Raw genomic sequence first — 72,089 nt, 5'->3', positions numbered from 1 at the left:
ACCGAAGTTGTCCCCACCTCAAACTTGTGCTGCCCTGATAGACCCAAGGGAGCCCTACAAACTGACATCAGGAACCTGGACTGCTGAGTTTTCTTTCCCAGGGAAAATGGCCAAAGGATGTGCCTGGGGGCCCCTGGCCCTGACTGCAAATAATCCTTATATTGAAGGATGGACCCCACACCGAAGTTGTCCCCACCTCAAACTTGTGCTGTCCTGATAGACCCAAGGGAGCCCTACAAACTGACATCATCAACATGGACTGCTGAGTTTTCTTTCCCAGGGAAAATGGAAAAAGGTTGTGCCCAGGGTCCCCTGGCCCTGGGCAGGGTCCTCACTGAAAAAAATCCTTATATCGAAGGATGCACCCCACACCGAAGTTGTCCCCACCTCAAACTTGTGGTGCCCTGATAGACCCAAGGGAGCCCTACAAACTGACATCAGGAACCTGGACTGGTGAGTGTTCTTTCCCAGGGAAAATGGCCAAAGAATGTGCCCAGGGGCCCATGGCTCTCGGCTGGGCCTTGACTTCAAAGAATCCTTATATTGAAGGATGGACCCCACACCGAAGTTGTCCCCACCTCAAACTTGTGCTGCCCTGATAGACCTAAGGGAGCCCTACAAACCGACATCAGGAACCTGGACTGGTGAGTGTTCTTTCCCAGGGAAAATGGCCAAAGAATGTGCCCAGGGGCCCATGGCTCTCGGCTGGGCCTTGACTTCAAAGAATCCTTATATCGAAGGATGGACACCAGACTGAAGTTGTCCCCATCTCATACTTGTGCTGCCCTGATAGACCCAAGGGAGCCCTACAAACTGACATCAGGAACCTGCACTGGAGAATTTTCTTTCCCAGGGGAAATGGCCAAAGGATGTTCCCTGGGGACCCTGGCACTCGGCTGACACCTGACTGCAAAGAATCCCTATATTGAAGGATTGATAACAGACCAAAATTGTTTGCTCCTCAAATTTCTGCTGCCCAGATAGACCCAAGGGAGCCCTACAAACTGACATCAGCAACCTGGACTGGTGAGTTTTCTTTTCCAGGGAAAATGGCCAAAGGATGTGCCCTGGGGACCCTGGCACTGGGCTGGGACCTGACTGCTAAAAATCCTTATATCGAAGGATGGACCCCAGACTGAAATAGTACCCATCTCAAACTTTTGCTGCCCTGGTAGACCCAAGGGAGCCCTACAAAGTGACATCAGCATCCTGGACTGGTGAGTTTTCATTCACAGAGAAAATAGCCAAAGGTTGTGCCCTGGGGACCCTGGCACTGAGCTGCGACCTGACTGCTAAAACTCCTTATATCGAACGATGGACCCCAGACCGAAGTTGTCCGCTCCTGAAAGTTGTGCTACCCTGATAGACCCAAGGGAGCCCTACAAACTGGTATCAGGAACCTGGACTGGTGAGTTTTCTTTCCCAGGGAAAATGGAAAAAGGATGTGCCCTGGGGCCCCTGGCACTCGGCTGGGACCTGACTGCAAAGAATCCCTCTATCGAAGGATGGATCGCAGACCAAACTGGTCCGCTCCTCAAATTTCTGCTGCCCAGATAGACCCAAGAGAGCCCTACAAACTGACATCAGGAACCTGGACTGGTGAGTTTTCTTTCCCAGGGAAAATGGCCAAAGGATGTGCCCAGGGGTCCTTGGCCCTAGGCTGGAACATGACTGCAAAAAATTCTTATATCGAAGGATGGACCCCATACCGAACTTGTCCCCATCTCATACTTGTGCTGCCCTGATAGACCCAAGGGAGCCCTACAAACTAACATCAGGAACCTGGACTGGTGAATTTTCTTTCCTAGGAAACATGGCCAAAGGATGTGCCCAGGGGCCCCTGGACCTGGGCAGGGTCCTGACTGTAAAGAATCCCTATATCGAAGGATGGACCCCAGACCGAAGTTGTCCCCTCCTAAAATTTCTGCTGCCCTGATAGACCCAAGGGAGCCCTACAAACTGACATCAGCAACCTGGACTGGTGAGTTTTCTTTTCCAGGGAAAATGGCCAAAGGATGTGCCCTGGGGACCCTGGCACTGGGCTGGGACCTGACTGCTAAAAATCCTTATATCGAAGGATGGACCGCACACCGAAGTTGTCCCCACCTCAAACTTGTGCTGCCCTGATAGACCTAAGGGAGCCCTACAAACTGACATCAGCAACCTTGACTGCTGAGTTTTCTTTCCCAGGGAAAATGGAAAAAGGATGTGCCCAGGGGCCCCTGGCCCTGGGCAGGGTCCTCACTGCAAAAAATCCTTATATCGAAGGATGGACCCCACACCGAAGTTGTCCCCACCTCAAACTTGTGCTGCCCTGATAGACCTAAGGGAGCCCTACAAACTGACATCAGGAACCTGGACTGGTGAATTTTCTTTCCCAGGGAAAATGGCCAAAGGATGTTCCCTGGGGCCCCTGGCACTCGGCTGACACCTGACTGCAAATAATCCCAATATCGAAGGATGGATCGCAGACCAAGATTGTTTGCTCCTCAAATTTCTGCTGCCCAGATAGACCCAAGGGAGCTCTACAAACTGACATCAGCAACCTGGACTGGTGAGTTTTCTTTTCCAGGGAAAATGGCCAAAGGATGTGCCCTCGGGACCCTGGCACTGGGCTGGGACCTGAATGCAAAAAATCCTTATATCGAAAGATGGACCCCACACCGAAGTTGTCCCCACCTCAAATTTGTGCTGCCCAGATAGACCCAAGGGAGCCCTACAAACTGACATCAGCAACCAGGACTGGTGAGTTTTCTTTCCCAGGGAAAATGGCCAAAGGATGTGCCCGGGGGCCCCTGGCCCTGACTGCAAATAATCCTTATATCGAAGGATGGACCCCACACCGAAGTTGTCCCCACCTCAAACTTGTGCTGCCCTGATAGACCCAAGGGAGCCCTACAAACTGACATCAGCAACCTGGACTGGTGAGTTTTCTTTCCCAGGGAAAATGGAAAAAGGATGTGCCCAGGGGCCCCTGGCCCTGGGCAGGGTCCTCACTGCAAAAAATCCTTATATCGAAGGATGGACCCAACACCGAAGTTGTCCCCACCTCAAACTTGTGCTGCCCTGATAGACCCAAGGGAGCCCTACAAACTGACATCAGGAACCTGGACTGGTGAGTTTTCTTTCCCAGGGAAAATGGAAAAAGGATGTGCCCAGGGGCCCCTGGCCCTGGGCAGGGTCCTCACTGCAAAGAATCCTTATATCGAAGGAGGGACCCCACACCGAAGTTGTCCCCACCTCAAACTTGTGCTGCCCTGATAGACCCAAGGGAGCCCTACAAACTGACATCAGCAACCTGGACTGGTGAGTTTTCTTTCCCAGGGAAAATTGAAAAAGGATGTGCCCAGGGGCCCCTGGCCCTGGGCAGGGTCCTCACTGCAAAAAATCCTTATATCGAAGGATGGACCCCACACCGAAGTTGTCCCCACCTCAAACTTGTGCTGCCCTGATAGACCTAAGGGAGCCCTACAAACTGACATCAGCAACCTGGACTGCTGAGTTTTCTTTTCCAGGGAAAATGGCCAAAGGATGTGCCCAGGGGCCCCTGGCCCTGGGCAGGGTCCTCACTGAAAAAAATCCTTATATCGAAGGATGCACCCCACACCGAAGTTGTCCCCACCTCAAACTTGTGCTGCCCTGATAGACCCAAGGGAGCCCTACAAACTGACATCAGGAACCTGGACTGCTGAGTTTTCTTTCCCAGGGAAAATGGAAAATGATGTGCCCAGGGGCCCATGGCTCTCGGCTGGGCCTTGACTTCAAAGAATCCTTATATCGAAGGATGGACACCAGACTGAAGTTGTCCCCATCTCATACTTGTGCTGCCCTGATAGACCCAAGGGAGCCCTACAAACTGACATCAGGAACCTGGACTGGTGAATTTTCTTTCCCAGGGAAAATGGCCAAAGGATGTTCCCTGGGGCTCCTGGCACTCGGCTGACACCTGACTGCAAAGAATCCCTATATTGAAGGATGGATAACAGACCAAAATTGTTTGCTCCTCAAATTTCTGCTGCCCAGATAGACCCAAGGGAGCCCTACAAACTGACATCAGCAACCTGGACTGGTGAGTTTTCATTCACAGAGAAAATAGCCAAAGGTTGTGCCCTGGGGACCCTGGCACTGAGCTGCGACCTGACTGCTAAAACTCCTTATATCGAACGATGGACCCCAGACCGAAGTTGTCCGCTCCTGAAAGTTGTGCTACCCAGATTGACCCAAGGGAGCCCTACAAACTGACATCAGCAACCTGGACTGCTGAGTTTTCTTTCCCAGGGAAAATGGCCAAAGGATGTTCCCTGGGGACCCTGGCACTCGGTTGGGACCTGACTGCACAGAATCCCTCTATCGAAGGATGGATCGCAGACCAAACTGGTCCGCTCCTCAAATTTCTGCTGCCCACATAGACCCAAGAGAGCCCTACAAACTGACATCAGGAACCTGGACTGGTGAGTTTTCTTTCCCAGGGAAAATGGCCAAAGGATGTTCCCTGGGGCCCCTGGCACTCGGCTGGGAGCTGACTGAAAAGAATCCCTCTATCGAAGGATGGATAACAGACCAAAATTGTCCGCTCCTCAAATTTCTGCTGCCCAGATAGACCCAAGGGAGCCCTACAAACTGACATCAGGAACCTGGACTGGTGAGTTTTCTTTTCCAGGGAAAATGGAAAAAGGATGTGCCCTGGGGACCCTGGCACTGGGCTGGGACCTGACTGCTAAAAATCCTTATATCGAAGGAGGGACCCCACACCGAAGTTCTCCCCACCTCAAACTTGTGCTGCCCTGATAGACCCAAGGGAGCCCTACAAACTGACATCAGCAACCTGGACTGCTGAGTTTTCTTTCCCAGGGAAAATGGCCAAAGGATGTGCCCAGGGGCCCCTGGCCCTGGGCAGGGTCCTCACTGCAAAAAATCCTTATATCGAAGGATGGACCCCACTCCGAAGTTGTCCCCACCTCAAACTTGTGCTGCCCTGATAGACCTAAGGGAGCCCTACAAACTGACATCAGGAACCTGGACTGGTGAGTGTTCTTTCCCAGGGAAAATGGCCAAAGAATGTGCCCAGGGGCCCATGGCTCTCGGCTGGGCCTTGACTTCAAAGAATCCTTATATTGAAGGATGGACACCAGACTGAAGTTGTCCCCACCTCATACTTGTGCTGCCCTGATAGACCCAAGAGAGCCCTACAAACTGACATCAGCAACCTGGACTGGTGAATTTTCTTTCCCAGGGAAAATGGCCAAAGGATGTTCCCTGGGGCCCCTGGCACTCGGCTGACACCTGACTGCAAATAATCCCAATATCAAAGGATGGATCGCAGACCAAGATTGTTTGCTCCTCAAATTTCTGCTGCCCAGATAGACCCAAGGGAGCTCTACAAACTGACATCAGGAACCTGGACTGGTGAGTTTTCTTTTCCAGGGAAAATGGCCAAAGGATGTGCCCTCGGGACCCTGGCACTGGGCTGGGACCTGAATGCAAAAAATCCTTATATCGAAAGATGGACCCCACACCGAAGTTGTCCCCACCTCAAATTTGTGCTGCCCTGATAGACCCAAGGGAGCCCTACAAACTGACATCAGCAACCTGGACTGGTGAGATTTCTTTCCCAGGGAAAATGGCCAAAGGATGTGCCCGGGGGCCCCTGGCCCTGACTGCAAAAAATCCTTATATCGAAGGATGGACCCCACACCGAAGTTGTCCCCACCTCAAACTTGTGCTGCCCTGATAGACCCAAGGGAGCCCTACAAACTGACATCAGGAACCTGGACTGCTGAGTTTTCTTTCCCGGGGAAAATGGCCAAAGGATGTGCCTGGGGGCCCCTGGCCTGACTGCAAATAATCCTTATATCGAAGGATGGACCCCACACCGAAGTTGTCCCCAACTCAAACTTGTGCTGTCCTGATAGACCCAAGGGAGCCCTACAAACTGACATCATCAACATTGACTGCTGAGTTTTCTTTCCCAGGGAAAATGGAAAAAGGATGTGCCCAGGAGCCCCTGGCCCTGGGCAGGGTCCTCACTGAAAAAAATCCTTATATCGAAGGATGCACCCCACACCGAAGTTATGCCCACCTCAAACTTGTGGTGCCCTGATAGACCCAAGGGAGCCCTACAAACTGACATCAGCAACCTGGACTGCTGAGTTTTCTTTCCCAGGGAAAATGGAAAAAGGATGTGCCCAGGGGCCCCTGGCCCTGGGCAGGGTCCTCACTGCAAAGAATCCTTATATCGAAGGATGGACCCCACACCGAAGTTGTCCCCACCTCAAACTTGTGCTGCCCTGATAGACCCAAGGGAGCCCTACAAACTGACATCAGGAACCTGGACTGCTGAGTTTTCTTTCCCAGGGAAAATGGCCAAAGGATGTGCCTGGGGGACCCTGGCCCTGACTGCAAAAAATCCTTATATCGAAGGATGGACCCCACACCGAAGTTGTCCCCACCTCAAACTTGTGCTGTCCTGATAGACCCAAGGGAGCCCTAGAAACTGACATCATCAACATGGACTGCTGAGTTTTCTTTCCCAGGGAAAATGGAAAAAGGATGTGCCCAGGGGCCCCTGGCCCTGGGCAGGGTCCTCACTGCAAATAATCCTTATATCGAAGGATGGACCCCACACCGAAGTTGTCCCCACCTCAAACTTGTGCTGCCCTGATAGACCCAAGGGAGCCCTACAAACTGACATCAGGAACCTGGACTGCTGAGTTTTCTTTCCCAGGGAAAATGGAAAAAGGATGTGTCCAGGGGCCCCTGGCCCTGGGCAGGGTCCTCACTGAAAAAACTCCTTATATTGAAGGATGCACCCAACACCGAAATTGTCCCCACCTCAAACTTGTGGTGCCCTGATAGACCCAAGGGAGCCCTACAAACTGACATCAGGAACCTGGACTGCTGAGTTTCCTTTCCGAGGGAAAATGGAAAATGATGTGCCCAGGGGCCCCTGGCCCTGGGCAGGGTCCTCACTGCAAAGAATCCTTATATCGAAGGATGGACCCCACACTGAAGTTGTCCCCACCTCAAACTTGTGCTGCCCTGATAGACCTAAGGGAGCCCTACAAACTGACATCAGGAACCTGGACTGGTGAATTTTCTTTCCCAGGGAAAATGGCCAAAGGATGTTCCCTGGGGCCCCTGGCACTCGGCTGACACCTGACTGCAAATAATCCCAATATCGAAGGATGGATCGCAGACCAAGATTGTTTGCTCCTCAAATTTCTGCTGCCCAGATAGACCCAAGGGAGCTCTACAAACTGACATCAGCAACCTGGACTGGTGAGTTTTCTTTCCCAGGGAAAATGGCCAAAGGATGTTCCCTGGGGCCCCTGGCACTCGGCTGGGAGCTGACTGAAAAGAATCCCTCTATCGAAGGATGGATAACAGACCAAAATTGTCCGCTCCTCAAATTTCTGCTGCCCAGATAGACCCAAGGGAGCCCTACAAACTGACATCAGGAACCTGGACTGGTGAGTTTTCTTTTCCAGGGAAAATGGAAAAAGGATGTGCCCTGGGGACCCTGGCACTGGGCTGGGACCTGACTGCTAAAAATCCTTATATCGAAGGAGGGACCCCACACCGAAGTTGTCCCCACCTCAAACTTGTGCTGCCCTGATAGACCCAAGGGAGCCCTACAAACTGACATCAGCAACCTGGACTGCTGAGTTTTCTTTCCCAGGGAAAATGGCCAAAGGATGTGCCCAGGGGCCCCTGGCCCTGGGCAGGGTCCTCACTGCAAAAAATCCTTATATCGAAGGATGGACCCCACTCCGAAGTTGTCCCCACCTCAAACTTGTGCTGCCCTGATAGACCTAAGGGAGCCCTACAAACTGACATCAGGAACCTGGACTGGTGAGTGTTCTTTCCCAGGGAAAATGGCCAAAGAATGTGCCCAGGGGCCCATGGCTCTCGGCTGGGCCTTGACTTCAAAGAATCCTTATATTGAAGGATGGACACCAGACTGAAGTTGTCCCCACCTCATACTTGTGCTGCCCTGATAGACCCAAGAGAGCCCTACAAACTGACATCAGCAACCTGGACTGGTGAATTTTCTTTCCCAGGGAAAATGGCCAAAGGATGTTCCCTGGGGCCCCTGGCACTCGGCTGACACCTGACTGCAAATAATCCCAATATCAAAGGATGGATCGCAGACCAAGATTGTTTGCTCCTCAAATTTCTGCTGCCCAGATAGACCCAAGGGAGCTCTACAAACTGACATCAGGAACCTGGACTGGTGAGTTTTCTTTTCCAGGGAAAATGGCCAAAGGATGTTCCCTGGGGACCCTGGCACTGGGCTGGGACCTGAATGCAAAAAATCCTTATATCGAAAGATGGACCCCACACCGAAGTTGTCCCCAACTCAAATTTGTGCTGCCCAGATAGACCCAAGGGAGCCCTACAAACTGACATCAGCAACCTGGACTGGTGAGATTTCTTTCCCAGGGAAAATGGCCAAAGGATGTGCCCGGGGGCCCCTGGCCCTGACTGCAAAAAATCCTTATATCGAAGGATGGACCCCACACCGAAGTTGTCCCCACCTCAAACTTGTGCTGCCCTGATAGACCCAAGGGAGCCCTACAAACTGACATCAGGAACCTGGACTGCTGAGTTTTCTTTCCCGGGGAAAATGGCCAAAGGATGTGCCTGGGGGCCCCTGGCCCTCACTGCAAATAATCCTTATATCGAAGGATGGACCCCACACCGAAGTTGTCCCCAACTCAAACTTGTGCTGTCCTGATAGACCCAAGGGAGCCCTACAAACTGACATCATCAACATGGACTGCTGAGTTTTCTTTCCCAGGGAAAATGGAAAAAGGATGTGCCCAGGAGCCCCTGGCCCTGGGCAGGGTCCTCACTGAAAAAAATCCTTATATCGAAGGATGCACCCCACACCGAAGTTATGCCCACCTCAAACTTGTGCTGCCCTGATAGACCCAAGGGAGCCCTAAAAACTGACATCAGCAACCTGGACTGGTGAGTTTTCTTTTCCAGGGAAAATGGAAAAAGGATGTGCCCAGGGGCCCCTGGCCCTGGGCAGGGTCCTCACTGCAAAAAATCCTTATATCGAAGGATGGACCCCACACCGAAGTTGTCCCCACCTCAAACTTGTGCTGCCCTGATAGACCCAAGGGAGCCCTACAAACTGACATCAGGAACCTGGACTGCTGAGTTTTCTTTCCCAGGGAAAATGGCCAAAGGATGTGCCTGGGGGACCCTGGCCCTGACTGCAAAAAATCCTTATATCGAAGGATGGACCCCACACCGAAGTTGTCCCCACCTCAAACTTGTGCTGTCCTGATAGACCCAAGGGAGCCCTAGAAACTGACATCATCAACATGGACTGCTGAGTTTTCTTTCCCAGGGAAAATGGAAAAAGGATGTGCCCAGGGGCCCCTGGCCCTGGGCAGGGTCCTCACTGCAAATAATCCTTATATCGAAGGATGCACCCCACACCGAAGTTGTCCCCACCTGAAACTTGTGCTGCCCTGATAGACCCAAGGGAGCCCTACAAACTGACATCAGGAACCTGGACTGCTGAGTTTTCTTTCCAAGGGAAAATGGAAAAAGGATGTGCCCAGGGGCCCCTGGCCCTGGGCAGGGTCCTCACTGAAAAAACTCCTTATATTGAAGGATGCACCCAACACCGAAATTGTCCCCACCTCAAACTTGTGGTGCCCTGATAGACCCAAGGGAGCCCTACAAACTGACATCAGGAACCTGGACTGCTGAGTTTCCTTTCCGAGGGAAAATGGAAAATGATGTGCCCAGGGGCCCCTGGCCCTGGGCAGGGTCCTCACTGCAAAGAATCCTTATATCGAAGGATGGACCCCACACTGAAGTTGTCCCCACCTCAAACTTGTGCTGCCCTGATAGACCTAAGGGAGCCCTACAAACTGACATCAGGAACCTGGACTGGTGAATTTTCTTTCCCAGGGAAAATGGCCAATGGATGTTCCCTGGGGCCCCTGGCACTCGGCTGACACCTGACTGCAAATAATCCCAATATCGAAGGATGGATCGCAGACCAAGATTGTTTGCTCCTCAAATTTCTGCTGCCCAGATAGACCCAAGGGAGCTCTACAAACTGACATCAGCAACCTGGACTGGTGAGTTTTCTTTTCCAGGGAAAATGGCCAAAGGATGTGCCCTCGGGACCCTGGCACTGGGCTGGGACCTGAATGCAAAAAATCCTTATATCGAAAGATGGACCCCACACCGAAGTTGTCCCCACCTCAAACTTGTGCTGCCCAGATAGACCCAAGGAAGCCCTACAAACTGACATCAGCAACCTGGACTGGTGAGTTTTCTTTCCCAGGGAAAATGGCCAAAGGATGTGCCCGGGGGCCCCTGGCCCTGACTGCAAATAATCCTTATATCGAAGGATGGACCCCACACCGAAGTTGTCCCCACCTCAAACTTGTGCTGTCCTGATAGACCCAAGGGAGCCCTACAAACTGACATCAGCAACCTGGACTGGTGAGTTTTCTTTCCCAGGGAAAATGGAAAAAGGATGTGCCCAGGGGCCCCTGGCCCTGGGCAGGGTCCTCACTGCAAAAAATCCTTATATCGAAGGATGGACCCAACACCGAAGTTGTCCCCACCTCAAACTTGTGCTGCCCTGATAGACCCAAGGGAGCCCTACAAACTGACATCAGGAACCTGGACTGGTGAGTTTTCTTTCCCAGGGAAAATGGAAAAAGGATGTGCCCAGGGGCCCCTGGCCCTGGGCAGGGTCCTCACTGCAAAGAATCCTTATATCGAAGGATGGACCCCACACCGAAGTTGTCCCCACCTCAAACTTGTGCTGCCCTGATAGACCCAAGGGAGCCCTACAAACTGACATCAGCAACCTGGACTGGTGAGTTTTCTTTCCCAGGGAAAATGGAAAAAGGATGTGCCCAGGGGCCCCTGGCCCTGGGCAGGGTCCTCACTGAAAAAAATCCTTATATCGAAGGATGGACCCCACACCGAAGTTGTCCCCACCTCAAACTTGTGCTGCCCTGATAGACCTAAGGGAGCCCTACAAACTGACATCATCAACATGGACTGGTGAGTTTTCTTTCCCAGGGAAAATGGAAAAAGGATGTGCCCAGGGGCCCCTGGCCCTGGGCAGGGTCCTCACTGCAAAAAATCCTTATATCGAAGGATGGACCCCACACCGAAGTTGTCCCCACCTCAAACTTGTGCTGCCCTGATAGACCTAAGGGAGCCCTACAAACTGACATCAGCAACCTGGACTGGTGAGTTTTCTTTCCCAGGGAAAATGGAAAAAGGATGTGCCCAGGGGCCCCTGGCCCTGGGCAGGGTCCTCACTGAAAAAAATCCTTATATCGAAGGATGCACCCCACACCGAAGTTGTCCCCACCTCAAACTTGTGCTGCCCTGATAGACCCAAGGGAGCCCTACAAACTGACATCAGGAACCTGGACTGCTGTGTTTTCTTTCCCAGGGAAAATGGAAAATGATGTGCCCAGGGGCCCATGGCTCTCGGCTGGGCCTTGACTTCAAAGAATCCTTATATCGAAGGATGGACACCAGACTGAAGTTGTCCCCATCTCATACTTGTGCTGCCCTGATAGACCCAAGGGAGCCCTACAAACTGACATCAGGAACCTGGACTGGTGAATTTTCTTTCCCAGGGAAAATGGCCAAAGGATGTTCCCTGGGGCCCCTGGCACTCGGCTGACACCTGACTGCAAAGAATCCCTATATTGAAGGATGGATAACAGACCAAAATTGTTTGCTCCTCAAATTTCTGCTGCCCAGATAGACCCAAGGGAGCCCTACAAACTGACATCAGCAACCTGGACTGGTGAGTTTTCATTCACAGAGAAAATAGCCAAAGGTTGTGCCCTGGGGACCCTGGCACTGAGCTGCGACCTGACTGCTAAAACTCCTTATATCGAACGATGGACCCCAGACCGAAGTTGTCCGCTCCTGAAAGTTGTGCTACCCAGATTGACCCAAGGGAGCCCTACAAACTGGCATCAGGAACCTGGACTGGTGAGTGTTCTTTCCCAGGGAAAATGGCCAAAGAATGTGCCTAGGGGCCCATGGCTCTCGGCTGGGCCTTGACTTCAAAGAATCCTTATATTGAAGGATGGACACCAGACTGAAGTTGTCCCCACCTCATACTTGTGCTGCCCTGATAGACCCAAGAGAGCCCTACAAACTGACATCAGGAACCTGGACTGGTGAGTTTTCTTTCCCAGGGAAAATGGCCAAAGGATGTTCCCTGGGGACCCTGGCACTCGGTTGGGACCTGACTGCACAGAATCCCTCTATCGAAGGATGGATCGCAGACCAAACTGGTCCGCTCCTCAAATTTCTGCTGCCCACATAGACCCAAGAGAGCCCTACAAACTGACATCAGGAACCTGGACTGGTGAGTTTTCTTTCCCAGGGAAAATGGCCAAAGGATGTTCCCTGGGACCCCTGGCACTCGGCTGGGAGCTGACTGAAAAGAATCCCTCTATCGAAGGATGGATAACAGACCAAAATTGTCCGCTCCTCAAATTTCTGCTGCCCAGATAGACCCAAGGGAGCCCTACAAACTGACATCAGGAACCTGGACTGGTGAGTTTTCTTTTCCAGGGAAAATGGAAAAAGGATGTGCCCTGGGGACCCTGGCACTGGGCTGGGACCTGACTGCTAAAAATCCTTATATCGAAGGAGGGACCCCACACCGAAGTTGTCCCCACCTCAAACTTGTGCTGCCCTGATAGACCTACGGGAGCCCTACAAACTGACATCATCAACATGGACTGCTGAGTTTTCTTTCCCAGGGAAAATGGAAAAAGGATGTGCCCAGGGGCCCCTGGCCCTGGGCAGGGTCCTCACTGCAAAAAATCCTTATATCGAAGGATGGACCCCACACCGAAGTTGTCCCCACCTCAAACTTGTGCTGCCCTGATAGACCCAAGGGAGCCCTACAAACTGACATCAGAAACCTGGACTGCTGAGTTTTCTTTCCCAGGGAAAATGGAAAAAGGATGTGCCCAGGGGCCCCTGGCCCTGGGCAGGGTCCTCACTGAAAAAAATCCTTATATCGAAGGATGCACCCCACACCGAAGTTGTCCCCACCTCAAACTTGTGCTGCCCTGATAGACCTAAGGGAGCCCTACAAACTGACATCAGGAACCTGGACTGCTGAGTTTTCTTTCCCAGGGAAAATGGAAAATGATGTGCCCAGGGGCCCATGCCTCTCGGCTGGGCCTTGACTTCAAAGAATCCTTATATCGAAGGATGGACACCAGACTGAAGTTGTCCCCATCTCAGACTAGTGCTGCCCTGATAGACCCAAGGGAGCCCTACAAACTGACATCAGGAACCTGGACTGGTGAATTTTCTTTCCCAGGGAAAATGGCCAAAGGATGTTCCCTGGGGCCCCTGGCACTCGGCTGACACCTGACTGCAAAGAATCCCTATATTGAAGGATGGATAACAGACCAAAATTGTTTGCTCCTCAAATTTCTACTGCCCAGATAGACCCAAGGGAGCCCTACAAACTGACATCAGCAACCTGGACTGGTGAGTTTTCATTCACAGAGAAAATAGCCAAAGGTTGTGCCCTGGGGACCCTGGCACTGAGCTGCGACCTGACTGCTAAAACTCCTTATATCGAACGATGGACCCCAGACCGAAGTTGTCCGCTCCTGAAAGTTGTGCTACCCAGATTGACCCAAGGGAGCCCTACAAACTGGCATCAGGAACCTGGACTGGTGAGTGTTCTTTCCCAGGGAAAATGGCCAAAGAATGTGCCTAGGGGCCCATGGCTCTCGGCTGGGCCTTGACTTCAAAGAATCCTTATATTGAAGGATGGACACCAGACTGAAGTTGTCCCCACCTCATACTTGTGCTGCCCTGATAGACCCAAGAGAGCCCTACAAACTGACATCAGGAACCTGGACTGGTGAGTTTTCTTTCCCAGGGAAAATGGCCAAAGGATGTTCCCTGGGGACCCTGGCACTCGGTTGGGACCTGACTGCACAGAATCCCTCTATCGAAGGATGGATCGCAGACCAAACTGGTCCGCTCCTCAAATTTCTGCTGCCCACATAGACCCAAGAGAGCCCTACAAACTGACATCAGGAACCTGGACTGGTGAGTTTTCTTTCCCAGGGAAAATGGCCAAAGGATGTTCCCTGGGGCCCCTGGCACTCGGCTGGGAGCTGACTGAAAAGAATCCCTCTATCGAAGGATGGATAACAGACCAAAATTGTCCGCTCCTCAAATTTCTGCTGCCCAGATAGACCCAAGGGAGCCCTACAAACTGACATCAGGAACCTGGACTGGTGAGTTTTCTTTTCCAGGGAAAATGGAAAAAGGATGTGCCCTGGGGACCCTGGCACTGGGCTGGGACCTGACTGCTAAAAATCCTTATATCGAAGGATGGACCCCACACCGAAGTTGTCCCCACCTCAAACTTGTGCTGCCCTGATAGACCCAAGGGAGCCCTACAAACTGACATCAGCAACCTGGACTGCTGAGTTTTCTTTCCCAGGGAAAATGGCCAAAGGATGTGCCCAGGGGCCCCTGGCCCTGGGCAGGGTCCTCACTGCAAAAAATCCTTATATCGAAGGATGGACCCCACTCCGAAGTTGTCCCCACCTCAAACTTGTGCTGCCCCGATAGACCTAAGGGAGCCCTACAAACTGACATCAGGAACCTGGACTGGTGAGTGTTCTTTCCCAGGGAAAATGGCCAAAGAATGTGCCCAGGGGCCCATGGCTCTCGGCTGGGCCTTGACTTCAAAGAATCCTTATATTGAAGGATGGACACCAGACTGAAGTTGTCCCCACCTCATACTTGTGCTGCCCTGATAGACCCAAGAGAGCCCTACAAACTGACATCAGCAACCTGGACTGGTGAATTTTCTTTCCCAGGGAAAATTGCCAAAGGATGTTCCCTGGGGCCCCTGGCACTCGGCTGACACCTGACTGCAAATAATCCCAATATCAAAGGATGGATCGCAGACCAAGATTGTTTGCTCCTCAAATTTCTGCTGCCCAGATAGACCCAAGGGAGCTCTACAAACTGACATCAGGAACCTGGACTGGTGAGTTTTCTTTTCCAGGGAAAATGGAAAAAGGATGTGCCCAGGGGCCCCTGGCCCTGGGCAGGGTCCTCACTGCAAAAAATCCTTATATCGAAGGATGGACCCCACACCGAAGTTGTCCCCACCTCAAACTTGTGCTGCCCTGATAGACCCAAGGGAGCCCTACAAACTGACATCAGAAACCTGGACTGCTGAGTTTTCTTTCCCAGGGAAAATGGAAAAAGGATGTGCCCAGGGGCCCCTGGCCCTGGGCAGGGTCCTCACTGAAAAAAATCCTTATATCGAAGGATGCACCCCACACCGAAGTTGTCCCCACCTCAAACTTGTGCTGCCCTGATAGACCTAAGGGAGCCCTACAAACTGACATCAGGAACCTGGACTGCTGAGTTTTCTTTCCCAGGGAAAATGGAAAATGATGTGCCCAGGGGCCCATGCCTCTCGGCTGGGCCTTGACTTCAAAGAATCCTTATATCGAAGGATGGACACCAGACTGAAGTTGTCCCCATCTCAGACTAGTGCTGCCCTGATAGACCCAAGGGAGCCCTACAAACTGACATCAGGAACCTGGACTGGTGAATTTTCTTTCCCAGGGAAAATGGCCAAAGGATGTTCCCTGGGGCCCCTGGCACTCGGCTGACACCTGACTGCAAAGAATCCCTATATTGAAGGATGGATAACAGACCAAAATTGTTTGCTCCTCAAATTTCTGCTGCCCAGATAGACCCAAGGGAGCCCTACAAACTGACATCAGCAACCTGGACTGGTGAGTTTTCATTCACAGAGAAAATAGCCAAAGGTTGTGCCCTGGGGACCCTGGCACTGAGCTGCGACCTGACTGCTAAAACTCCTTATATCGAACGATGGACCCCAGACCGAAGTTGTCCGCTCCTGAAAGTTGTGCTACCCAGATTGACCCAAGGGAGCCCTACAAACTGGCATCAGGAACCTGGACTGGTGAGTGTTCTTTCCCAGGGAAAATGGCCAAAGAATGTGCCTAGGGGCCCATGGCTCTCGGCTGGGCCTTGACTTCAAAGAATCCTTATATTGAAGGATGGACACCAGACTGAAGTTGTCCCCACCTCATACTTGTGCTGCCCTGATAGACCCAAGAGAGCCCTACAAACTGACATCAGGAACCTGGACTGGTGAGTTTTCTTTCCCAGGGAAAATGGCCAAAGGATGTTCCCTGGGGACCCTGGCACTCGGTTGGGACCTGACTGCACAGAATCCCTCTATCGAAGGATGGATCGCAGACCAAACTGGTCCGCTCCTCAAATTTCTGCTGCCCACATAGACCCAAGAGAGCCCTACAAACTGACATCAGGAACCTGGACTGGTGAGTTTTCTTTCCCAGGGAAAATGGCCAAAGGATGTTCCCTGGGGCCCCTGGCACTCGGCTGGGAGCTGACTGAAAAGAATCCCTCTATCGAAGGATGGATAACAGACCAAAATTGTCCGCTCCTCAAATTTCTGCTGCCCAGATAGACCCAAGGGAGCCCTACAAACTGACATCAGGAACCTGGACTGGTGAGTTTTCTTTTCCAGGGAAAATGGAAAAAGGATGTGCCCTGGGGACCCTGGCACTGGGCTGGGACCTGACTGCTAAAAATCCTTATATCGAAGGAGGGACCCCACACCGAATTTGTCCCCACCTCAAACTTGTGCTGCCCTGATAGACCCAAGGGAGCCCTACAAACTGACATCAGCAACCTGGACTGCTGAGTTTTCTTTCCCAGGGAAAATGGCCAAAGGATGTGCCCAGGGGCCCCTGGCCCTGGGCAGGGTCCTCACTGCAAAAAATCCTTATATCGAAGGATGGACCCCACTCCGAAGTTGTCCCCACCTCAAACTTGTGCTGCCCCGATAGACCTAAGGGAGCCCTACAAACTGACATCAGGAACCTGGACTGGTGAGTGTTCTTTCCCAGGGAAAATGGCCAAAGAATGTGCCCAGGGGCCCATGGCTCTCGGCTGGGCCTTGACTTCAAAGAATCCTTATATTGAAGGATGGACACCAGACTGAAGTTGTCCCCACCTCATACTTGTGCTGCCCTGATAGACCCAAGAGAGCCCTACAAACTGACATCAGCAACCTGGACTGGTGAATTTTCTTTCCCAGGGAAAATTGCCAAAGGATGTTCCCTGGGGCCCCTGGCACTCGGCTGACACCTGACTGCAAATAATCCCAATATCAAAGGATGGATCGCAGACCAAGATTCTTTGCTCCTCAAATTTCTGCTGCCCAGATAGACCCAAGGGAGCTCTACAAACTGACATCAGGAACCTGGACTGGTGAGTTTTCTTTTCCAGGGAAAATGGCCAAAGGATGTGCCCTCGGGACCCTGGCACTGGGCTGGGCCCTGAATGCAAAAAATCCTTATATCGAAAGATGGACCCCACACCGAAGTTGTCCCCACCTCAAATTTGTGCTGCCCTGATAGACCCAAGGGAGCCCTACAAACTGACATCAGCAACCTGGACTGGTGAGATTTCTTTCCCAGGGAAAATGGCCAAAGGATGTGCCCGGGGGCCCCTGGCCCTGACTGCAAAAAATCCTTATATCGAAGGATGGACCCCACACCGAAGTTGTCCCCACCTCAAACTTGTGCTGCCCTGATAGACCCAAGGGAGCCCTACAAACTGACATCAGGAACCTGGACTGCTGAGTTTTCTTTCCCGGGGAAAATGGCCAAAGGATGTGCCTGGGGGCCCCTGGCCCTGACTGCAAATAATCCTTATATCGAAGGATGGACCCCACACCGAAGTTGTCCCCAACTCAAACTTGTGCTGTCCTGATAGACCCAAGGGAGCCCTACAAACTGACATCATCAACATGGACTGCTGAGTTTTCTTTCCCAGGGAAAATGGAAAAAGGATGTGCCCAGGAGCCCCTGGCCCTGGGCAGGGTCCTCACTGAAAAAAATCCTTATATCGAAGGATGCACCCCACACCGAAGTTATGCCCACCTCAAACTTGTGGTGCCCTGATAGACCCAAGGGAGCCCTACAAACTGACATCAGCAACCTGGACTGGTGAGTTTTCTTTCCCAGGGAAAATGGAAAAAGGATGTGCCCAGGGGCCCCTGGCCCTGGGCAGGGTCCTCACTGCAAAGAATCCTTATATCGAAGGAGGGACCCCACACCGAAGTTGTCCCCACCTCAAACTTGTGCTGCCCTGATAGAACCAAGGGAGCCCTACAAACTGACATCAGCAACCTGGACTGGTGAGTTTTCTTTCCCAGGGAAAATGGAAAAAGGATGTGCCCAGGGGCCCCTGGCCCTGGGCAGGGTCCTCACTGCAAAAAATCCTTATATCGAAGGATGGACCCCACACCGAAGTTGTCCCCACCTCAAACTTGTGCTGCCCTGATAGACCCAAGGGAGCCCTACAAACTGACATCAGGAACCTGGACTGCTGAGTTTTCTTTCCCAGGGAAAATGGCCAAAGGATGTGCCCAGGGGCCCCTGGCCCTGGGCAGGGTCCTCACTGCAAAAAATCCTTATATCGAAGGATGGACCCCACACCGAAGTTGTCCCCACCTCAAACTTGTGGTGCCCTGATAGACCCAAGGGAGCCCTACAAACTGACATCAGGAACCTGGACTGGTGAGTGTTCTTTCCCAGGGAAAATGGCCAAAGAATGTGCCCAGGGGCCCATGGCTCTCGGCTGGGCCTTGACTTCAAAGAATCCTTATATCGAAGGATGGACACCAGACTGAAGTTGTCCCCATCTCATACTTGTGCTGCCCTGATAGACCCAAGGGAGCCCTACAAACTGACATCAGGAACCTGGACTGGTGAATTTTCTTTCCCAGGGAAAATGGCCAAAGGATGTTCCCTGGGGCCCCTGGCACTCGGCTGACACCTGACTGCAAAGAATCCCTATATTGAAGGATGGATAACAGACCAAAATTGTTTGCTCCTCAAATTTCTGCTGCCCAGATAGACCCAAGGGAGCCCTACAAACTGACATCAGGAACCTGGACTGGTGAGTTTTCTTTCCCAGGGAAAATGGCCAAAGGATGTGCCCAGGGGTCCATGGCCCTGGGCTGGAACATGACTGCAAAAAATTCTTATATCGAAGGATGGACCCCAGACCGAAGTTGTCCCCATCTCATACTTGTGCTGCCCTGATAGACCCAAGGGAGCCCTACAAACTAACATCAGGAACCTGGACTGGTGAGTTTTCTTTCCTAGGAAACATGGCCAAAGGATTTGCCCAGGGGCCCCTGGACCTGGGCTGGGTCCTGACTGTAAAGAATCCCTATATCGAAGGATGGACCCCAGACCGAAGTTGTCCCCTCCTAAAATTTCTGCTGCCCTGATAGACCCAAGGGAGCCCTACAAACTGACATCAGGAACCTGGACTGGTGAGTTTTCTTTCCCAGGGAAAATGGCCAAAGGATGTGCCCGGGGGCCCCTGGCACTCGGCTGGGAGCTGACTGAAAAGAATCCCTCCATCTAAGGATGGATAACAGACCAAAATTGTCCGCTCATCAAAATTCAGCTGCCCAGATAGACCCAAGGGAGCCGTACAAACTGACATCAGGAACCTGGACTGGTGAGTTTTCTTTTCCAGGGAAAATGGCCAAAGGATGTGCCCTGGGGACCCTGGCACTGGGCTGGGACGAGACCGCTAAAAATCCTTATATCGAAGGATGGACCGCACACCGAAGTTGTCCCCACCTCAAACTTGTGCTGCCCAGATAGACCCAAGGGAGCCCTACAAACTGACATACGAAACCTGGACTGGTGAGTTTTCTTTCCCAGGGAAAATGGCCAAAGGATGTGCCCGGGGGCCCCTGGCCCTGACTTCAAAGAATCCGTATATCGAAGGATGGACCCCACACCGAAGTTGTCCCCACCGCAAACTTGTGCTGCCCTGATAGACCCAAGGGAGCCCTACAAACCGACATCAGCAACCTGGACTGCTGAGTTTTCTTTCCCAGGGAAAATGGCCAAAGGATGTGCCCAAGGGACCCTGGCCCTGACTGCAAAAAATCCTTATATCGAAGGATGGACCCCACACCGAAGTTGTCCCCACCTCAAACTTGTGGTGCCCTGATAGACCCAAGGGAGCCCTACAAACTGACATCAGGAACCTGGACTGGTGAGTTTTCTTTCCCAGGGAAAATGGAAAAAGGATGTGCCCAGGGGCCCCTGGCCCTGGGCAGGGTCCTCACTGAAAAAAATCCTTATATCGAAGGATGCACCCCACACCGAAGTTGTCCCCACCTCAAACTTGTGGTGCCCTGATAGATCCAAGGGAGCCCTACAAACTGACATCAGCAACCTGGACTGCTGAGTTTTCTTTCCCAGGGAAAATGGAAAAAGGATGTGCCCAGGGGCCCCTGGCCCTGGGCAGGGTCCTCACTGCAAAGAATCCTTATATCGAAGGAGGGACCCCACACCGAAGTTGTCCCCACCTCAAACTTGTGCTGCCCTGATAGACCCAAGGGAGCCCTACAAACTGACATCAGCAACCTGGACTGCTGAGTTTTCTTTCCCAGGGAAAATGGAAAAAGGATGTGCCCAGGGGCCCCTGGCCCTGGGCAGGGTCCTCACTGCAAAGAATCCTTATATCGAAGGAGGGACCCCACACCGAAGTTGTCCCCACCTCAAACTTGTGCTGCCCTGATAGACCCAAGGGAGCCCTACAAACTGACATCAGCAACCTGGACTGCTGAGTTTTCTTTCCCAGGGAAAATGGAAAAAGGATGTGCCCAGGGGCCCCTGGCCCTGGGCAGGGTCCTCACTGCAAAGAATCCTTATATCGAAGGATGGACCCCACACCGAAGTTGTCCCCACCTCAAGCTTGTGCTGCCCTGATAGACCTAAGGGAGCCCTACAAACTGACATCAGGAACCTGGACTGGTGAGTGTTCTTTCCCAGGGAAAATGGCCAAAGAATGTGCCTAGGGGCCCATGGCTCTCGGCTGGGCCTTGACTTCAAAGAATCCTTATATCGAAGGATGGACACCAGACTGAAGTTGTCCCCATCTCATACTTGTGCTGCCCTGATACACCCAAGAGAGCCCTACAAACTGACATCAGGAACCTGGACTGGTGAATTTTCTGTCCCAGGGAAAATGGCCAAAGGATGTTCCCTGGGGCCCCTGGCACTCGGCTGACACCTGACTGCAAATAATCCCAATATCGAAGGATGGATCGCAGACCAAGATTGTTTGCTCCTCAAATTTCTGCTGCCCAGATAGACCCAAGGGAGCCCTACAAACTGACATCAGCAACCTGGACTGGTGAGTTTTCTTTTCCAGGGAAAATGGCCAAAGGATGTGCCCTCGGGACCCTGGCACTGGGCTGGGACCTGAATGCAAAAAATCCTTATATCGAAAGATGGACCCCACACCGAAGTTGTCCCCACCTCAAATTTGTGCTGCCCAGATAGACCCAAGGGAGCCCTACAAACTGACATCAGCAACCAGGACTGGTGAGTTTTCTTTCCCAGGGAAAATGGCCAAAGGATGTGCCCGGGGGCCCCTGGCCCTGACTGCAAATAATCCTTATATCGAAGGATGGACCCCACACCGAAGTTGTCCCCACCTCAAACTTGTGCTGCCCTGATAGACCCAAGGGAGCCCTACAAACTGACATCAGCAACCTGGACTGGTGAGTTTTCTTTCCCAGGGAAAATGGAAAAAGGATGTGCCCAGGGGCCCCTGGCCCTGGGCAGGGTCCTCACTGCAAAAAATCCTTATATCGAAGGATGGACCCAACACCGAAGTTGTCCCCACCTCAAACTTGTGCTGCCCTGATAGACCCAAGGGAGCCCTACAAACTGACATCAGGAACCTGGACTGGTGAGTTTTCTTTCCCAGGGAAAATGGAAAAAGGATGTGCCCAGGGGCCCCTGGCCCTGGGCAGGGTCCTCACTGCAAAGAATCCTTATATCGAAGGAGGGACCCCACACCGAAGTTGTCCCCACCTCAAACTTGTGCTGCCCTGATAGACCCAAGGGAGCCCTACAAACTGACATCAGCAACCTGGACTGGTGAGTTTTCTTTCCCAGGGAAAATGGAAAAAGGATGTGCCCAGGGGCCCCTGGCCCTGGGCAGGGTCCTCACTGCAAAAAATCCTTATATCGAAGGATGGACCCCACACCGAAGTTGTCCCCACCTCAAACTTGTGCTGCCCTGATAGACCTAAGGGAGCCCTACAAACTGACATCAGCAACCTGGACTGCTGAGTTTTCTTTTCCAGGGAAAATGGCCAAAGGATGTGCCCAGGGGCCCCTGGCCCTGGGCAGGGTCCTCACTGAAAAAAATCCTTATATCGAAGGATGCACCCCACACCGAAGTTGTCCCCACCTCAAACTTGTGCTGCCCTGATAGACCCAAGGGAGCCCTACAAACTGACATCAGGAACCTGGACTGCTGAGTTTTCTTTCCCAGGGAAAATGGAAAATGATGTGCCCAGGGGCCCATGGCTCTCGGCTGGGCCTTGACTTCAAAGAATCCTTATATCGAAGGATGGACACCAGACTGAAGTTGTCCCCATCTCATACTTGTGCTGCCCTGATAGACCCAAGGGAGCCCTACAAACTGACATCAGGAACCTGGACTGGTGAATTTTCTTTCCCAGGGAAAATGGCCAAAGGATGTTCCCTGGGGCTCCTGGCACTCGGCTGACACCTGACTGCAAAGAATCCCTATATTGAAGGATGGATAACAGACCAAAATTGTTTGCTCCTCAAATTTCTGCTGCCCAGATAGACCCAAGGGAGCCCTACAAACTGACATCAGCAACCTGGACTGGTGAGTTTTCATTCACAGAGAAAATAGCCAAAGGTTGTGCCCTGGGGACCCTGGCACTGAGCTGCGACCTGACTGCTAAAACTCCTTATATCGAACGATGGACCCCAGACCGAAGTTGTCCGCTCCTGAAAGTTGTGCTACCCAGATTGACCCAAGGGAGCCCTACAAACTGACATCAGCAACCTGGACTGCTGAGTTTTCTTTCCCAGGGAAAATGGCCAAAGGATGTTCCCTGGGGACCCTGGCACTCGGTTGGGACCTGACTGCACAGAATCCCTCTATCGAAGGATGGATCGCAGACCAAACTGGTCCGCTCCTCAAATTTCTGCTGCCCACATAGACCCAAGAGAGCCCTACAAACTGACATCAGGAACCTGGACTGGTGAGTTTTCTTTCCCAGGGAAAATGGCCAAAGGATGTTCCCTGGGGCCCCTGGCACTCGGCTGGGAGCTGACTGAAAAGAATCCCTCTATCGAAGGATGGATAACAGACCAAAATTGTCCGCTCCTCAAATTTCTGCTGCCCAGATAGACCCAAGGGAGCCCTACAAACTGACATCAGGAACCTGGACTGGTGAGTTTTCTTTTCCAGGGAAAATGGAAAAAGGATGTGCCCTGGGGACCCTGGCACTGGGCTGGGACCTGACTGCTAAAAATCCTTATATCGAAGGAGGGACCCCACACCGAAGTTCTCCCCACCTCAAACTTGTGCTGCCCTGATAGACCCAAGGGAGCCCTACAAACTGACATCAGCAACCTGGACTGCTGAGTTTTCTTTCCCAGGGAAAATGGCCAAAGGATGTGCCCAGGGGCCCCTGGCCCTGGGCAGGGTCCTCACTGCAAAAAATCCTTATATCGAAGGATGGACCCCACTCCGAAGTTGTCCCCACCTCAAACTTGTGCTGCCCTGATAGACCTAAGGGAGCCCTACAAACTGACATCAGGAACCTGGACTGGTGAGTGTTCTTTCCCAGGGAAAATGGCCAAAGAATGTGCCCAGGGGCCCATGGCTCTCGGCTGGGCCTTGACTTCAAAGAATCCTTATATTGAAGGATGGACACCAGACTGAAGTTGTCCCCACCTCATACTTGTGCTGCCCTGATAGACCCAAGAGAGCCCTACAAACTGACATCAGCAACCTGGACTGGTGAATTTTCTTTCCCAGGGAAAATGGCCAAAGGATGTTCCCTGGGGCCCCTGGCACTCGGCTGACACCTGACTGCAAATAATCCCAATATCAAAGGATGGATCGCAGACCAAGATTGTTTGCTCCTCAAATTTCTGCTGCCCAGATAGACCCAAGGGAGCTCTACAAACTGACATCAGGAACCTGGACTGGTGAGTTTTCTTTTCCAGGGAAAATGGCCAAAGGATGTGCCCTCGGGACCCTGGCACTGGGCTGGGACCTGAATGCAAAAAATCCTTATATCGAAAGATGGACCCCACACCGAAGTTGTCCCCACCTCAAATTTGTGCTGCCCTGATAGACCCAAGGGAGCCCTACAAACTGACATCAGCAACCTGGACTGGTGAGATTTCTTTCCCAGGGAAAATGGCCAAAGGATGTGCCCGGGGGCCCCTGGCCCTGACTGCAAAAAATCCTTATATCGAAGGATGGACCCCACACCGAAGTTGTCCCCACCTCAAACTTGTGCTGCCCTGATAGACCCAAGGGAGCCCTACAAACTGACATCAGGAACCTGGACTGCTGAGTTTTCTTTCCCGGGGAAAATGGCCAAAGGATGTGCCTGGGGGCCCCTGGCCTGACTGCAAATAATCCTTATATCGAAGGATGGACCCCACACCGAAGTTGTCCCCAACTCAAACTTGTGCTGTCCTGATAGACCCAAGGGAGCCCTACAAACTGACATCATCAACATTGACTGCTGAGTTTTCTTTCCCAGGGAAAATGGAAAAAGGATGTGCCCAGGAGCCCCTGGCCCTGGGCAGGGTCCTCACTGAAAAAAATCCTTATATCGAAGGATGCACCCCACACCGAAGTTATGCCCACCTCAAACTTGTGGTGCCCTGATAGACCCAAGGGAGCCCTACAAACTGACATCAGCAACCTGGACTGGTGAGTTTTCTTTCCCAGGGAAAATGGAAAAAGGATGTGCCCAGGGGCCCCTGGCCCTGGGCAGGGTCCTCACTGCAAAGAATCCTTATATCGAAGGAGGGACCCCACACCGAAGTTGTCCCCACCTCAAACTTGTGCTGCCCTGATAGACCCAAGGGAGCCCTACAAACTGAAATCAGCAACCTGGACTGGTGAGTTTTCTTTCCCAGGGAAAATGGAAAAAGGATGTGCCCAGGGGCCCCTGGCCCTGGGCAGGGTCCTCACTGCAAAAAATCCTTATATCGAAGGATGGACCCCACACCGAAGTTGTCCCCACCTCAAACTTGTGCTGCCCTGATAGACCCAAGGGAGCCCTACAAACTGACATCAGGAACCTGGACTGCTGAGTTTTCTTTCCCAGGGAAAATGGCCAAAGGATGTGCCTGGGGGACCCTGGCCCTGACTGCAAAAAATCCTTATATCGAAGGATGGACCCCACACCGAAGTTGTCCCCACCTCAAACTTGTGCTGTCCTGATAGACCCAAGGGAGCCCTAGAAACTGACATCATCAACATGGACTGCTGAGTTTTCTTTCCCAGGGAAAATGGAAAAAGGATGTGCCCAGGGGCCCCTGGCCCTGGGCAGGGTCCTCACTGCAAATAATCCTTATATCGAAGGATGGACCCCACACCGAAGTTGTCCCCACCTCAAACTTGTGCTGCCCTGATAGACCCAAGGGAGCCCTACAAACTGACATCAGGAACCTGGACTGCTGAGTTTTCTTTCCCAGGGAAAATGGAAAAAGGATGTGTCCAGGGGCCCCTGGCCCTGGGCAGGGTCCTCACTGAAAAAACTCCTTATATTGAAGGATGCACCCAACACCGAAATTGTCCCCACCTCAAACTTGTGGTGCCCTGATAGACCCAAGGGAGCCCTACAAACTGACATCAGGAACCTGGACTGCTGAGTTTCCTTTCCGAGGGAAAATGGAAAATGATGTGCCCAGGGGCCCCTGGCCCTGGGCAGGGTCCTCACTGCAAAGAATCCTTATATCGAAGGATGGACCCCACACTGAAGTTGTCCCCACCTCAAACTTGTGCTGCCCTGATAGACCTAAGGGAGCCCTACAAACTGACATCAGGAACCTGGACTGGTGAATTTTCTTTCCCAGGGAAAATGGCCAAAGGATGTTCCCTGGGGCCCCTGGCACTCGGCTGACACCTGACTGCAAATAATCCCAATATCGAAGGATGGATCGCAGACCAAGATTGTTTGCTCCTCAAATTTCTGCTGCCCAGATAGACCCAAGGGAGCTCTACAAACTGACATCAGCAACCTGGACTGGTGAGTTTTCTTTCCCAGGGAAAATGGCCAAAGGATGTTCCCTGGGGCCCCTGGCACTCGGCTGGGAGCTGACTGAAAAGAATCCCTCTATCGAAGGATGGATAACAGACCAAAATTGTCCGCTCCTCAAATTTCTGCTGCCCAGATAGACCCAAGGGAGCCCTACAAACTGACATCAGGAACCTGGACTGGTGAGTTTTCTTTTCCAGGGAAAATGGAAAAAGGATGTGCCCTGGGGACCCTGGCACTGGGCTGGGACCTGACTGCTAAAAATCCTTATATCGAAGGAGGGACCCCACACCGAAGTTGTCCCCACCTCAAACTTGTGCTGCCCTGATAGACCCAAGGGAGCCCTACAAACTGACATCAGCAACCTGGACTGCTGAGTTTTCTTTCCCAGGGAAAATGGCCAAAGGATGTGCCCAGGGGCCCCTGGCCCTGGGCAGGGTCCTCACTGCAAAAAATCCTTATATCGAAGGATGGACCCCACTCCGAAGTTGTCCCCACCTCAAACTTGTGCTGCCCTGATAGACCTAAGGGAGCCCTACAAACTGACATCAGGAACCTGGACTGGTGAGTGTTCTTTCCCAGGGAAAATGGCCAAAGAATGTGCCCAGGGGCCCATGGCTCTCGGCTGGGCCTTGACTTCAAAGAATCCTTATATTGAAGGATGGACACCAGACTGAAGTTGTCCCCACCTCATACTTGTGCTGCCCTGATAGACCCAAGAGAGCCCTACAAACTGACATCAGCAACCTGGACTGGTGAATTTTCTTTCCCAGGGAAAATGGCCAAAGGATGTTCCCTGGGGCCCCTGGCACTCGGCTGACACCTGACTGCAAATAATCCCAATATCAAAGGATGGATCGCAGACCAAGATTGTTTGCTCCTCAAATTTCTGCTGCCCAGATAGACCCAAGGGAGCTCTACAAACTGACATCAGGAACCTGGACTGGTGAGTTTTCTTTTCCAGGGAAAATGGCCAAAGGATGTTCCCTGGGGACCCTGGCACTGGGCTGGGACCTGAATGCAAAAAATCCTTATATCGAAAGATGGACCCCACACCGAAGTTGTCCCCAACTCAAATTTGTGCTGCCCTGATAGACCCAAGGGAGCCCTACAAACTGACATCAGCAACCTGGACTGGTGAGATTTCTTTCCCAGGGAAAATGGCCAAAGGATGTGCCCGGGGGCCCCTGGCCCTGACTGCAAAAAATCCTTATATCGAAGGATGGACCCCACACCGAAGTTGTCCCCACCTCAAACTTGTGCTGCCCTGATAGACCCAAGGGAGCCCTACAAACTGACATCAGGAACCTGGACTGCTGAGTTTTCTTTCCCGGGGAAAATGGCCAAAGGATGTGCCTGGGGGCCCCTGGCCCTCACTGCAAATAATCCTTATATCGAAGGATGGACCCCACACCGAAGTTGTCCCCAACTCAAACTTGTGCTGTCCTGATAGACCCAAGGGAGCCCTACAAACTGACATCATCAACATGGACTGCTGAGTTTTCTTTCCCAGGGAAAATGGAAAAAGGATGTGCCCAGGAGCCCCTGGCCCTGGGCAGGGTCCTCACTGAAAAAAATCCTTATATCGAAGGATGCACCCCACACCGAAGTTATGCCCACCTCAAACTTGTGCTGCCCTGATAGACCCAAGGGAGCCCTAAAAACTGACATCAGCAACCTGGACTGGTGAGTTTTCTTTCCCAGGGAAAATGGAAAAAGGATGTGCCCAGGGGCCCCTGGCCCTGGGCAGGGTCCTCACTGCAAAAAATCCTTATATCGAAGGATGGACCCCACACCGAAGTTGTCCCCACCTCAAACTTGTGCTGCCCTGATAGACCCAAGGGAGCCCTACAAACTGACATCAGGAACCTGGACTGCTGAGTTTTCTTTCCCAGGGAAAATGGCCAAAGGATGTGCCTGGGGGACCCTGGCCCTGACTGCAAAAAATCCTTATATCGAAGGATGGACCCCACACCGAAGTTGTCCCCACCTCAAACTTGTGCTGTCCTGATAGACCCAAGGGAGCCCTAGAAACTGACATCATCAACATGGACTGCTGAGTTTTCTTTCCCAGGGAAAATGGAAAAAGGATGTGCCCAGGGGCCCCTGGCCCTGGGCAGGGTCCTCACTGCAAATAATCCTTATATCGAAGGATGCACCCCACACCGAAGTTGTCCCCACCTGAAACTTGTGCTGCCCTGATAGACCCAAGGGAGCCCTACAAACTGACATCAGGAACCTGGACTGCTGAGTTTTCTTTCCAAGGGAAAATGGAAAAAGGATGTGCCCAGGGGCCCCTGGCCCTGGGCAGGGTCCTCACTGAAAAAACTCCTTATATTGAAGGATGCACCCAACACCGAAATTGTCCCCACCTGAAACTTGTGGTGCCCTGATAGACCCAAGGGAGCCCTACAAACTGACATCAGGAACCTGGACTGCTGAGTTTCCTTTCCGAGGGAAAATGGAAAATGATGTGCCCAGGGGCCCCTGGCCCTGGGCAGGGTCCTCACTGCAAAGAATCCTTATATCGAAGGATGGACCCCACACTGAAATTGTCCCCACCTCAAACTTGTGCTGCCCTGATAGACCTAAGGGAGCCCTACAAACTGACATCAGGAACCTGGACTGGTGAATTTTCTTTCCCAGGGAAAATGGCCAATGGATGTTCCCTGGGGCCCCTGGCACTCGGCTGACACCTGACTGCAAATAATCCCAATATCGAAGGATGGATCGCAGACCAAGATTGTTTGCTCCTCAAATTTCTGCTGCCCAGATAGACCCAAGGGAGCTCTACAAACTGACATCAGCAACCTGGACTGGTGAGTTTTCTTTTCCAGGGAAAATGGCCAAAGGATGTGCCCTCGGGACCCTGGCACTGGGCTGGGACCTGAATGCAAAAAATCCTTATATCGAAAGATGGACCCCACACCGAAGTTGTCCCCACCTCAAACTTGTGCTGCCCAGATAGACCCAAGGAAGCCCTACAAACTGACATCAGCAACCTGGACTGGTGAGTTTTCTTTCCCAGGGAAAATGGCCAAAGGATGTGCCCGGGGGCCCCTGGCCCTGACTGCAAATAATCCTTATATCGAAGGATGGACCCCACACCGAAGTTGTCCCCACCTCAAACTTGTGCTGTCCTGATAGACCCAAGGGAGCCCTACAAACTGACATCAGCAACCTGGACTGGTGAGTTTTCTTTCCCAGGGAAAATGGAAAAAGGATGTGCCCAGGGGCCCCTGGCCCTGGGCAGGGTCCTCACTGCAAAAAATCCTTATATCGAAGGATGGACCCAACACCGAAGTTGTCCCCACCTCAAACTTGTGCTGCCCTGATAGACCCAAGGGAGCCCTACAAACTGACATCAGGAACCTGGACTGGTGAGTTTTCTTTCCCAGGGAAAATGGAAAAAGGATGTGCCCAGGGGCCCCTGGCCCTGGGCAGGGTCCTCACTGCAAAGAATCCTTATATCGAAGGATGGACCCCACACCGAAGTTGTCCCCACCTCAAACTTGTGCTGCCCTGATAGACCCAAGGGAGCCCTACAAACTGACATCAGCAACCTGGACTGGTGAGTTTTCTTTCCCAGGGAAAATGGAAAAAGGATGTGCCCAGGGGCCCCTGGCCCTGGGCAGGGTCCTCACTGAAAAAAATCCTTATATCGAAGGATGGACCCCACACCGAAGTTGTCCCCACCTCAAACTTGTGCTGCCCTGATAGACCTAAGGGAGCCCTACAAACTGACATCATCAACATGGACTGGTGAGTTTTCTTTCCCAGGGAAAATGGAAAAAGGATGTGCCCAGGGGCCCCTGGCCCTGGGCAGGGTCCTCACTGCAAAAAATCCTTATATCGAAGGATGGACCCCACACCGAAGTTGTCCCCACCTCAAACTTGTGCTGCCCTGATAGACCTAAGGGAGCCCTACAAACTGACATCAGCAACCTGGACTGGTGAGTTTTCTTTCCCAGGGAAAATGGAAAAAGGATGTGCCCAGGGGCCCCTGGCCCTGGGCAGGGTCCTCACTGAAAAAAATCCTTATATCGAAGGATGCACCCCACACCGAAGTTGTCCCCACCTCAAACTTGTGCTGCCCTGATAGACCCAAGGGAGCCCTACAAACTGACATCAGGAACCTGGACTGCTGAGTTTTCTTTCCCAGGGAAAATGGAAAATGATGTGCCCAGGGGCCCATGGCTCTCGGCTGGGCCTTGACTTCAAAGAATCCTTATATCGAAGGATGGACACCAGACTGAAGTTGTCCCCATCTCATACTTGTGCTGCCCTGATAGACCCAAGGGAGCCCTACAAACTGACATCAGGAACCTGGACTGGTGAATTTTCTTTCCCAGGGAAAATGGCCAAAGGATGTTCCCTGGGGCCCCTGGCACTCGGCTGACACCTGACTGCAAAGAATCCCTATATTGAAGGATGGATAACAGACCAAAATTGTTTGCTCCTCAAATTTCTGCTGCCCAGATAGACCCAAGGGAGCCCTACAAACTGACATCAGCAACCTGGACTGGTGAGTTTTCATTCACAGAGAAAATAGCCAAAGGTTGTGCCCTGGGGACCCTGGCACTGAGCTGCGACCTGACTGCTAAAACTCCTTATATCGAACGATGGACCCCAGACCGAAGTTGTCCGCTCCTGAAAGTTGTGCTACCCAGATTGACCCAAGGGAGCCCTACAAACTGGCATCAGGAACCTGGACTGGTGAGTGTTCTTTCCCAGGGAAAATGGCCAAAGAATGTGCCTAGGGGCCCATGGCTCTCGGCTGGGCCTTGACTTCAAAGAATCCTTATATTGAAGGATGGACACCAGACTGAAGTTGTCCCCACCTCATACTTGTGCTGCCCTGATAGACCCAAGAGAGCCCTACAAACTGACATCAGGAACCTGGACTGGTGAGTTTTCTTTCCCAGGGAAAATGGCCAAAGGATGTTCCCTGGGGACCCTGGCACTCGGTTGGGACCTGACTGCACAGAATCCCTCTATCGAAGGATGGATCGCAGACCAAACTGGTCCGCTCCTCAAATTTCTGCTGCCCACATAGACCCAAGAGAGCCCTACAAACTGACATCAGGAACCTGGACTGGTGAGTTTTCTTTCCCAGGGAAAATGGCCAAAGGATGTTCCCTGGGACCCCTGGCACTCGGCTGGGAGCTGACTGAAAAGAATCCCTCTATCGAAGGATGGATAACAGACCAAAATTGTCCGCTCCTCAAATTTCTGCTGCCCAGATAGACCCAAGGGAGCCCTACAAACTGACATCAGGAACCTGGACTGGTGAGTTTTCTTTTCCAGGGAAAATGGAAAAAGGATGTGCCCTGGGGACCCTGGCACTGGGCTGGGACCTGACTGCTAAAAATCCTTATATCGAAGGAGGGACCCCACACCGAAGTTGTCCCCACCTCAAACTTGTGCTGCCCTGATAGACCTAAGGGAGCCCTACAAACTGACATCATCAACATGGACTGCTGAGTTTTCTTTCCCAGGGAAAATGGAAAAAGGATGTGCCCAGGGGCCCCTGGCCCTGGGCAGGGTCCTCACTGCAAAAAATCCTTATATCGAAGGATGGACCCCACACCGAAGTTGTCCCCACCTCAAACTTGTGCTGCCCTGATAGACCCAAGGGAGCCCTACAAACTGACATCAGAAACCTGGACTGCTGAGTTTTCTTTCCCAGGGAAAATGGAAAAAGGATGTGCCCAGGGGCCCCTGGCCCTGGGCAGGGTCCTCACTGAAAAAAATCCTTATATCGAAGGATGCACCCCACACCGAAGTTGTCCCCACCTCAAACTTGTGCTGCCCTGATAGACCTAAGGGAGCCCTACAAACTGACATCAGGAACCTGGACTGCTGAGTTTTCTTTCCCAGGGAAAATGGAAAATGATGTGCCCAGGGGCCCATGCCTCTCGGCTGGGCCTTGACTTCAAAGAATCCTTATATCGAAGGATGGACACCAGACTGAAGTTGTCCCCATCTCAGACTAGTGCTGCCCTGATAGACCCAAGGGAGCCCTACAAACTGACATCAGGAACCTGGACTGGTGAATTTTCTTTCCCAGGGAAAATGGCCAAAGGATGTTCCCTGGGGCCCCTGGCACTCGGCTGACACCTGACTGCAAAGAATCCCTATATTGAAGGATGGATAACAGACCAAAATTGTTTGCTCCTCAAATTTCTGCTGCCCAGATAGACCCAAGGGAGCCCTACAAACTGACATCAGCAACCTGGACTGGTGAGTTTTCATTCACAGAGAAAATAGCCAAAGGTTGTGCCCTGGGGACCCTGGCACTGAGCTGCGACCTGACTGCTAAAACTCCTTATATCGAACGATGGACCCCAGACCGAAGTTGTCCGCTCCTGAAAGTTGTGCTACCCAGATTGACCCAAGGGAGCCCTACAAACTGGCATCAGGAACCTGGACTGGTGAGTGTTCTTTCCCAGGGAAAATGGCCAAAGAATGTGCCTAGGGGCCCATGGCTCTCGGCTGGGCCTTGACTTCAAAGAATCCTTATATTGAAGGATGGACACCAGACTGAAGTTGTCCCCACCTCATACTTGTGCTGCCCTGATAGACCCAAGAGAGCCCTACAAACTGACATCAGGAACCTGGACTGGTGAGTTTTCTTTCCCAGGGAAAATGGCCAAAGGATGTTCCCTGGGGACCCTGGCACTCGGTTGGGACCTGACTGCACAGAATCCCTCTATCGAAGGATGGATCGCAGACCAAACTGGTCCGCTCCTCAAATTTCTGCTGCCCACATAGACCCAAGAGAGCCCTACAAACTGACATCAGGAACCTGGACTGGTGAGTTTTCTTTCCCAGGGAAAATGGCCAAAGGATGTTCCCTGGGGCCCCTGGCACTCGGCTGGGAGCTGACTGAAAAGAATCCCTCTATCGAAGGATGGATAACAGACCAAAATTGTCCGCTCCTCAAATTTCTGCTGCCCAGATAGACCCAAGGGAGCCCTACAAACTGACATCAGGAACCTGGACTGGTGAGTTTTCTTTTCCAGGGAAAATGGAAAAAGGATGTGCCCTGGGGACCCTGGCACTGGGCTGGGACCTGACTGCTAAAAATCCTTATATCGAAGGATGGACCCCACACCGAAGTTGTCCCCACCTCAAACTTGTGCTGCCCTGATAGACCCAAGGGAGCCCTACAAACTGACATCAGCAACCTGGACTGCTGAGTTTTCTTTCCCAGGGAAAATGGCCAAAGGATGTGCCCAGGGGCCCCTGGCCCTGGGCAGGGTCCTCACTGCAAAAAATCCTTATATCGAAGGATGGACCCCACTCCGAAGTTGTCCCCACCTCAAACTTGTGCTGCCCCGATAGACCTAAGGGAGCCCTACAAACTGACATCAGGAACCTGGACTGGTGAGTGTTCTTTCCCAGGGAAAATGGCCAAAGAATGTGCCCAGGGGCCCATGGCTCTCGGCTGGGCCTTGACTTCAAAGAATCCTTATATTGAAGGATGGACACCAGACTGAAGTTGTCCCCACCTCATACTTGTGCTGCCCTGATAGACCCAAGAGAGCCCTACAAACTGACATCAGCAACCTGGACTGGTGAATTTTCTTTCCCAGGGAAAATTGCCAAAGGATGTTCCCTGGGGCCCCTGGCACTCGGCTGACACCTGACTGCAAATAATCCCAATATCAAAGGATGGATCGCAGACCAAGATTGTTTGCTCCTCAAATTTCTGCTGCCCAGATAGACCCAAGGGAGCTCTACAAACTGACATCAGGAACCTGGACTGGTGAGTTTTCTTTTCCAGGGAAAATGGAAAAAGGATGTGCCCAGGGGCCCCTGGCCCTGGGCAGGGTCCTCACTGCAAAAAATCCTTATATCGAAGGATGGACCCCACACCGAAGTTGTCCCCACCTCAAACTTGTGCTGCCCTGATAGACCCAAGGGAGCCCTACAAACTGACATCAGAAACCTGGACTGCTGAGTTTTCTTTCCCAGGGAAAATGGAAAAAGGATGTGCCCAGGGGCCCCTGGCCCTGGGCAGGGTCCTCACTGAAAAAAATCCTTATATCGAAGGATGCACCCCACACCGAAGTTGTCCCCACCTCAAACTTGTGCTGCCCTGATAGACCTAAGGGAGCCCTACAAACTGACATCAGGAACCTGGACTGCTGAGTTTTCTTTCCCAGGGAAAATGGAAAATGATGTGCCCAGGGGCCCATGCCTCTCGGCTGGGCCTTGACTTCAAAGAATCCTTATATCGAAGGATGGACACCAGACTGAAGTTGTCCCCATCTCAGACTAGTGCTGCCCTGATAGACCCAAGGGAGCCCTACAAACTGACATCAGGAACCTGGACTGGTGAATTTTCTTTCCCAGGGAAAATGGCCAAAGGATGTTCCCTGGGGCCCCTGGCACTCGGCTGACACCTGACTGCAAAGAATCCCTATATTGAAGGATGGATAACAGACCAAAATTGTTTGCTCCTCAAATTTCTGCTGCCCAGATAGACCCAAGGGAGCCCTACAAACTGACATCAGCAACCTGGACTGGTGAGTTTTCATTCACAGAGAAAATAGCCAAAGGTTGTGCCCTGGGGACCCTGGCACTGAGCTGCGACCTGACTGCTAAAACTCCTTATATCGAACGATGGACCCCAGACCGAAGTTGTCCGCTCCTGAAAGTTGTGCTACCCAGATTGACCCAAGGGAGCCCTACAAACTGGCATCAGGAACCTGGACTGGTGAGTGTTCTTTCCCAGGGAAAATGGCCAAAGAATGTGCCTAGGGGCCCATGGCTCTCGGCTGGGCCTTGACTTCAAAGAATCCTTATATTGAAGGATGGACACCAGACTGAAGTTGTCCCCACCTCATACTTGTGCTGCCCTGATAGACCCAAGAGAGCCCTACAAACTGACATCAGGAACCTGGACTGGTGAGTTTTCTTTCCCAGGGAAAATGGCCAAAGGATGTTCCCTGGGGACCCTGGCACTCGGTTGGGACCTGACTGCACAGAATCCCTCTATCGAAGGATGGATCGCAGACCAAACTGGTCCGCTCCTCAAATTTCTGCTGCCCACATAGACCCAAGAGAGCCCTACAAACTGACATCAGGAACCTGGACTGGTGAGTTTTCTTTCCCAGGGAAAATGGCCAAAGGATGTTCCCTGGGGCCCCTGGCACTCGGCTGGGAGCTGACTGAAAAGAATCCCTCTATCGAAGGATGGATAACAGACCAAAATTATCCGCTCCTCAAATTTCTGCTGCCCAGATAGACCCAAGGGAGCCCTACAAACTGACATCAGGAACCTGGACTGGTGAGTTTTCTTTTCCAGGGAAAATGGAAAAAGGATGTGCCCTGGGGACCCTGGCACTGGGCTGGGACCTGACTGCTAAAAATCCTTATATCGAAGGAGGGACCCCACACCGAATTTGTCCCCACCTCAAACTTGTGCTGCCCTGATAGACCCAAGGGAGCCCTACAAACTGACATCAGCAACCTGGACTGCTGAGTTTTCTTTCCCAGGGAAAATGGCCAAAGGATGTGCCCAGGGGCCCCTGACCCTGGGCAGGGTCCTCACTGCAAAAAATCCTTATATCGAAGGATGGACCCCACTCCGAAGTTGTCCCCACCTCAAACTTGTGCTGCCCCGATAGACCTAAGGGAGCCCTACAAACTGACATCAGGAACCTGGACTGGTGAGTGTTCTTTCCCAGGGAAAATGGCCAAAGAATGTGCCCAGGGGCCCATGGCTCTCGGCTGGGCCTTGACTTCAAAGAATCCTTATATTGAAGGATGGACACCAGACTGAAGTTGTCCCCACCTCATACTTGTGCTGCCCTGATAGACCCAAGAGAGCCCTACAAACTGACATCAGCAACCTGGACTGGTGAATTTTCTTTCCCAGGGAAAATTGCCAAAGGATGTTCCCTGGGGCCCCTGGCACTCGGCTGACACCTGACTGCAAATAATCCCAATATCAAAGGATGGATCGCAGACCAAGATTCTTTGCTCCTCAAATTTCTGCTGCCCAGATAGACCCAAGGGAGCTCTACAAACTGACATCAGGAACCTGGACTGGTGAGTTTTCTTTTCCAGGGAAAATGGCCAAAGGATGTGCCCTCGGGACCCTGGCACTGGGCTGGGCCCTGAATGCAAAAAATCCTTATATCGAAAGATGGACCCCACACCGAAGTTGTCCCCACCTCAAATTTGTGCTGCCCTGATAGACCCAAGGGAGCCCTACAAACTGACATCAGCAACCTGGACTGGTGAGATTTCTTTCCCAGGGAAAATGGCCAAAGGATGTGCCCGGGGGCCCCTGGCCCTGACTGCAAAAAATCCTTATATCGAAGGATGGACCCCACACCGAAGTTGTCCCCACCTCAAACTTGTGCTGCCCTGATAGACCCAAGGGAGCCCTACAAACTGACATCAGGAACCTGGACTGGTGAATTTTCTTTCCCAGGGAAAATGGCCAAAGGATGTTCCCTGGGGCCCCTGGCACTCGGCTGACACCTGACTGCAAAGAATCCCTATATTGAAGGATGGATAACAGACCAAAATTGTTTGCTCCTCAAATTTCTGCTGCCCAGATAGACCCAAGGGAGCCCTACAAACTGACATCAGCAACCTGGACTGGTGAGTTTTCATTCACAGAGAAAATAGCCAAAGGTTGTGCCCTGGGGACCCTGGCACTGAGCTGCGACCTGACTGCTAAAACTCCTTATATCGAACGATGGACCCCAGACCGAAGTTGTCCGCTCCTGAAAGTTGTGCTACCCAGATTGACCCAAGGGAGCCCTACAAACTGGCATCAGGAACCTGGACTGGTGAGTGTTCTTTCCCAGGGAAAATGGCCAAAGAATGTGCCTAGGGGCCCATGGCTCTCGGCTGGGCCTTGACTTCAAAGAATCCTTATATTGAAGGATGGACACCAGACTGAAGTTGTCCCCACCTCATACTTGTGCTGCCCTGATAGACCCAAGAGAGCCCTACAAACTGACATCAGGAACCTGGACTGGTGAGTTTTCTTTCCCAGGGAAAATGGCCAAAGGATGTTCCCTGGGGACCCTGGCACTCGGTTGGGACCTGACTGCACAGAATCCCTCTATCGAAGGATGGATCGCAGACCAAACTGGTCCGCTCCTCAAATTTCTGCTGCCCACATAGACCCAAGAGAGCCCTACAAACTGACATCAGGAACCTGGACTGGTGAGTTTTCTTTCCCAGGGAAAATGGCCAAAGGATGTTCCCTGGGGCCCCTGGCACTCGGCTGGGAGCTGACTGAAAAGAATCCCTCTATCGAAGGATGGATAACAGACCAAAATTATCCGCTCCTCAAATTTCTGCTGCCCAGATAGACCCAAGGGAGCCCTACAAACTGACATCAGGAACCTGGACTGGTGAGTTTTCTTTTCCAGGGAAAATGGAAAAAGGATGTGCCCTGGGGACCCTGGCACTGGGCTGGGACCTGACTGCTAAAAATCCTTATATCGAAGGAGGGACCCCACACCGAATTTGTCCCCACCTCAAACTTGTGCTGCCCTGATAGACCCAAGGGAGCCCTACAAACTGACATCAGCAACCTGGACTGCTGAGTTTTCTTTCCCAGGGAAAATGGCCAAAGGATGTGCCCAGGGGCCCCTGGCCCTGGGCAGGGTCCTCACTGCAAAAAATCCTTATATCGAAGGATGGACCCCACTCCGAAGTTGTCCCCACCTCAAACTTGTGCTGCCCCGATAGACCTAAGGGAGCCCTACAAACTGACATCAGGAACCTGGACTGGTGAGTGTTCTTTCCCAGGGAAAATGGCCAAAGAATGTGCCCAGGGGCCCATGGCTCTCGGCTGGGCCTTGACTTCAAAGAATCCTTATATTGAAGGATGGACACCAGACTGAAGTTGTCCCCACCTCATACTTGTGCTGCCCTGATAGACCCAAGAGAGCCCTACAAACTGACATCAGCAACCTGGACTGGTGAATTTTCTTTCCCAGGGAAAATTGCCAAAGGATGTTCCCTGGGGCCCCTGGCACTCGGCTGACACCTGACTGCAAATAATCCCAATATCAAAGGATGGATCGCAGACCAAGATTCTTTGCTCCTCAAATTTCTGCTGCCCAGATAGACCCAAGGGAGCTCTACAAACTGACATCAGGAACCTGGACTGGTGAGTTTTCTTTTCCAGGGAAAATGGCCAAAGGATGTGCCCTCGGGACCCTGGCACTGGGCTGGGCCCTGAATGCAAAAAATCCTTATATCGAAAGATGGACCCCACACCGAAGTTGTCCCCACCTCAAATTTGTGCTGCCCTGATAGACCCAAGGGAGCCCTACAAACTGACATCAGCAACCTGGACTGGTGAGATTTCTTTCCCAGGGAAAATGGCCAAAGGATGTGCCCGGGGGCCCCTGGCCCTGACTGCAAAAAATCCTTATATCGAAGGATGGACCCCACACCGAAGTTGTCCCCACCTCAAACTTGTGCTGCCCTGATAGACCCAAGGGAGCCCTACAAACTGACATCAGGAACCTGGACTGCTGAGTTTTCTTTCCCGGGGAAAATGGCCAAAGGATGTGCCTGGGGGCCCCTGGCCCTGACTGCAAATAATCCTTATATCGAAGGATGGACCCCACACCGAAGTTGTCCCCAACTCAAACTTGTGCTGTCCTGATAGACCCAAGGGAGCCCTACAAACTGACATCATCAACATGGACTGCTGAGTTTTCTTTCCCAGGGAAAATGGAAAAAGGATGTGCCCAGGAGCCCCTGGCCCTGGGCAGAGTCCTCACTGAAAAAAATCCTTATATCGAAGGATGCACCCCACACCGAAGTTATGCCCACCTCAAACTTGTGGTGCCCTGATAGACCCAAGGGAGCCCTACAAACTGACATCAGCAACCTGGACTGGTGAGTTTTCTTTCCCAGGGAAAATGGAAAAAGGATGTGCCCAGGGGCCCCTGGCCCTGGGCAGGGTCCTCACTGCAAAGAATCCTTATATCGAAGGAGGGACCCCACACCGAAGTTGTCCCCACCTCAAACTTGTGCTGCCCTGATAGAACCAAGGGAGCCCTACAAACTGACATCAGCAACCTGGACTGGTGAGTTTTCTTTCCCAGGGAAAATGGAAAAAGGATGTGCCCAGGGGCCCCTGGCCCTGGGCAGGGTCCTCACTGCAAAAAATCCTTATATCGAAGGATAGACCCCACACCGAAGTTGTCCCCACCTCAAACTTGTGCTGCCCTGATAGACCCAAGGGAGCCCTACAAACTGACATCAGGAACCTGGACTGCTGAGTTTTCTTTCCCAGGGAAAATGGCCAAAGGATGTGCCCAGGGGCCCCTGGCCCTGGGCAGGGTCCTCACTGCAAAAAATCCTTATATCGAAGGATGGACCCCACACCGAAGTTGTCCCCACCTCAAACTTGTGGTGCCCTGATAGACCCAAGGGAGCCCTACAAACTGACATCAGGAACCTGGACTGGTGAGTGTTCTTTCCCAGGGAAAATGGCCAAAGAATGTGCCCAGGGGCCCATGGCTCTCGGCTGGGCCTTGACTTCAAAGAATCCTTATATCGAAGGATGGACACCAGACTGAAGTTGTCCCCATCTCATACTTGTGCTGCCCTGATAGACCCAAGGGAGCCCTACAAACTGACATCAGGAACCTGGACTGGTGAATTTTCTTTCCCAGGGAAAATGGCCAAAGGATGTTCCCTGGGGCCCCTGGCACTCGGCTGACACCTGACTGCAAAGAATCCCTATATTGAAGGATGGATAACAGACCAAAATTGTTTGCTCCTCAAATTTCTGCTGCCCAGATAGACCCAAGGGAGCCCTACAAACTGACATCAGGAACCTGGACTGGTGAGTTTTCTTTCCCAGGGAAAATGGCCAAAGGATGTGCCCAGGGGTCCATGGCCCTGGGCTGGAACATGACTGCAAAAAATTCTTATATCGAAGGATGGACCCCAGACCGAAGTTGTCCCCATCTCATACTTGTGCTGCCCTGATAGACCCAAGGGAGCCCTACAAACTAACATCAGGAACCTGGACTGGTGAGTTTTCTTTCCTAGGAAACATGGCCAAAGGATTTGCCCAGGGGCCCCTGGACCTGGGCTGGGTCCTGACTGTAAAGAATCCCTATATCGAAGGATGGACCCCAGACCGAAGTTGTCCCCTCCTAAAATTTCTGCTGCCCTGATAGACCCAAGGGAGCCCTACAAACTGACATCAGGAACCTGGACTGGTGAGTTTTCTTTCCCAGGGAAAATGGCCAAAGGATGTGCCCGGGGGCCCCTGGCACTCGGCTGGGAGCTGACTGAAAAGAATCCCTCCATCTAAGGATGGATAACAGACCAAAATTGTCCGCTCATCAAAATTCAGCTGCCCAGATAGACCCAAGGGAGCCGTACAAACTGACATCAGGAACCTGGACTGGTGAGTTTTCTTTTCCAGGGAAAATGGCCAAAGGATGTGCCCTGGGGACCCTGGCACTGGGCTGGGACGAGACCGCTAAAAATCCTTATATCGAAGGATGGACCGCACACCGAAGTTGTCCCCACCTCAAACTTGTGCTGCCCAGATAGACCCAAGGGAGCCCTACAAACTGACATACGAAACCTGGACTGGTGAGTTTTCTTTCCCAGGGAAAATGGCCAAAGGATGTGCCCGGGGGCCCCTGGCCCTGACTTCAAAGAATCCGTATATCGAAGGATGGACCCCACACCGAAGTTGTCCCCACCGCAAACTTGTGCTGCCCTGATAGACCCAAGGGAGCCCTACAAACCGACATCAGCAACCTGGACTGCTGAGTTTTCTTTCCCAGGGAAAATGGCCAAAGGATGTGCCCAAGGGACCCTGGCCCTGACTGCAAAAAATCCTTATATCGAAGGATGGACCCCACACCGAAGTTGTCCCCACCTCAAACTTGTGGTGCCCTGATAGACCCAAGGGAGCCCTACAAACTGACATCAGGAACCTGGACTGGTGAGTTTTCTTTCCCAGGGAAAATGGAAAAAGGATGTGCCCAGGGGCCCCTGGCCCTGGGCAGGGTCCTCACTGAAAAAAATCCTTATATCGAAGGATGCACCCCACACCGAAGTTGTCCCCACCTCAAACTTGTGGTGCCCTGATAGACCCAAGGGAGCCCTACAAACTGACATCAGCAACCTGGACTGCTGAGTTTTCTTTCCCAGGGAAAATGGAAAAAGGATGTGCCCAGGGGCCCCTGGCCCTGGGCAGGGTCCTCACTGCAAAGAATCCTTATATCGAAGGAGGGACCCCACACCGAAGTTGTCCCCACCTCAAACTTGTGCTGCCCTGATAGACCCAAGGGAGCCCTACAAACTGACATCAGCAACCTGGACTGCTGAGTTTTCTTTCCCAGGGAAAATGGAAAAAGGATGTGCCCAGGGGCCCCTGGCCCTGGGCAGGGTCCTCACTGCAAAGAATCCTTATATTGAAGGATGGACCCCACACCGAAGTTGTCCCCACCTCAAGCTTGTGCTGCCCTGATAGACCTAAGGGAGCCCTACAAACTGACATCAGGAACCTGGACTGGTGAGTGTTCTTTCCCAGGGAAAATGGCCAAAGAATGTGCCTAGGGGCCCATGGCTCTCGGCTGGGCCTTGACTTCAAAGAATCCTTATATCGAAGGATGGACACCAGACTGAAGTTGTCCCCATCTCATACTTGTGCTGCCCTGATACACCCAAGAGAGCCCTACAAACTGACATCAGGAACCTGGACTGGTGAATTTTCTGTCCCAGGGAAAATGGCCAAAGGATGTTCCCTGGGGCCCCTGGCACTCGGCTGACACCTGACTGCAAATAATCCCAATATCGAAGGATGGATCGCAGACCAAGATTGTTTGCTCCTCAAATTTCTGCTGCCCAGATAGACCCAAGGGAGCCCTACAAACTGACATCAGCAACCTGGACTGGTGAGTTTTCTTTTCCAGGGAAAATGGCCAAAGGATGTGCCCTCGGGACCCTGGCACTGGGCTGGGACCTGAATGCAAAAAATCCTTATATCGAAAGATGGACCCCACACCGAAGTTGTCCCAACCTCAAATTTGTCCTGCCCTGATAGACCCAAGGGAGCCCTACAAACTGACATCAGCAACCTGGACTGGTGAGTTTTCTTTCCCAGGGAAAATGGCCAAAGGATGTGCCCGGGGGCCCCTGGCCCTGACTGCAAAAAATCCTTATATCGAAGGATGGACCCCACACCGAAGTTGTCCCCACCTCAAATTTGTGCTGCCCTGATAGACCCAAGGGAGCCCTACAAACTGACATCAGGAACCTGGACTGCTGAGTTTTCTTTCCCGGGGAAAATGGCCAAAGGAGGTGCCTGGGGGCCCCTGGCCCTGACTGCAAAGAATCCTTATATCGAAGGATGGACCCCACACCGAAGTTGTCCCCACCTCAAACTTGTGCTGCCCTGATAGACCCAAGGGAGCCCTACAAACTGACATCATCAACATGGACTGCTGAGTTTTCTTTCCCAGGGAAAATGGAAAAAGGATGTGCCCAGGGGCCCCTGGCCCTGGGCAGGGTCCTCACTGCAAAAAATCCTTATATCGAAGGATGGACCCCACACCGAAGTTGTCCCCACCTCAAACTTGTGCTGCCCTGATAGACCCAAGGGAGCCCTACAAACTGACATACGAAACCTGGACTGGTGAGTTTTCTTTCCCAGGGAAAATGGCCAAAGGATGTGCCCGGGGGCCCCTGGCCCTGACTTCAAAGAATCCTTATATCGAAGGATGGACCCCACACCGAAGTTGTCCCCACCGCAAACTTGTGCTGCCCTGATAGACCCAAGGGAGCCCTACAAACCGACATCAGCAACCTGGACTGCTGAGTTTTCTTTCCCAGGGAAAATGGCCAAAGGATGTGCCCAAGGGACCCTGGCCCTGACTGCAAAAAATCCTTATATCGAAGGATGGACCCCACACCGAAGTTGTCCCCACCTCAAACTTGTGGTGCCCTGATAGACCCAAGGGAGCCCTACAAACTGACATCAGGAACCTGGACTGGTGAGTTTTCTTTCCCAGGGAAAATGGAAAAAGGATGTGCCCAGGGGCCCCTGGCCCTGGGCAGGGTCCTCACTGAAAAAAATCCTTATATCGAAGGATGCACCCCACACCGAAGTTGTCCCCACCTCAAACTTGTGGTGCCCTGATAGACCCAAGGGAGCCCTACAAACTGACATCAGCAACCTGGACTGCTGAGTTTTCTTTCCCAGGGAAAATGGAAAAAGGATGTGCCCAGGGGCCCCTGGCCCTGGGCAGGGTCCTCACTGCAAAGAATCCTTATATCGAAGGAGGGACCCCACACCGAAGTTGTCCCCACCTCAAACTTGTGCTGCCCTGATAGACCCAAGGGAGCCCTACAAACTGACATCAGGAACCTGGACTGCTGAGTTTTCTTTCCCGGGGAAAATGGCCAAAGGATGTGCCTGGGGGCCCCTGGCCCTGACTGCAAAGAATCCTTATATCGAAGGATGGACCCCACACCGAAGTTGTCCCCACCTCAAACTTGTGCTGCCCTGATAGACCCAAGGGAGCCCTACAAACTGACATCATCAACATGGACTGCTGAGTTTTCTTTCCCAGGGAAAATGGAAAAAGGATGTGCCCAGGGGCCCCTGGCCCTGGGCAGGGTCCTCACTGCAAAAAATCCTTATATCGAAGGATGGACCCCACACCGAAGTTGTCCCCACCTCAAACTTGTGCTGCCCTGATAGACCCAAGGGAGCCCTACAAACTGACATACGAAACCTGGACTGGTGAGTTTTCTTTCCCAGGGAAAATGGCCAAAGGATGTGCCCGGGGGCCCCTGGCCCTGACTTCAAAGAATCCTTATATCGAAGGATGGACCCCACACCGAAGTTGTCCCCACCGCAAACTTGTGCTGCCCTGATAGACCCAAGGGAGCCCTACAAACCGACATCAGCAACCTGGACTGCTGAGTTTTCTTTCCCAGGGAAAATGGCCAAAGGATGTGCCCAAGGGACCCTGGCCCTGACTGCAAAAAATCCTTATATCGAAGGATGGACCCCACACCGAAGTTGTCCCCACCTCAAACTTGTGGTGCCCTGATAGACCCAAGGGAGCCCTACAAACTGACATCAGGAACCTGGACTGGTGAGTTTTCTTTCCCAGGGAAAATGGAAAAAGGATGTGCCCAGGGGCCCCTGGCCCTGGGCAGGGTCCTCACTGAAAAAAATCCTTATATCGAAGGATGCACCCCACACCGAAGTTGTCCCCACCTCAAACTTGTGGTGCCCTGATAGACCCAAGGGAGCCCTACAAACTGACATCAGCAACCTGGACTGCTGAGTTTTCTTTCCCAGGGAAAATGGAAAAAGGATGTGCCCAGGGGCCCCTGGCCCTGGGCAGGGTCCTCACTGCAAAGAATCCTTATATCGAAGGAGGGACCCCACACCGAAGTTGTCCCCACCTCAAACTTGTGCTGCCCTGATAGACCCAAGGGAGCCCTACAAACTGACATCAGCAACCTGGACTGCTGAGTTTTCTTTCCCAGGGAAAATGGAAAAAGGATGTGCCCAGGGGCCCCTGGCCCTGGGCAGGGTCCTCACTGCAAAGAATCCTTATATCGAAGGATGGACCCCACACCGAAGTTGTCCCCACCTCAAGCTTGTGCTGCCCTGATAGACCTAAGGGAGCCCTACAAACTGACATCAGGAACCTGGACTGGTGAGTGTTCTTTCCCAGGGAAAATGGCCAAAGAATGTGCCTAGGGGCCCATGGCTCTCGGCTGGGCCTTGACTTCAAAGAATCCTTATATCGAAGGATGGACACCAGACTGAAGTTGTCCCCATCTCATACTTGTGCTGCCCTGATACACCCAAGAGAGCCCTACAAACTGACATCAGGAACCTGGACTGGTGAATTTTCTGTCCCAGGGAAAATGGCCAAAGGATGTTCCCTGGGGCCCCTGGCACTCGGCTGACACCTGACTGCAAATAATCCCAATATCGAAGGATGGATCGCAGACCAAGATTGTTTGCTCCTCAAATTTCTGCTGCCCAGATAGACCCAAGGGAGCCCTACAAACTGACATCAGCAACCTGGACTGGTGAGTTTTCTTTTCCAGGGAAAATGGCCAAAGGATGTGCCCTCGGGACCCTGGCACTGGGCTGGGACCTGAATGCAAAAAATCCTTATATCGAAAGATGGACCCCACACCGAAGTTGTCCCAACCTCAAATTTGTCCTGCCCTGATAGACCCAAGGGAGCCCTACAAACTGACATCAGCAACCTGGACTGGTGAGTTTTCTTTCCCAGGGAAAATGGCCAAAGGATGTGCCCGGGGGCCCCTGGCCCTGACTGCAAAAAATCCTTATATCGAAGGATGGACCCCACACCGAAGTTGTCCCCACCTCAAATTTGTGCTGCCCTGATAGACCCAAGGGAGCCCTACAAACTGACATCAGGAACCTGGACTGCTGAGTTTTCTTTCCCGGGGAAAATGGCCAAAGGATGTGCCTGGGGGCCCCTGGCCCTGACTGCAAAGAATCCTTATATCGAAGGATGGACCCCACACCGAAGTTGTCCCCACCTCAAACTTGTGCTGCCCTGATAGACCCAAGGGAGCCCTACAAACTGACATCATCAACATGGACTGCTGAGTTTTCTTTCCCAGGGAAAATGGAAAAAGGATGTGCCCAGGGGCCCCTGGCCCTGGGCAGGGTCCTCACTGCAAAAAATCCTTATATCGAAGGATGGACCCCACACCGAAGTTGTCCCCACCTCAAACTTGTGCTGCCCTGATAGACCCAAGGGAGCCCTACAAACTGACATACGAAACCTGGACTGGTGAGTTTTCTTTCCCAGGGAAAATGGCCAAAGGATGTGCCCGGGGGCCCCTGGCCCTGACTTCAAAGAATCCTTATATCGAAGGATGGACCCCACACCGAAGTTGTCCCCACCGCAAACTTGTGCTGCCCTGATAGACCCAAGGGAGCCCTACAAACCGACATCAGCAACCTGGACTGCTGAGTTTTCTTTCCCAGGGAAAATGGCCAAAGGATGTGCCCAAGGGACCCTGGCCCTGACTGCAAAAAATCCTTATATCGAAGGATGGACCCCACACCGAAGTTGTCCCCACCTCAAACTTGTGCTGCCCTGATAGACCCAAGGGAGCCCTACAAAGTGACATCAGGAACCTGGACTGGTGAGTTTTCTTTCCCAGGGAAAATGGAAAAAGGATGTGCCCAGGGGCCCCTGGCCCTGGGCAGGGTCCTCACTGCAACGAATCCTTATATCGAAGGAGGGACCCCACACCGAAGTTGTCCCCACCTCAAACTTGTGCTGCCCTGATAGACCCAAGGGAGCCCTACAAACTGACATCAGCAACCTGGACTGCTGAGTTTTCTTTCCCAGGGAAAATGGAAAAAGGATGTGCCCAGGGGCCCCTGGCCCTGGGCAGGGTCCTCACTGCAAAGAATCCTTATATCGAAGGAGGGACCCCACACCGAAGTTGTCCCCACCTCAAGCTTGTGCTGCCCTGATAGACCTAAGGGAGCCCTACAAACTGACATCAGGAACCTGGACTGGTGAATTTTCTGTCCCAGGGAAAATGGCCAAAGGATGTGCCCAGGGGCCCATGGCTCTCGGCTGGGCCTTGACTTCAAAGAATCCTTATATTGAAGGATGGACACCAGACTGAAGTTGTCCCCACCTCATACTTGTGCTGCCCTGATAGACCCAAGAGAGCCCTACAAACTGACATCAGCAACCTGGACTGGTGAATTTTCTTTCCCAGGGAAAATTGCCAAAGGATGTTCCCTGGGGCCCCTGGCACTCGGCTGACACCTGACTGCAAATAATCCCAATATCAAAGGATGGATCGCAGACCAAGATTGTTTGCTCCTCAAATTTCTGCTGCCCAGATAGACCCAAGGGAGCTCTACAAACTGACATCAGGAACCTGGACTGGTGAGTTTTCTTTTCCAGGGAAAATGGCCAAAGGATGTGCCCTCGGGACCCTGGCACTGGGCTGGGCCCTGAATGCAAAAAATCCTTATATCGAAAGATGGACCCCACACCGAAGTTGTCCCCACCTCAAATTTGTGCTGCCCTGATAGACCCAAGGGAGCCCTACAAACTGACATCAGCAACCTGGACTGGTGAGATTTCTTTCCCAGGGAAAATGGCCAAAGGATGTGCCCGGGGGCCCCTGGCCCTGACTGCAAAAAATCCTTATATCGAAGGATGGACCCCACACCGAAGTTGTCCCCACCTCAAACTTGTGCTGCCCTGATAGACCCAAGGGAGCCCTACAAACTGACATCAGGAACCTGGACTGCTGAGTTTTCTTTCCCGGGGAAAATGGCCAAAGGATGTGCCTGGGGGCCCCTGGCCCTGACTGCAAATAATCCTTATATCGAAGGATGGACCCCACACCGAAGTTGTCCCCAACTCAAACTTGTGCTGTCCTGATAGACCCAAGGGAGCCCTACAAACTGACATCATCAACATGGACTGCTGAGTTTTCTTTCCCAGGGAAAATGGAAAAAGGATGTGCCCAGGAGCCCCTGGCCCTGGGCAGGGTCCTCACTGAAAAAAATCCTTATATCGAAGGATGCACCCCACACCGAAGTTATGCCCACCTCAAACTTGTGGTGCCCTGATAGACCCAAGGGAGCCCTACAAACTGACATCAGCAACCTGGACTGGTGAGTTTTCTTTCCCAGGGAAAATGGAAAAAGGATGTGCCCAGGGGCCCCTGGCCCTGGGCAGGGTCCTCACTGCAAAGAATCCTTATATCGAAGGAGGGACCCCACACCGAAGTTGTCCCCACCTCAAACTTGTGCTGCCCTGATAGACCCAAGGGAGCCCTACAAACTGACATCAGCAACCTGGACTGGTGAGTTTTCTTTCCCAGGGAAAATGGAAAAAGGATGTGCCCAGGGGCCCCTGGCCCTGGGCAGGGTCCTCACTGCAAAAAATCCTTATATCGAAGGATGGACCCCACACCGAAGTTGTCCCCACCTCAAACTTGTGCTGCCCTGATAGACCCAAGGGAGCCCTACAAACTGACATCAGGAACCTGGACTGCTGAGTTTTCTTTCCCAGGGAAAATGGCCAAAGGATGTGCCCAGGGGCCCCTGGCCCTGGGCAGGGTCCTCACTGCAAAAAATCCTTATATCGAAGGATGGACCCCACACCGAAGTTGTCCCCACCTCAAACTTGTGGTGCCCTGATAGACCCAAGGGAGCCCTACAAACTGACATCAGGAACCTGGACTGGTGAGTGTTCTTTCCCAGGGAAAATGGCCAAAGAATGTGCCCAGGGGCCCATGGCTCTCGGCTGGGCCTTGACTTCAAAGAATCCTTATATCGAAGGATGGACACCAGACTGAAGTTGTCCCCATCTCATACTTGTGCTGCCCTGATAGACCCAAGGGAGCCCTACAAACTGACATCAGGAACCTGGACTGGTGAATTTTCTTTCCCAGGGAAAATGGCCAAAGGATGTTCCCTGGGGCCCCTGGCACTCGGCTGACACCTGACTGCAAAGAATCCCTATATTGAAGGATGGATAACAGACCAAAATTGTTTGCTCCTCAAATTTCTGCTGCCCAGATAGACCCAAGGGAGCCCTACAAACTGACATCAGGAACCTGGACTGGTGAGTTTTCTTTCCCAGGGAAAATGGCCAAAGGATGTGCCCAGGGGTCCATGGCCCTGGGCTGGAACATGACTGCAAAAAATTCTTATATCGAAGGATGGACCCCAGACCGAAGTTGTCCCCATTTCATACTTGTGCTGCCCTGATAGACCCAAGGGAGCCCTACAAACTAACATCAGGAACCTGGACTGGTGAGTTTTCTTTCCTAGGAAACATGGCCAAAGGATTTGCCCAGGGGCCCCTGGACCTGGGCTGGGTCCTGACTGTAAAGAATCCCTATATCGAAGGATGGACCCCAGACCGAAGTTGTCCCCTCCTAAAATTTCTGCTGCCCTGATAGACCCAAGGGAGCCCTACAAACTGACATCAGGAACCTGGACTGGTGAGTTTTCTTTCCCAGGGAAAATGGCCAAAGGATGTGCCCGGGGGCCCCTGGCACTCGGCTGGGAGCTGACTGAAAAGAATCCCTCCATCTAAGAATGGATAACAGACCAAAATTGTCCGCTCATCAAAATTCAGCTGCCCAGATAGACCCAAGGGAGCCGTACAAACTGACATCAGGAACCTGGACTGGTGAGTTTTCTTTTCCAGGGAAAATGGCCAAAGGATGTGCCCTGGGGACCCTGGCACTGGGCTGGGACGAGACCGCTAAAAATCCTTATATCGAAGGATGGACCGCACACCGAAGTTGTCCCCACCTCAAACTTGTGCTGCCCAGATAGACCCAAGGGAGCCCTACAAACTGACATACGAAACCTGGACTGGTGAGTTTTCTTTCCCAGGGAAAATGGCCAAAGGATGTGCCCGGGGGCCCCTGGCCCTGACTGCAAAAAATCCTTATATCGAAGGATGGACCCCACACCGAAGTTGTCCCCACCTCAAACTTGTGGTGCCCTGATAGACCCAAGGGAGCCCTACAAACTGACATCAGGAACCTGGACTGGTGAGTTTTCTTTCCCAGGGAAAATGGAAAAAGGATGTGCCCAGGGGCCCCTGGCCCTGGGCAGGGTCCTCACTGAAAAAAATCCTTATATCGAAGGATGCACCCCACACCGAAGTTGTCCCCACCTCAAACTTGTGGTGCCCTGATAGACCCAAGGGAGCCCTACAAACTGACATCAGCAACCTGGACTGCTGAGTTTTCTTTCCCAGGGAAAATGGAAAAAGGATGTGCCCAGGGGCCCCTGGCCCTGGGCAGGGTCCTCACTGCAAAGAATCCTTATATCGAAGGAGGGACCCCACACCGAAGTTGTCCCCACCTCAAACTTGTGCTGCCCTGATAGACCCAAGGGAGCCCTACAAACTGACATCAGCAACCTGGACTGCTGAGTTTTCTTTCCCAGGGAAAATGGAAAAAGGATGTGCCCAGGGGCCCCTGGCCCTGGGCAGGGTCCTCACTGCAAAGAATCCTTATATCGAAGGAGGGACCCCACACCGAAGTTGTCCCCACCTCAAGCTTGTGCTGCCCTGATAGACCTAAGGGAGCCCTACAAACTGACATCAGGAACCTGGACTGGTGAGTGTTCTTTCCCAGGGAAAATGGCCAAAGAATGTGCCTAGGGGCCCATGGCTCTCGGCTGGGCCTTGACTTCAAAGAATCCTTATATCGAAGGATGGACACCAGACTGAAGTTGTCCCCATCTCATACTTGTGCTGCCCTGATACACCCAAGAGAGCCCTACAAACTGACATCAGGAACCTGGACTGGTGAATTTTCTGTCCCAGGGAAAATGGCCAAAGGATGTTCCCTGGGGCCCCTGGCACTCGGCTGACACCTGACTGCAAATAATCCCAATATCGAAGGATGGATCGCAGACCAAGATTGTTTGCTCCTCAAATTTCTGCTGCCCAGATAGACCCAAGGGAGCCCTACAAACTGACATCAGCAACCTGGACTGGTGAGTTTTCTTTTCCAGGGAAAATGGCCAAAGGATGTGCCCTCGGGACCCTGGCACTGGGCTGGGACCTGAATGCAAAAAATCCTTATATCGAAAGATGGACCCCACACCGAAGTTGTCCCAACCTCAAATTTGTGCTGCCCTGATAGACCCAAGGGAGCCCTACAAACTGACATCAGCAACCTGGACTGGTGAGTTTTCTTTCCCAGGGAAAATGGCCAAAGGATGTGCCCGGGGGCCCCTGGCCCTGACTGCAAAAAATCCTTATATCGAAGGATGGACCCCACACCGAAGTTGTCCCCACCTCAAATTTGTGCTGCCCTGATAGACCCAAGGGAGCCCTACAAACTGACATCAGGAACCTGGACTGCTGAGTTTTCTTTCCCGGGGAAAATGGCCAAAGGATGTGCCTGGGGGCCCCTGGCCCTGACTGCAAAGAATCCTTATATCGAAGGATGGACCCCACACCGAAGTTGTCCCCACCTCAAACTTGTGCTGCCCTGATAGACCCAAGGGAGCCCTAAAAACTGACATCAGCAACCTGGACTGGTGAGTTTTCTTTCCCAGGGAAAATGGAAAAAGGATGTGCCCAGGGGCCCCTGGCCCTGGGCAGGGTCCTCACTGCAAAAAATCCTTATATCGAAGGATGGACCCCACACCGAAGTTGTCCCCACCTCAAACTTGTGCTGCCCTGATAGACCCAAGGGAGCCCTACAAACTGACATACGAAACCTGGACTGGTGAGTTTTCTTTCCCAGGGAAAATGGCCAAAGGATGTGCCCGGGGGCCCCTGGCCCTGACTTCAAAGAATCCTTATATCGAAGGATGGACCCCACACCGAAGTTGTCCCCACCGCAAACTTGTGCTGCCCTGATAGACCCAAGGGAGCCCTACAAACCGACATCAGCAACCTGGACTGCTGAGTTTTCTTTCCCAGGGAAAATGGCCAAAGGATGTGCCCAAGGGACCCTGGCCCTGACTGCAAAAAATCCTTATATCGAAGGATGGACCCCACACCGAAGTTGTCCCCACCTCAAACTTGTGCTGCCCTGATAGACCCAAGGGAGCCCTACAAAGTGACATCAGGAACCTGGACTGGTGAGTTTTCTTTCCCAGGGAAAATGGAAAAAGGATGTGCCCAGGGGCCCCTGGCCCTGGGCAGGGTCCTCACTGCAAAGAATCCTTATATCGAAGGAGGGACCCCACACCGAAGTTGTCCCCACCTCAAACTTGTGCTGCCCTGATAGACCCAAGGGAGCCCTACAAACTGACATCAGCAACCTGGACTGCTGAGTTTTCTTTCCCAGGGAAAATGGAAAAAGGATGTGCCCAGGGGCCCCTGGCCCTGGGCAGGGTCCTCACTGCAAAGAATCATTATATCGAAGGAGGGACCCCACACCGAAGTTGTCCCCACCTCAAGCTTGTGCTGCCCTGATAGACCTAAGGGAGCCCTACAAACTGACATCAGGAACCTGGACTGGTGAATTTTCTGTCCCAGGGAAAATGGCCAAAGGATGTTCCCTGGGGCCCCTGGCACTCGGCTGACACCTGACTGCAAATAATCCCAATATCGAAGGATGGATCGCAGACTAAGATTGTTTGCTCCTCAAATTTCTGCTGCCCAGATAGACCCAAGGGAGCTCTACAAACTGACATCAGCAACCTGGACTGGTGAGTTTTCTTTTCCAGGGAAAATGGCCAAAGGTTGTGCCCTCGGGACCCTGGCACTGGGCTGGGACCTGAATGCAAAAAATCCTTATATCGAAAGATGGACCCCACACCGAAGTTGTCCCAACCTCAAATTTGTGCTGCCCTGATAGACCCAAGGGAGCCCTACAAACTGACATCAGCAACCTGGACTGGTGAGTTTTCTTTCCCAGGGAAAATGGCCAAAGGATGTGCCCGGGGGCCCCTGGCCCTGACTGCAAAAAATCCTTATATCGAAGGATGGACCCCACACCGAAGTTGTCCCCACCTCAAATTTGTGCTGCCCTGATAGACCCAAGGGAGTCCTACAAACTGACATCAGGAACCTGGACTGCTGAGTTTTCTTTCCCGTGGAAAATGGCCAAAGGATGTGCCTGGGGGCCCCTGGCCCTGACTGCAAATAATCCTTATATCGAAGGATGGACCCCACACCGAAGTTGTCCCCACCTCAAACTTGTGCTGCCCTGATAGACCCAAGGGAGCCCTACAAACTGACATCATCAACATGGACAGCTGAGTTTTCTTTCCCAGGGAAAATGGAAAAAGGATGTGCCCAGGGGCCCCTGGCCCTGGGCAGGGTCCTCACTGCAAAGAATCCTTATATCGAAGGAGGGACCCCACACCGAAGTTGTCCCCTCCTCAAACTTGTGCTGCCCTGATAGACCCAAGGGAGCCCTACAAACTGACATCGGCAACCAGGACTGGTGAGTTTTCTTTCCCAGGGAAAATGGAAAAAGGATGTGCCCAGGGGCCCCTGGCCCTGGGCAGGGTCCTCACTGCAAAGAATCCTTATATCGAAGGAGGGACCCCACACCGAAGTTGTCCCCACCTCAAACTTGTGCTGCCCTGATAGACCCAAGGGAGCCCTACAAACTGACATCAGCAACCTGGACTGCTGAGTTTTCTTTCCCAGGGAAAATGGAAAAAGGATGTGCCCAGAGGCCCCTGGCCCTGGGCAGGGTCCTCACTGCAAAAAATCCTTATATCAAAGGATGGACCCCACACCGAAGTTGTCCCCACCTCAAACTTGTGGTGCCCTGATAGACCCAAGGGAGCCCTACAAACTGACATCAGGAACCTGGACTGCTGAGTTTTCTTTCCCAGGGAAAATGGCCAAAGGATGTGCCTGGGGGCCCCTGGCCCTGACTGCAAATAATCCTTATATCGAAGGAGGGACCCCACACCGAAGTTGTCCCCACATCAAACTTGTGCTGTCCTGATAGACCCAAGGGAGCCCTACAAACTGACATCATCAACATGGACTGCTGAGTTTTCTTTCCCAGGGAAAATGGAAAAAGGATGTGCCCAGGGGCCCCTGGCCCTGGGCAGGGTCCTCACTGCAAAAAATCCTTATATCGAAGGATGGACCCCACTCCGAAGTTGTCCCCAACTCAAACTTGTGCTGCCCTGATAGACCCAAGGGAGCCCTACAAACTGACATCAGGAACCTGGACTGGTGAGTTTTCTTTCCCAGGGAAAATGGAAAAAGGATGTGCCCAGGGGCCCCTGGCCCTGGGCAGGGTCCTCACTGAAAAAAATCCTTATATGGAAGAATGCACCCCACACCGAAGTTGTCCCCACCTCAAACTTGTGCTGCCCTGATAGACCCAAGGGAGCCCTACAAACTGACATCAGCAACCTGGACTGCTGAGTTTTCTTTCCCAGGGAAAATGGAAAATGATGTGCCCAGGGGCCCCTGGCCCTGGGCAGGATCCTCACTGCAAAGAATCCTTATATCGAAGGATGGACCCCACACCGAAGTTGTCCCCACCTCAAACTTGTGCTGCCCTGATAGACCCAAGGGAGCCCTACAAACTGACATCAGCAACCTGGACTGCTGAGTTTTCTTTCCCAGGGAAAATGGAAAAAGGATGTGCCCAGGGGCCCCTGGCCCTGGGCAGGGTCCTCTCTGCAAAAATCCTTATATCGAAGGATGGACCCCACACCGAAGTTGTCCCCACCTCAAACTTGTGCTGCCCTGATAGACCTAAGGGAGCCCTACAAACTGACATCAGGAACCTGGACTGCTGAGTGTTCTTTCCCAGGGAAAATGGCCAAAGAATGTGCCCAGGGGCCCATGGCTCTCGGCTGGGCCTTGACTTCAAAGAATCCTTATATCGAAGGATGGACCCCACACCGAAGTTGTCCCCACCTCAAACTTGTGCTTCCCTGATAGACCTAAGGGAGCCCTACAAACTGACATCAGGAACCTGGACTGGTGAGTGTTCTTTCCCAGGGAAAATGGCCAAAGAATGTGCCCAGGGGCCCATGGCTCTCGGCTGGGCCTTGACTTCAAAGAATCCTTATATCGAAGGATGGACACCAGACTGAAGTTGTCCCCATCTCATACTTGTGCTGCCCTGATAGACACAAAGGAGCCCTACAAAGTGACATCAGCAACCTGGACTGGTGAGTTTTCATTCACATAGAAAATAGCCAAAGGTTGTGCCCTGGGGACCCTGGCACTGAGCTGCGACCTGACTGCTAAAACTCCTTATATCGAACGATGGACCCCAGACCGAAGTTGTCCGCTCCTGAAAGTTGTGCTATCCAGATAGACACAAGGGAGCCCTACAACCTGGCATCAGGAACCTGGACTGGTGAGTTTTCTTTTCCAGGGAAAATGGCCAAAGGATGTGCCCTGGGGACCCTGGCACTGGGCTGGGACCTGACTGCTAAAAATCCTTATATCGAAGGATGGATCGCAGACCAAACTGGTCCGCTCCTCAAATTTCTGTTGCCCAGATAAACCCAAGAGAGCCCTACAAACTGACATCAGCAACCTGGACTGGTGAGTTTTCTTTCCCGTGGAAAATGGCCAAAGGATGTGCCTGGGGGCCCCTGGCCCTGACTGCAAATAATCCTTATATCGAAGGATGGACCCCACACCGAAGTTGTCCCCACCTCAAATTTGTGCTGCCCTGATAGACCCAAGGGAGTCCTACAAACTGACATCAGGAACCTGGACTGCTGAGTTTTCTTTCCCGTGGAAAATGGCCAAAGGATGTGCCTGGGGGCCCCTGGCCCTGACTGCAAATAATCCTTATATCGAAGGATGGACCCCACACCGAAGTTGTCCCCACCTCAAACTTGTGCTGCCCTGATAGACCCAAGGGAGCCCTACAAACTGACATCATCAACATGGACTGCTGAGTTTTCTTTCCCAGGGAAAATGGAAAAAGGATGTGCCCAGGGGCCCCTGGCCCTGGGCAGGGTCCTCACTGCAAAGAATCCTTATATCGAAGGAGGGACCCCACACCGAAGTTGTCCCCACCTCAAACTTGTGCTGCCCTGATAGACCCAAGGGAGCCCTACAAACTGACATCGGCAACCAGGACTGGTGAGTTTTCTTTCCCAGGGAAAATGGAAAAAGGATGTGCCCAGGGGCCCCTGGCCCTGGGCAGGGTCCTCACTGCAAAGAATCCTTATATCGAAGGAGGGACCCCACACCGAAGTTGTCCCCACCTCAAACTTGTGCTGCCCTGATAGACCCAAGGGAGCCCTACAAACTGACATCAGCAACCTGGACTGCTGAGTTTTCTTTCCCAGGGAAAATGGAAAAAGGATGTGCCCAGGGGCCCCTGGCCCTGGGCAGGGTCCTCACTGCAAAAAATCCTTATATCAAAGGATGGACCCCACACCGAAGTTGTCCCCACCTCAAACTTGTGGTGCCCTGATAGACCCAAGGGAGCCCTACAAACTGACATCAGGAACCTGGACTGCTGAGTTTTCTTTCCCAGGGAAAATGGCCAAAGGATGTGCCTGGGGGCCCCTGGCCCTGACTGCAAATAATCCTTATATCGAAGGATGGACCCCACACCGAAGTTGTCCCCACATCAAACTTGTGCTGTCCTGATAGACCCAAGGGAGCCCTACAAACTGACATCATCAACATGGACTGCTGAGTTTTCTTTCCCAGGGAAAATGGAAAAAGGATGTGCCCAGGGGCCCCTGGCCCTGGGCAGGGTCCTCACTGCAAAAAATCCTTATATCGAAGGATGGACCCCACTCCGAAGTTGTCCCCAACTCAAACTTGTGCTGCCCTGATAGACCCAAGGGAGCCCTACAAACTGACATCAGGAACCTGGACTGGTGAGTTTTCTTTCCCAGGGAAAATGGAAAAAGGATGTGCCCAGGGGCCCCTGGCCCTGGGCAGGGTCCTCACTGAAAAAAATCCTTATATCGAAGAATGCACCCCACACCGAAGTTGTCCCCACCTCAAACTTGTGCTGCCCTGATAGACCCAAGGGAGCCCTACAAACTGACATCAGCAACCTGGACTGCTGAGTTTTCTTTCCCAGGGAAAATGGAAAATGATGTGCCCAGGGGCCCCTGGCCCTGGGCAGGATCCTCACTGCAAAGAATCCTTATATCGAAGGATGGACCCCACACCGAAGTTGTCCCCACCTCAAACTTGTGCTGCCCTGATAGACCCAAGGGAGCCCTACAAACTGACATCAGCAACCTGGACTGCTGAGTTTTCTTTCCCAGGGAAAATGGAAAAAGGATGTGCCCAGGGGCCCCTGGCCCTGGGCAGGGTCCTCACTGCAAAAATCCTTATATCGAAGGATGGACCCCACACCGAAGTTGTCCCCACCTCAAACTTGTGCTGCCCTGATAGACCTAAGGGAGCCCTACAACCTGACATCAGGAACCTGGACTGCTGAGTGTTCTTTCCCAGGGAAAATGGCCAAAGAATGTGCCCAGGGGCCCATGGCTCTCGGCTGGGCCTTGACTTCAAAGAATCCTTATATCGAAGGATGGACCCCACACCGAAGTTGTCCCCACCTCAAACTTGTGCTGCCCTGATAGACCTAAGGGAGCCCTACAAACTGGCATCAGGAACCTGGACTGGTGAGTGTTCTTTCCCAGGGAAAATGGCCAAAGAATGTGCCCAGGGGCCCATGGCTCTCGGCTGGGCCTTGACTTCAAAGAATCCTTATATCGAAGGATGGACACCAGACTGAAGTTGTCCCCATCTCATACTTGTGCTGCCCTGACAGACCCAAAGGAGCCCTACAAAGTGACATCAGCAACCTGGACTGGTGAGTTTTCATTCACATAGAAAATAGCCAAAGGTTGTGCCCTGGGGACCCTGGCACTGAGCTGCGACCTGACTGCTAAAACTCCTTATATCGAACGATGGACCCCAGACCGAAGTTGTCCGCTCCTGAAAGTTGTGCTATCCAGATAGACCCAAGGGAGCCCTACAACCTGGCATCAGGAACCTGGACTGGTGAGTTTTCTTTTCCAGGGAAAATGGCCAAAGGATGTGCCCTGGGGACCCTGGCACTGGGCTGGGACCTGACTTCGAAAAATCCTTATATCGAAGGATGGATCGCAGACCAAACTGGTCCGCTCCTCAAATTTCTGCCGCCCAGATAAACCCAAGAGAGCCCTACAAACTGACATCAGGAACCTGGACTGGTGAGTTTTCTTTTCCAGGGAAAATGGCCAAAGGATGTGCCCAGGGGTCCATGGCCCTGGGCTGGAACATGACTGCAAAAAATTCTTATATCGAAGGATGGACCCCAGACCGAAGTTGTCTCCACCTCAAACTTGTGCTGCCCTGATAGACCCAAGGGAGCCCTACAAACTAACATCAGGAACCTGGACTGGTGAATTTTCTTTCCCAGGATACATGGCCAAAGGATGTACCCAGGGGCCCCTGGACCTGGGCTGGGTCCTGACTGTAAAGAATCCCTATATCGAAGGATGGACCCCAGACCGAAGTTGTCCCCTCCTAAAATTTCTGCTGCCCTGATAGACCCAAGGGAGCCCTACAAACTGACATCAGGAACCTGGACTGGTGAGTTTTCTTTCCCAGGGAAAATGGCCAAAGGATGTTCCCTGGGGACCCTGGCACTCGGCTGGGAGCTGACTGAAAAGAATCCCTCTATTGAAGGATGGATAACAGACCAAAATTGTCCGCTCCTCAAATTTCTGCTGCCCAGATAGACCCAAGGGAGCCCTACAAACTGACATCAGGAACCTGGACTGGTGAGTTTTCTTTTCCAGGGAAAATGGCCAAAGGATGTGCCCTGGGGACCCTGGCACTGGGCTGGGACGAGACTGCTAAAAATCCTTATATCGAAGGATGGACCGCACACCGAAGTTGTCCCCACCTCAAATTTGTGCTGCCCAGATAGACCCAAGGGAGCCCTACAAACTGACATCAGGAACCTGGACTGGTGAGTTTTCTTTTCCAGGGAAAATGGCCTAAGGATGTGTCCGGGGGCCCCTGGCCCTGACTTCAAAAAATCCTTATATCGAAGGATGGACCCCACACCGAAGTTGTCCCCACCGCAAACTTGTGCTGCCCTGATAGACCCAAGGGAGCCCTACAAACTGACATCAGCAACCTGGACTGGCGAGTTTTCTTTCCCAGGGAAAATGGCCAAAGGATGTGCCCAGGGGACCCTGGCCCTGAATGCAAAATATCCTTATATCGAAGGATGGACCCCACACCGCAGTTGTCTCCACCTCAAACTTGTGCTGCCCTGATAGACCCAAGGGAGACCTACAAACTGACATCAGGAACCTGGACTGGTGAGTTTTCTTTCCCAGGGAAAATGGAAAAAGGATGTGCCCAGGGGCCCCTGGCCCTGGGCAGGGTCCTCACTGAAAAAAATCCTTATATCGAAGGATGCACCCCACACCGAAGTTGTCCCCACCTCAAACTTGTGCTGCCCTGATAGACCCAAGGGAGCCCTACAAACTGACATCAGGAACCTGGACTGCTGAGTTTTCTTTCCCAGGGAAAATGGAAAATGATGTGCCCAGGGGCCCCTGGCCCTGGGCAGGGTCCTCACTGTAAAGAATCCTTATATCGAAGGATGGACCGCACACCGAAGTTGTCCCCACCTCAAACTTGTGCTGCCCTGATAGACCCAAGGGAGCCCTACAAACTGACATCAGCAACCTGGACTGCTGAGTTTCCTTCCCAGGGAAAATGGAAAAAGGATGTGCCCAGGGGCCCCTGGCCCTGGGCAGGATCCTCACTGCAAAAAATCCTTCTATCGAAGGATGGACCCCACACCGAAGTTGTCCCCACCTCAAACTTGTGCTGCCCTGATAGACCTAAGGGAGCCCTACAAACTGACATCAGGAACCTGGACTGGTGAGTGTTCTTTCCCAGGGAAAATGGCCAAAGAATGTGCCCAGGGGCCCATGGCTCTCGGCTGGGCCTTGACTTCAAAGAATCCTTATATCGAAGGATGGACACCAGACCGAAGTTGTCCCCATCTCATACTTGTGCTGCCCTGATAGACCCAAGAGAGCCCTACAAACTGACATCAGCAACCTGGACTGGTGAATTTTCTTTCCCAGGGAAAATGGCCAAAGGATGTTCCCTGGGGCCCCTGGCACTCGGCTGACACCTGACTGCAAATAATCCCAATATCGAAGGATGGATCGCAGACCAAAATTGTTTGCTCCTCAAATTTCTGCTGCCCAGATAGACCCAAGGGAGCCCTACAAACTGACATCAGCAACCTGGACTGGTGAGTTTTCTTTTCCAGGGAAAATGGCCAAAGGATGTGCCCTCGGGACCCTGGCACTGGGCTGGGACCTGAATGCAAAAAATCCTTATATCAAAAGATGGACCCCACACCGAAGTTGTCCCCACTTCAAATTTGTGCTGCCCTGATAGACCCAAGGGAGCCCTACAAACTGACATCAGCAACCTGGACTGCTGAGTGTTCTTTCCCAGGGAAAATGGCCAAAGAATGTGCCCAGGGGCCCATGGCTCTCGGCTGGGCCTTGACTTCAAAGAATCCTTATATCGAAGGATGGACACCAGACTGAAGTTGTCCCCATCTCATACTTGTGCTGTCCTGATAGACCCAAGGGAGCCCTACAAAGTGACATCAGCAACCTGGACTGGTGAGTTTTCATTCACAGAGAAAATAGCCAAAGGTTGTGCCCTGGGGACCCTGGCACTGAGCTGCGACCTGACTGCTAAAACTCCTTATATCGAACGATGGACCCCAGACCGAAGTTGTCCGCTCCTGAAAGTTGTGCTACCCAGATAGACCCAAGGGAGCCCTACAACCTGGCATCAGGAACCTGGACTGGTGAGTTTTCTTTCCCAGGGAAAATGGCCAAAGGATGTGCCCTGGGGACTCTGGCACTGGGCTGGGACGAGACTGCTAAAAATCCTTATATCGAAGGATGGATCGCAGACCAAACTGGTCCGCTCCTCAAATTTCTGCTGCCCAGATAAACCCAAGAGAGCCCTACAAACTGACATCAGGAACCTGGACTGGTGAGTTTTCTTTCCCAGGGAAAATGGAAAAAGGTGTGCCCAGGGGTCCATGGCACTGGGCTGGAACATGACTGCAAAAAATTCTTATATCGAAGGATGGACCCCAGACCGAAGTTGTCCCCATCTCATACTTGTGATGCCCTGATAGACCCAAGGGAGCCCTAAAACTAACATCAGGAACCTGGACTGGTGAATTTTCTTTCCCAGGAAACATGGCCAAAGGATGTGCCCAGGGGCCCCTGGACCTGGGCTGGGTCCTGACTGTAAAGAATCCCTATATCGAAGGATGGACCCCAGACCGAAGTTGTCCCCTCCTAAAATTTCTGCTGCTCTGAGAGACCCAAGGGAGCCCTACAAACTGACATCAGGAACCTGGACTGGTGAGTTTTCTTTCCCAGGGAAAATGGAAAAAGGATGTGCCCAGGGGCCCCTGGCCCTGGGCAGGGTCCTCACTGAAAAAAATCCTTATATCGAAGGATGCACCCCACACCGAAGTTGTCCCCACCTCAAACTTGTGCTGCCCTGATAGACCCAAGGGAGCCCTACAAACTGACATCAGGAACCTGGACTGCTGAGTTTTCTTTCCCAGGGAAAATGGAAAATGATGTGCCCAGGGGCCCCTGGCCCTGGGCAGGGTCCTCACTGCAAAGAATCCTTATATCGAAGGATGGACCGCACACCGAAGTTGTCCCCACCTCAAACTTGTGCTGCCCTGATAGACCCAAGGGAGCCCTACAAACTAACATTAGCAACCTGGACTGCTGAGTTTCTTTCCCAGGGAAAATGGAAAAAGGATGTGCCCAGGGGCCCCTGGCCCTGGGCAGGGTCCTCACTGCAAAAAATCCTTATATCGAAGGATGGACCCCACACCGAAGTTGTCCCCACCTCAAACTTGTGCTGCCCTGATAGATCCAAGGGAGCCCTACAAACTGACATCAGGAACCTGGCCTGGTGAGTGTTCTTTCCCAGGGAAAATGGCCAAAGGATGTTCCTGGGGGCCCCTGGCCCTGACTTCAAAGAATCCTTATATCGAAGGATGGAACCCACACCGAAGTTGTCCCCACCGCAAACTTGTGCTGCCCTGATAGACCCAAGGGAGCCCTACAAACTGACATCAGCAACCTGGACTGGTGAGTTTTCTTTCCCAGGGAAAATGGCCAAAGGATGTGCCCAGGTGACCCTGGCCCTGACTGCAAAAAATCCTTATATAGAAGGATGGACCCCACACTGAAGTTGTCTCCACCTCAAACTTGTGCTGTCCTGATAGACCCAAGGGAGCCCTACAAACTGACATCAGCAACCTGGACTGCTGAGTTTTCTTTCCCAGGGAAAATGGAAAAAGGATGTGCCCAGGGGCCCCTGGCCCTGGGCAGGGTCCTCACTGAAAAAAATCCTTATATCGAAGGATGCACCCCACACCGAAGTTGTCCCCACCTCAAACTTGTGCTGCCCTGATAGACCCAAGGGAGCCCTACAAACTGACATCAGGAACCTGGACTGCTGAGTTTTCTTTCCCAGGGAAAATGGAAAAAGGATGTGCCCAGGGGCCCCTGGCCCTGGGCAGGGTCCTCACTGCAAAGAATCCTTATATCGAAGGAGGGACCCCACACCGAAGTTGTCCCCACCGCAAACTTGTGCTGCCCTGATAGACCCAAGGGAGCCCTACAAACTGACATCAGGAACCTGGACTGCTGAGTTTTCTTTCCCAGGGAAAATGGAAAATGATGTGCCCAGGGGCCCCTGGCCCTGGGCAGGGTCCTCACTGCAAAGAATCCTTATATCGAAGGATGGACCGCACACCGAAGTTGTCCCCACCTCAAACTTGTGCTGCCCTGATAGACCCAAGGGAGCCCTACAAACTGACATCAGCAACCTGGACTGCTGAGTTTCCTTCCCAGGGAAAATGGAAAAAGGATGTGCCCAGGGGCCCCTGGCCCTGGGCAGGATCCTCACTGCAAAAAATCCTTATATCGAAGGATGGACCCCACACCGAAGTTGTCCCCACCTCAAACTTGTGCTGCCCTGATAGACCTAAGAGAGCCCTACAAACTGACATCAGGAACCTGGACTGGTGAGTGTACTTTCCCAGGGAAAATGGCCAAAGGATGTGCCCGGGGGCCCCTGGCCCTGACTTCAAAGAATCCTTATATCGAAGGATGGACCCCACACCGAAGTTGTCCCACCCGCAAATTTGTGCTGCCCTGATAGACCCAAGGGAGCCCTACAAACTGACATCAGCAACCTGGACTGGTGAGTTTTCTTTCCCAGGGAAAATGGCCAAAGGATGTGCCCAGGTGACCCTGGCCCTGACTGCAAAAAATCCTTATATCGAAGGATGGACCCCACACCGAAGTTGTCTCCACCTCAAACTTGTGCTGCCCTGATAGACCCAAGGGAGCCCTACAAACTGACATCAGCAACCTGGACTGCTGAGTTTTCTTTCCCAGGGAAAATGGAAAAAGGATGTGCCCAGGGGCCCCTGGCCCTGGGCAGGGTCCTCACTGAAAAAAATCCTTATATCGAAGGATGCACCCCACACCGAAGTTGTCCCCACCTCAAACTTGTGCTGCCCTGATAGACCCAAGGGAGCCCTACAAACTGACATCAGGAACCTGGACTGCTGAGTTTTCTTTCCCAGGGAAAATGGAAAAAGGATGTGCCCAGGGGCCCCTGGCCCTGGGCAGGGTCCTCACTGCAAAGAATCCTTATATCGAAGGAGGGACCCCACACCGAAGTTGTCCCCACCTCAAACTTGTGCTGCCCTGATAGACCCAAGGGAGCCCTACAAACTGACATCAGCAACCTGGACTGCTGAGTTTTCTTTCCCAGGGAAAATGGAAAAAGGATGTGCCCAGGGGCCCCTGGCCCTGGGCAGGGTCCTCACTGCAAAAAATCCTTATATCGAAGGATGGACCCCACACCGAAGTTGTCCCCACCTCAAACTTGTGCTGCCCTGATAGACCTAAGGGAGCCCTACAAACTGACATCAGGAACCTGGACTGGTGAGTTTTCTTTCCCAGGGAAAATGGCCAAAGAATGTGCCCAGGGGCCCATGGCTCTCGGCTGGGCCTTGACTTCAAAGAATCCTTATATCGAAGGATGGACACCAGACTGAAGTTGTCCCCATCTCATACTTGTGCTGCCCTGATAGACCCAAGAGAGCCCTACAAACTGACATCAGCAACCTGGACTGGTGAATTTTCTTTCCCAGGGAAAATGGCCAAAGGATGTTCCCTGGGGCCCCTGGCACTCGGCTGACACCTGACTGCAAATAATCCCAATATCGAAGGATGGATCGCAGACCAAAATTGTTTGCTCCTCAAATTTCTGCTGCCCAGATAGACCCAAGGGAGCCCTACAAACTGACATCAGCAACCTGGACTGGTGAGTTTGCTTTTCCAGGGAAAATGGCCAAAGGATGTGCCCTCGGGACCCTGGCACTGGGCTGGGACCTGAATGCAAAAAATCCTTATATCAAAAGATGGACCCCACACCGAAGTTGTCCCCACTTCAAATTTGTGCTGCCCTGATAGACCCAAGGGAGCCCTACAAACTGACATCAGCAACCTGGACTGCTGAGTGTTCTTTCCCAGGGAAAATGGCCAAAGAATGTGCCCAGGGGCCCATGGCTCTCGGCTGGGCCTTGACTTCAAAGAATCCTTATATCGAAGGATGGACACCAGACTGAAGTTGTCCCCATCTCATACTTGTGCTGTCCTGATAGACCCAAGGGAGCCCTACAAAGTGACATCAGCAACCTGGACTGGTGAGTTTTCATTCACAGAGAAAATAGCCAAAGGTTGTGCCCTGGGGACCCTGGCACTGAGCTGCGACCTGACTGCTAAAACTCCTTATATCGAACGATGGACCCCAGACCGAAGTTGTCCGCTCCTGAAAGTTGTGCTACCCAGATAGACCCAAGGGAGCCCTACAACCTGGCATCAGGAACCTGGACTGGTGAGTTTTCTTTCCCAGGGAAAATGGCCAAAGGATGTGCCCTGGGGACTCTGGCACTGGGCTGGGACGAGACTGCTAAAAATCCTTATATCGAAGGATGGATCGCAGACCAAACTGGTCCGCTCCTCAAATTTCTGCTGCCCAGATAAACCCAAGAGAGCCCTACAAACTGACATCAGGAACCTGGACTGGTGAGTTTTCTTTCCCAGGGAAAATGGAAAAAGGTGTGCCCAGGGGTCCATGGCACTGGGCTGGAACATGACTGCAAAAAATTCTTATATCGAAGGATGGACCCCAGACCGAAGTTGTCCCCATCTCATACTTGTGATGCCCTGATAGACCCAAGGGAGCCCTAAAACTAACATCAGGAACCTGGACTGGTGAATTTTCTTTCCCAGGAAACATGGCCAAAGGATGTGCCCAGGGGCCCCTGGACCTGGGCTGGGTCCTGACTGTAAAGAATCCCTATATCGAAGGATGGACCCCAGACCGAAGTTGTCCCCTCCTAAAATTTCTGCTGCTCTGATAGACCCAAGGGAGCCCTACAAACTGACATCAGGAACCTGGACTGGTGAGTTTTCTTTCCCAGGGAAAATGGAAAAAGGATGTGCCCAGGGGCCCCTGGCCCTGGGCAGGGTCCTCACTGAAAAAAATCCTTATATCGAAGGATGCACCCCACACCGAAGTTGTCCCCACCTCAAACTTGTGCTGCCCTGATAGACCCAAGGGAGCCCTACAAACTGACATCAGGAACCTGGACTGCTGAGTTTTCTTTCCCAGGGAAAATGGAAAATGATGTGCCCAGGGGCCCCTGGCCCTGGGCAGGGTCCTCACTGCAAAGAATCCTTATATCGAAGGATGGACCGCACACCGAAGTTGTCCCCACCTCAAACTTGTGCTGCCCTGATAGACCCAAGGGAGCCCTACAAACTGACATTAGCAACCTGGACTGCTGAGTTTCTTTCCCAGGGAAAATGGAAAAAGGATGTGCCCAGGGGCCCCTGGCCCTGGGCAGGGTCCTCACTGCAAAAAATCCTTATATCGAAGGATGGACCCCACACCGAAGTTGTCCCCACCTCAAACTTGTGCTGCCCTGATAGATCCAAGGGAGCCCTACAAACTGACATCAGGAACCTGGCCTGGTGAGTGTTCTTTCCCAGGGAAAATGGCCAAAGGATGTTCCTGGGGGCCCCTGGCCCTGACTTCAAAGAATCCTTATATCGAAGGATGGAACCCACACCGAAGTTGTCCCCACCGCAAACTTGTGCTGCCCTGATAGACCCAAGGGAGCCCTACAAACTGACATCAGCAACCTGGACTGGTGAGTTTTCTTTCCCAGGGAAAATGGCCAAAGGATGTGCCCAGGTGACCCTGGCCCTGACTGCAAAAAATCCTTATATAGAAGGATGGACCCCACACTGAAGTTGTCTCCACCTCAAACTTGTGCTGTCCTGATAGACCCAAGGGAGCCCTACAAACTGACATCAGCAACCTGGACTGCTGAGTTTTCTTTCCCAGGGAAAATGGAAAAAGGATGTGCCCAGGGGCCCCTGGCCCTGGGCAGGGTCCTCACTGAAAAAAATCCTTATATCGAAGGATGGACCCCACACCGAAGTTGTCCCCACCTCAAACTTGTGCTGCCCTGATAGACCCAAGGGAGCCCTACAAACTGACATCAGGAACCTGGACTGCTGAGTTTTCTTTCCCAGGGAAAATGGAAAAAGGATGTGCCCAGGGGCCCCTGGCCCTGGGCAGGGTCCTCACTGCAAAGAATCCTTATATCGAAGGAGGGACCCCACACCGAAGTTGTCCCCACCGCAAACTTGTGCTGCCCTGATAGACCCAAGGGAGCCCTACAAACTGACATCAGGAACCTGGACTGCTGAGTTTTCTTTCCCAGGGAAAATGGAAAATGATGTGCCCAGGGGCCCCTGGCCCTGGGCAGGGTCCTCACTGCAAAGAATCCTTATATCGAAGGATGGACCGCACACCGAAGTTGTCCCCACCTCAAACTTGTGCTGCCCTGATAGACCCAAGGGAGCCCTACAAACTGACATCAGCAACCTGGACTGCTGAGTTTCCTTCCCAGGGAAAATGGAAAAAGGATGTGCCCAGGGGCCCCTGGCCCTGGGCAGGGTCCTCACTGCAAAAAATCCTTCTATCGAAGGATGGACCCCACACCGAAGTTGTCCCCACCTCAAACTTGTGCTGCCCTGATAGACCTAAGAGAGCCCTACAAACTGACATCAGGAACCTGGACTGGTGAGTGTACTTTCCCAGGGAAAATGGCCAAAGGATGTGCCCGGGGGCCCCTGGCCCTGACTTCAAAGAATCCTTATATCGAAGGATGGACCCCACACCGAAGTTGTCCCCACCGCAAACTTGTGCTGCCCTGATAGACCCAAGGGAGCCCTACAAACTGACATCAGCAACCTGGACTGGTGAGTTTTCTTTCCCAGGGAAAATGGAAAAAGGATGTGCCCAGGTGACCCTGGCCCTGACTGCAAAAAATCCTTATATCGAAGGATGGACCCCACACCGAAGTTGTCTCCACCTCAAACTTGTGCTGCCCTGATAGACCCAAGGGAGCCCTACAAACTGACATCAGCAACCTGGACTGCTGAGTTTTCTTTCCCAGGGAAAATGGAAAAAGGATGTGCCCAGGGGCCCCTGGCCCTGGGCAGGGTCCTCACTGCAAAGAATCCTTATATCGAAGGAGGGACCCCACACCGAAGTTGTCCCCACCTCAAACTTGTGCTGCCCTGATAGACCCAAGGGAGCCCTACAAACTGACATCAGGAACCTGGACTGCTGAGTTTTCTTTCCCAGGGAAAATGGAAAAAGGATGTGCCCAGGGGCCCCTGGCCCTGGGCAGGGTCCTCACTGAAAAAAATCCTTATATCGAAGGATGGACCCCACACCGAAATTGTCCCCACCTCAAACTTGTGCTGCCCTGATAGACCTAAGGGAGCCCTACAAACTGACATCAGGAACCTGGACTGGTGAGTGTTCTTTCACAGGGAAAATGGCCAAAGAATGTGCCCAGGGGCCCATGGCTCTCGGCTGGGCCTTGACTTCAAAGAATCCTTATATCGAAGGATGGACACCAGACTGAAGTTGTCCCCATCTCATACTTGTGCTGCCCTGATAGACCCAAGAGAGCCCTACAAACTGACATCAGGAACCTGGACTGGTGAGTGTTCTTTCCCTGGGAAAATGTCCAAAGGATGTGCCTGGGGGCCCCTGGCCCTGACTGCAAATAATCCTTATATCGAAGGATGGACCCCACACCGAAGTTGTCCCCACCTCAAACTTGTGCTGTCCTGATAGACCCAAGGGAGCCCTACAAACTGACATCATCAACATGGCCTCCTGAGTTTTCTTTCCCAGGGAAAATGGAAAAAGGATGTGCCCAGGGGCCCCTGGCCCTGGGCAGGGTCCTCACTGCAAAAAATCCTTATATCGAAGGATGGACCCCACACCGAAGTTGTCCCCACCTCAAACTTGTGCTGCCCTGATAGACCCAAGGGAGCCCTACAAACTGACATCAGGAACCTGGACTGCTGAGTTTTCTTTCCCAGGGAAAATGGAAAATGATGTGCCCAGGGGCCCCTGGCCCTGGGCAGGGTCCTCACTGCAAAGAATCCTTATATCGAAGGATGGACCGCACACCGAAGTTGTCCCCACCTCAAACTTGTGCTGCCCTGATAGACCCAAGGGAGCCCTACAAACTGACATCAGCAACCTGGACTGCTGAGTTTCTTTCCCAGGGAAAATGGAAAAAGAATGTGCCCAGGGGCCCTTGGCCCTGGGCAGGGTCCTCACTGCAAAGAATCCTTATATCGAAGGATGGACCCCACTCCGAAGTTGTCCCCACCTCAAACTTGTGCTGCCCTGATAGACCTAAGGGAGCCCTACAAACTGACATCAGGAACCTGGACTGGTGAGTGTTCTTTCCCGGGGAAAATGGCCAAAGAATGTGCCCAGGGGCCCATGGCTCTCGGCTGGGCCTTGACTTCAAAGAATCCTTATATCGAAGGATGGACCCCACACCGAAGTTGTCCCCACCTCAAACTTGTGCTGCCCTGATAGACCTAAGGGAGCCCTACAAACTGACATCAGGAACCTGGACTGGTGAGTGTTCTTTTCCAGGGAAAATGGCCAAAGAATGTGCCCAGGGGCTCATGGCTCTCGGCTGGGCCTTGACTTCAAAGAATCCTTATATCGAAGGATGGACACCAGACTGAAGTTGTCCCCATCTCATACTTGTGCTGCCCTGATAGACCCAAAGGAGCCCTACAAAGTGACATCAGCAACCTGGACTGGTGAGTTTTCATTCACAGAGAAAATAGCCAAAGGTTGTGCCCTGGGGACCCTGGCACTGAGCTGCGACCTGACTGCTAAAACTCCTTATATCGAACGATGGACCCCAGACCGAAGTTGTCCGCTCCTGAAAGTTGTGCTACCCAGATAGACCCAAGGGAGCCCTACAACCTGGCATCAGGAACCTGGACTGGTGAGTTTTCTTTTCCAGGGAAAATGGCCAAAGGATGTGCCCTGGGGACCCTGGCACTGGGCTGGGACCTGACTGCTAAAAATCCTTATATCGAAGGATGGATCGCAGACCAAACTGGTCCGCTCCTCAAATTTCTGCTGCCCAGATAAACCCAAGAGAGCCCTACAAACTGACATCAGGAACCTGGACTGGTGAGTTTTCTTTTCCAGGGAAAATGGCCAAAGGATGTGCCCAGGCGTCCATGGCCCTGGGCTGGAAAATGACTGCAAAAAATTCTTATATCGAAGGATGGACCCCAGACCGAAGTTGTCCCCACCTCAAACTTGTGCTGCCCTGATAGACCCAAGGGAGCCCTACAAACTAACATCAGGAACCTGGACTGGTGAATTTTCTTTCCCAGGATACATGGCCAAAGGATGTACCCAGGGGCCCCTGGACCTGGGCTGGGTCCTGACTGTAAAGAATCCCTATATCGAAGGATGGACCCCAGACCGAAGTTGTCCCCACCTCAAACTTGTGCTGCCCTGATAGACCCAAGGGAGCCCTACAAACTAACATCAGGAACCTGGACTGGTGAATTTTCTTTCCCAGGATACATGGCCAAAGGATGTACCCAGGGGCCCCTGGACCTGGGCTGGGTCCTGACTGTAAAGAATCCCTATATCGAAGGATGGACCCCAGACCGAAGTTGTCCCCTCCTAAAATTTCTGCTGCCCTGATAGACCCAAGGGAGCCCTACAAACTGACATCAGGAACCTGGACTGGTGAGTTTTCTTTCCCAGGGAAAATGGCCAAAGGATGTTCCCTGGGGCCCCTGGCACTCGGCTGGGAGCTGACTGAAAAGAATCCCTCTATTGAAGGATGGATAACAGACCAAAATTGTCCGCTCCTCAAATTTCTGCTGCCCAGATAGACCCAAGGGAGCCCTACAAACTGACATCAGGAACCTGGACTGGTGAGTTTTCTTTTCCAGGGAAAAGGGCCAAAGGATGTGCCCTGGGGACCCTGGCACTGGGCTGGGACGAGACTGCTAAAAATCCTTATATCGAAGGATGGACCCCACACCGAAGTTGTCCCCACCTCAAACTTGTGCTGCCCAGATAGACCCAAGGGAGCCCTACAAACTGACATCAGGAACATGGACTGGTGTGTTTTCTTTCCCAGGGAAAATGGCCTAAGGATGTGTCCGGGGGCCCCTGGCCCTGACTTCAAAAAATCCTTATATCGAAGCATGGACCCCACACCGAAGTTGTCCCCACCGCAAACTTGTGCTGCCCTGATAGACCCAAGGGAGCCCTACAAACTGACATCAGCAACCTGGACTGGTGAGTTTTCTTTCCCAGGGAAAATGGCCAAAGGATGTGCCCAGGGGACCCTGGCCCTGAATGCAAAATATCCTTATATCGAAGGATGGACCCCACACCGCAGTTGTCTCCACCTCAAACTTGTGCTGCCCTGATAGACCCAAGGGAGCCCTACAAACTGACATCAGGAACCTGGACTGCTGAGATTTCTTTCCCAGGGAAAATGGAAAATGATGTGCCCAGGGGCCCCTGGCCCTGGGCAGGGTCCTCACTGCAAAGAATCCTTATATCGAAGGATGGACCGCACACCGAAGTTGTCCCCACCTCAAACTTGTGCTGCCCTGATAGACCTAAGGGAGCCCTACAAACTGACATCAGGAACCTGGACTGGTGAGTGTTCTTTCCCAGGGAAAATGGCCAAAGAATGTGCCCAGGGGCCCATGGCTCTCGGCTGGGCCTTGACTTCAAAGAATCCTTATATCGAAGGATGGACACCAGACTGAAGTTGTCCCCATCTCATACTTGTTCTGCCCTGATAGACCCAAGAGAGCCCTACAAACTGACATCAGGAACCTGGACTGGTGAGTTTTCTTTCCCAGGGAAAATGGCCAAAGGATGTTCCCTGGGGCCCCTGGCACTCGGCTGGGAGCTGACTGAAAAGAATCCCTCTATTGAAGGATGGATAACAGACCAAAATTGTCCGCTCCTCAAATTTCTGCTGCCCAGATAGACCCAAGGGAGCCCTACAAACTGACATCAGGAACCTGGACTGGTGAGTTTTCTTTTCCAGGGAAAATGGCCAAAGGATGTGCCCTGGGGACCCTGGCACTGGGCTGGGACGAGACTGCTAAAAATCCTTATATCGAAGGATGGACCCCACACCGAAGTTGTCCCCACCTCAAACTTGTGCTGCCCAGATAGACCCAAGGGAGCCCTACAAACTGACATCAGGAACCTGGACTGGTGAGTTTTCTTTCCCAGGGAAAATGGCCAAAGGATGTGCCCGGGGGCCCCTGGCCCTGACTTCAAAAAATCCTTATATCGAAGGATGGACCCCACACCGAATTTGTCCCCACCTCAAACTTGTGCTGCCCTGATAGACCCAAGGGAGCCCTACAAACTGACATCAGCAACCTGGACTGGTGAGTTTTGTTTCCCAGGGAAAATGGCCAAAGGATGTGCCCAGGGGACCCTGGCCCTGACTGCAAAATATCCTTATATCGAAGGATGGACCCCACACCGAAGTTGTCTCCACCTCAAACTTGTGCTGCCCTGATAGACCCAAGGGAGCCCTACAAACTGACATCAGGAACCTGGACTGGTGAGTTTTCTTTCCCAGGGAAAATGGAAAAAGGATGTGCCCAGGGGCCCCTGGCCCTGGGCAGGGTCCTCACTGAAAAAAATCCTTATATCAAAGGATGGACCCCACACCGAAGTTGTCCCCACCTCAAACTTGTGCTGCCCTGATAGACCCAAGGGAGCCCTACAAACTGACATCAGGAACCTGGACTGCTGAGTTTTCTTTCCCAGGGAAAATGGAAAATGATGTGCCCAGGGGCCCC

The sequence above is a fragment of the Lonchura striata genome, chromosome 4 (genome assembly GCF_046129695.1).
Source record: "Lonchura striata isolate bLonStr1 chromosome 4, bLonStr1.mat, whole genome shotgun sequence".
NCBI lineage: Eukaryota > Metazoa > Chordata > Aves > Passeriformes > Estrildidae > Lonchura > Lonchura striata.
Note: the sequence above shows the minus strand (reverse complement) of the source record.